The sequence below is a fragment of the Adiantum capillus-veneris genome, chromosome 17 (assembly GCF_014529385.1).
Source record: "Adiantum capillus-veneris isolate H3 chromosome 17, ASM1452938v2, whole genome shotgun sequence".
NCBI classification, from domain to species: Eukaryota; Viridiplantae; Streptophyta; class Polypodiopsida; order Polypodiales; family Pteridaceae; genus Adiantum; species Adiantum capillus-veneris.
This window is the reverse complement of record NC_140947.1, coordinates 93,509,308-93,581,396: the sequence shown is the minus strand read 5'-3', so window position 1 is coordinate 93,581,396 and position 72,089 is coordinate 93,509,308. Positions and strand designations below refer to the sequence as shown.

General features: G+C 41.8%; 1 protein-coding gene across 1 annotated transcript; it reads left to right on the top strand.

Moving 5' to 3' along the window:
• Positions 1-47,418: 47,418 nt before the first annotated feature.
• Positions 47,419-48,579, top strand: LOC147437723 (disease resistance response protein 206-like). The gene has a single exon (XM_086485989.1). The coding sequence runs from the start codon at positions 47,728-47,730 to the stop codon at positions 48,265-48,267; it is 540 nt and encodes a 179-aa protein (XP_086342115.1). The 5' UTR covers positions 47,419-47,727; the 3' UTR covers positions 48,268-48,579.
• The last annotated feature ends 23,510 nt before the right edge of the window (positions 48,580-72,089 follow it).

Here is a 72,089-nt window from a genome sequence, read left to right as displayed (position 1 = left end):
TTGGTTCTTTGATGGCAAAGTTATTTGGATGTATCATGGAGATGAAGATAAGTGAATGGGCTGAAAAGAATGGCAAACGTGCGCTTGGCCAAGCAGGTTTTCGAAAGCCTCATAGCACTATTGATCACCTTGTCACTCTTCGAGTTCTTATGGAAGCGTCTCGATTGAAAGGAAAAAAGTTGTATTGTTGCTTTGTGGATTTCAAGAAAGCTTTTGACATGGTACCGCGAGGAAATCTTTGGAGATGTATGCAAAGCCTTCAAGTGCCAAGAGAATTTATGCATGCAGTCTTTCGCATCTACCAAAAAGTGATATGTCGATTACGTATGGGAGATGGAATTTCAGAATTTTTTGCAAGCACTATTGGTGTCAAACAAGGATGCCCACTTTCCCCAACCCTCTTTGGGCTACTCATTGATGAATTGGAATACATGGTTCTTGATTTTATGCAGCAAGAAGGCATAGAAGAGGTTAAGATTGGAAATGCGGTGATCATGCTTTTGCTTTATGCCGATGATGTAGTGCTCTTGGCACATACCTTAGAAGATGCACAAAAGCTTATGAGTGTCTTGGAACGCTTTTGCCTACATAGCGGGCTGATCGTGAATGGATCCAAAACCAAGGTTATGCTTGTAAAGACCCTCAATGACGAAAATCCATGCATTGTATACAACAATGAGAAACTTGAAGTGGTAGATCACTTCAAGTACCTTGGCCTTGAGGTTCCATCCAATCATAAATGGAAGGATTGTGCAATGCGTCGCTTGGAAGCCGGAAAGAGGGCTTATTATGCATTTGAGAACATGTGCAATGCAGGAGAGATCAAGTGTTGGGCTCTCAAAAAGTACCTCTTTGACACATTGGTGACACCGGTGCTTCTTTATGGAGTGGAGGTGTGGGGTGGAAGCATCGGAAGTCTACTTGGAAAGAGTTTGAGAATGTCCAAAAGCGTTTTCTCACCAACTTTCTCCAAGTCAAGACACAAACACCCTACATGCTCTTACTTCTTGAGTCCGGATCGCTTCCCATTGAGGTCTTGGGCATGGAAAGGGTTGTGGAGTACATGCGTAAGACACAACGTAGCCCTTTGCATCGACTTCCTAGAATCGCATATGAAGCAAGTCAAAAGGTTCAAAAGACATGCAAGAGCAAAATACTAAGTTCGGGGTGGATGCTTGATATCAAGAAATGGTTTGGAAGATGGGATGCATGTCACTTGGTCAAGGATGCGTCGATCGACTCCCAAGTTAATGAGGCCTTCTTACAACGCCAATGTATCATGGCTTGGGAGAAATCTGGAGGTTCTCGCTTCAGCCATTACACCACACACGTTGCCCCAAACTACAAATCTCTCTTCTTCTCGGAACGAGGTAACCGAACCCATTCCTACATCCTTGAGCCCATCCCGTTGAGTGCGATCCGCACCATTGCCTCCATTCGTCTTAGCTCCCATTCTCTACGCTGCGAGACAGGACGTTGGGGCACTGGCGAGGAGTGTCATCGACTTTGCACCTTATGCCCTCGTCAAGTGCGAGAGAGTGAGTACCACACACTACTTGAGTGCTCAGCTTTTGACCACATTAGGTCCTCTTTTCCCCATATATTCAGCCATGAGCTCTCCCTACATACCTTCCTCTCCCAACCACGATGTGGACTCTCTATTGCGACGCTCATTTCAGCCATTTTTGAGCATCGAGAGTCACTTATGAACTCCACTCACACCACGTGACATGTTCATTTGGTCCCATAGGTCATATTTGACCTCCCAGGACGATAATAGAACTATCTCTCTCTCTCTCTCTCTCTCTCTCTCTCTCTCTCTCTCTCTCTCTCTCTCTCTCTCTCTCTCTCTCTCTCTCTCTCTCTCTCTCTCTCTCTCTCACACACACACACACACACACACACACACACACACACATCATGGAATTGTAATCCTTGGAATCACTCTAGGAAGATAACAATTCTTTTGAGTTGAAGACTTTCTCAGTAGCTCTCTCTCTCTCTCTCTCTCTCTCTCTCTCTCTCTCTCTCTCTCTCTCTCTCTCTCTCTCTCTCTCTCTCTCTCTCTCTCTCATATAAACACATGGAGTGCTTTTACCCATTCGATTGCGATCGACTCATCCTTCACATGACTTCTAACCAATTTGAGCTGTCCATATCTCTGTGCTTGTCAGCCAATGACAATGTACCAGATTGCTACCAACTTGATACTATTGTGCCATGCTATCAAAACCATGGCTTGCCAAAATAAATGGGATTCTCATGACTCTCAGTTGGTTGGATCAAGATAGGTTTTGATGCTTTGGAGTCATTTTGGTGGGCTACCAAGTAGCCAAGGAAATGCTCTGTCTCTCTCTCACTCACTCAAACACATATATGTGGCAATGACACACACACACACAACACGTACACACACATGCAAGATATCAGGTGAACAATTTTGGCTACTACAATCTATGTTGTTGAAAAAGGTTGGATTTGCGTAGTTTGATAGGGTCTCTCTCTCTCTCTCTCTCTCTCTCTCTCTCTCTCTCTCTCTCTCTCTCTCTCTCTCTCTCTCACACACACACACACACACACACACACACACACACACACACACACACACACACACATAAAGATTGATGATAGCTTGTCAAGTGCACAATTTTGACTATTGCATGTCATTGAGAAAGGATGGAGTTGCGTAGAATTTGGACTACTTCATGAAATATATGAAGGCTGCTGCTCAACATATCAATTTTGGTGTTGATCTAATGGGCCATCCAAATCAACTAGAAGGTGACGTGTGAAGGCCCTCTGCTTCGTCTAATTTTCAAGGTCCATCATAAAGAGTATAGATAATGGACTATTAAATAATGGCAAAAAACTATTGTGTACCCGAGTGCTTGAGAAAAACCTAGGTTTAGTGCAATCCCACCTACAATATTCTCAACTATATCTAATGCACCTTGGAGGCCCCTACCAGGTGACGTAAGGAAAGGGCTTGGGGGCTTGGAGGCTGTTATGAGCACATATAGGGCTATAAGTGAGCAAGAGGAGGCGCTCACAATACAAGAACTTGGGACTTCATGATAAGCTTAATTTTGACTACAAGACTTAATACTTTTTAAGAGAGCTTGATACAAGACTTGGATTACGGAACTCAAGTGCAAGACAAGGCTTGATTGCAAGGACAAGATTTGAACATAAGACAAGAACTAGAAGAGGGCTTTCCTCATAAGAGCCTCACAACTAGTGTTGGCAAGACTGAGGGGCTTGTGGCCCAAGACCCCTATTTATACTAGTGCTTGAGGAGGTTAGAACTTTCCACATTCTTCTTGAGAAGGTTAGAATCTTCTAGAACCTTCTTGATCCTTCTAGTTATTCTAGAACCTTCTAGATCCTTCTTCAACTTTCTAGAGCTTTCCAAAAACTTCTAGATTCTTCCAAAATCTCTTCCAAGCTTCTAAAAATTTCTAGAATCTTCTTGATACTTTTAGAACCTTCTAGATTCTTCTGGATCCTTCTAGATTCTTCTAGAGTCTTCTAGTGACAATGCAGACAATGACATAGGCAATGATGCAGACAATGACATAGGCAATAATGCAACCGATGACACATGCAATGATGTAGGCGATAACAACAGTGATGATGTAGGTGATGTCATTAGCGATTGACTCTCAAGCATCCATGACATTACCCCCTCCTCTAGCGACGCGTTCCATGAAGAGCCGTGGTGTTCCTTGACTTGGGCTTCCATGGATGCTATTGATGGAACTCTTGGACTTTGAGAGGTGCATGTTGAAGATTGTGTGCTAGTTCCCCCGTTCGTTCCTCACTGATATCATATCCTTTCCAATGCACCAAGTATTGTAACTTGCCACGTGAAACTTGAGAATCCAGAACTTTAGTACCCTCATATTTGTCATGTCCTTAAATCTCAACCTGAGGAGGTGGTTCTAGGGCTCTTCCTGGGATGTTAGATGTGTGACAAGGTTCTAGGACTAAGACATGAAAGACGTGATGGATTTTCATGGATGAGGGCAACTGGAGTCGATAGGTGACTGGATTGACTTGATAGATAATCTTAAACGGGCCAAGACTTCAATAATCTAGATTTTGATAGGGACAAGAATGCAGATCACACCGAAGGAGCCACACTTTATCCCCCGCTTGGTATTTTGGATGATGCATGTGATGCAAATCTGCACTTTCCTTATACTTGGATTGAGCATCTTGATATGGATTGTAAGTTCTTTGTGAATTGTAGACAACTGTTGTGCAAGATTAACAACAACTAGATTCTTGACATGATGGTGCATGTGGATATCCTTTTTGGGATGTTGACCATAATTAACAAAGAATGGAGTGTGACCAGTGGAGGCATCAAAACTCTTCTTGTAGGAGAATTTTGCTAGTGGTGCGAGCTCAACCCTATTATCTTGGTGATAATTGATTGAACAACGGAGATACTATTCCAAAACTTGATTCACTTTGTTTGTTCATCACTTTGTGGTTGATTGGCTGAGGAGAGGTTGATTTGTGTTAAGTATGGAGCTTGATTTACCCTTGTAATTTTTTGTGGTAAAAGCGCACATTTGTAAGGCCCCCATTATGAGGAGAAGCCATCGTGCGTGAAGGAAAATCACTCACCGGAAACCAAAATTTTCAGGGACAAGAATCAAGGGCAACTTTAGAGGCCTCGGGGGCGGAGGCCCCTGAGACTTTTTTTCCGCCAGAATATTCCTTTTCGCCGGAATCTTATGGCCGGACGGCGGTCGGAAAGTGGTCGGAAAAAAACCGGTCGGTTGGCCGGTGGTCGGAAGTCAATGGCCGGTGGACGAATTCAAAAGCAGACTTGTCTTCTCAAGGGCGGCCACACATGGGAAGATTGGAGGGTCCAATTTGGACTTATTCGCACAAGGGCGGCTACACATGGCTATCTCTCATAAGAGAGGGCAACCCTTTTGGCCTATTAAAGGAGGCCATTTCTACACACATTTCATAGTGTGAAGTTGATGCAACAAGGTGAGTGTGAGGTGGTGAGAGGGAAGCAAGGCGGGAGCTCTATCAAGGGTTTAATCCCTTTGTAAACTACTTCTTCTTTTGAAGTGCTAAAGCCATTGAGTGGCTGCTTTCCCGTGGATGTAGCCCACATTGGGTGAACCACGTATATCATGTGTACTCTCTCTCTCTCTACTCTATAATCTCTTGTGTGTGAAATCTATCTCTCTCCATTAAGTAATCTACTCAAAAATCTATTTAGCTACGTCTTATTTCCTAACAATTTGTACTTTGAGTAGCTTGAATAAGCCTTTCCAAAAGCTAGAGATGAATTGTGGGCCTCGATAAAAAACTCTCTCATCCGGTAACCCATGATAGCGATAGATATGCTATAGAAAGAGTTTGGTCGTACCTTCTCCGGTGATGGTTCTGGTGGTTGGAATGAAGTGTGTCATCTTTGTAAACTGATCCACGACCACTAAAATGGAGTCAAATCCTTGTGACAAGGGTAGATCTATAAATGGAGATGGATGACCATGGCTTGCTTGGATTGGGCAAGGGATGGAGTAGCCCATGAGGATGATGACGAGGGGCCTTTGATCTATTGCAAGTTTCACAAGCGCCTACATAATCCTTGTAAGATTCCACATTTGAGCCCACCAAAAGTCATGGGATAGAAGCTCAATTGTCTTATTAACCCCAAAATGCCTTGCTAATGAAAGATCGTGCCTCTACTGAAGTACCTCCAAGAGTGTTGGTCCTGGCGGAATATAGAGAAGGCCCTTATAGTAAATTAGTCCATCAATTTCTTGAAAGTCCTCATTAACCCCTTGTCCTTGTAGTTGTTGTCTAATATTCTGGGCAAGTGGGTCCTTCGCAATTTGCTTCTTCACCTTAGAAAGAAAAGTAGAATCTTCATGATCTTGGATTATGGTGGCGTTTAGCTTAAGCTACTCAGGTTTCAAAATCACTGACTCTTGTTGATCAAATGCTGCATCGCCTTCTCTAGGTGCAAGGTAGGATCTTCTTGATAAGGCATCCAACTTACCTTGTTGACAGCCGGACCTATAAGATATAATGAAATTAAACCTTGAATACCATTCCACCTAGCTTGGCAATGATTCAAGATGCGGGATGCCATGAAGTTTTCCAAATTCTTGTGATGTGTATAGACAATGATCTTATGAGGAGCTCCTTCAAGTAGGTGATGCCAGGTTTCAAAAGATTCGATGATTGCTAAGAGCTCTTTGTCATGGATTTCATAATTGAGTTTTGTAGCTTAAGCAAGTTTAAGGAAATGCTTAAAGCTTAAGCCAAGTTTGACCAAGCTTAAAAAAGAGGGCAAAAAGGCCTATGCTGAGATTTTTAAAAATACCATTTGTATATTTTTCATTCTGAAAATAGGCTATTTTAACCCAAAAGAGAGGTCGGTACCAAAATTTTAAAATTGTCTTTTCCCCATCTCTCTCCTCTCTCTCTCTCTCTAGCAAATATAACACATCTCTCACTTAGTTCTCATTTAAAGAAGCACTTTTCAGCTCCCTTGCCAAAAAAAGAAGATTTTGTATATTCTCTCACTACATTCTCTCTCCAAAATGTGAGCCAACTCTTTCTCTTTCCCCCCTTTTCCTCTCTTGTCACTTCCACCTCCCAATCATCAAGAGGACATTCTATGTTGCTTGCCTACATCTGATAGAAAGTGCAAATCCTCCAAGGTTGCAGATCTACTCTCTCTCCCACTCTCTTCCTTTCATGTCTCTCTCCCTCTCTCTCTCTCTCTCTCTCTCTCTCTCTCTCTCTCTCTCTCTCTCTCTCTCTCTCTCTCTCTCTCATGCTTCTCCCACTCCAGCTCCAGCTAAGAGCAATGGAGAACTCCATTACCTCTGTGTGCATCAGCATTTGTTTCTCTAAATCTCTCATGATCAAAATTTTGAATTCAAAGGCGATTGAGCTACACTCCCTCTCTTTCTTCCCTCCACAACATAATCCTTTTCTACTACCTCTGAGTACTCTCCACTTTTTTCCTCCATAGCCATCTTTCCATGCTTGCAGCAGTCACCATTACACATTCTCTCTCTATTTTTCTTGATTAGCTACTAACAAACATGTCATTCAATCGCCCTTCATTGCAAGAAATTACTAATAGGCCAAAACGATATTGATTAAAGGGTGATTTGGAGGAGGATAACGCTACTGTGCGACTTGGCGCATCGAATCCCAATGTTGTAGATTAGCCACAAAGTATTGGATGCAAGGGAATCAACTTTTGGGTTGATGGCCACATTTACCCTGGTGATCCAATGACTAATGCACCACTACCCTTCGTAATGTCACTGAGCTTCTGCATTTTGTTAGGGATGGAAGAGACGATGGGCTGTTTGGCTACTGCTAGAAATTGTATTCAGCTTTTGTCAATGAAGGAGAAGCAAGTAAAGGGTAGGCTTCCAACATCCAACGAGTGATTGGATGGTTGAGGAGGTGTGAACGTGTTGAAAAATAATAATTATTGGTCAATATGTGCAATAGAAAAAAAAAGTACAGGAAGTGACAAAAAAAATAGAAATGACAAAATTATTGTATATTGCTTTGGATGTTACATCATGGTTGGTTGGTTTTCTTGTAAACTACATTTGTAGGTATAGGGAAAATGGCAGACATGACAGCAAAGGTTTTGACAATATCATCTGGGTTTGTCACCCCTTGACCTAGGCTTAAGGCACAATGGGAGGGGAATGACCCAAGGTGCTTTCCTGTAAAGGCATACAATGCCACCTCTCGGTCCACCAAGATACACTTGTGAACATTAAGGGTAAGGGAATATTCAACAAGGATGGCACTTAATTCTTTGCACTTGAGAAGCTCCACAGAACCATGCTTGGAGAACTTTGTGTGAGCAACTCGAAGATCGGATGGCCCCAAATGGCCAAGGTAGTGCCATAGGGAGCTATCTCTACCCACAGGAACGTGGCGCTATCGTGCTGCTCCACTTCCATGACAAGAAAATGAGCAAAGGAATGCCAATCAGGTGTATTTGAATCCTGCATGATTGTTCAGCAGGTATAAGGGCTTGCTAACAAGCCAATTTTAAAGCTAAAAGTGTACTAGATGAGGCTGTAAGGGCCAAAAGATGTCTTGGTAATGCTAAACAGTGAGTATTCCTGAAGTGGTCATAGCTAGGATTTTATTGAATAAAGATGAAGTACTTGAAGGGCTTTACATGCCGGTCTTTACAGCTCGTCAATCGGAGCTACATATAAGAAGTTATGGCAGCTTAAAGTTAGAGTTGATTGCAAATCCATACCAGGGTGGGCAACTGCAACTGAAGGGATAAAAATGAAGTGAAAGCATGGACCTGAAGTTCTCACTTTGTGGAGCACGTCGGTCTTTTCAGATCGGTGATTGGATTTAAGGTTGCTAAGTTATTCACCGTTTAAGATTTATCAGGGGCCAGTTCCGCACTAGTCCAGTCCACTGGGTTAGAGTGCCATCTCAGAGTTTTTGATTCTCGACCAGATTTTGGATAGCATGATTGCAGAATTGACCCAACAGAGGCAGGGTGATGAAGCTGGCTATTTTTGACAAATGCTAAGACGGGACAACTCTCCAAAAGCAATCACTTACACTTGCTTCTTGCAGGCATGTAGCACTATTGAAGATTTTTTATGACATCAAAATTCACGATGATATTGTTAATTGATGGCGGGCGACTGGAGAAAGATGTTGTGCTTGACGATGCTTGCCCGGCATTTATGCAAAATGTATGCCCGAATGGGGTGCTCTTGAAGTACTTGGCCACCCAAGGGCTATGTGGCCGGTATATCATCCCTTACAATATTTGAAGGCCGCCAATGGAAAAGCTTAGCAAGCTTGGTTGGCATGTATGCTAAGTGTGGTGCCCTTACAAAAAAAAGGGAATTTTAATTATCTACATGGCCACCCGTCCATTAAGAACGACCGCCCAAGGGTCTAATTCAATGGCCACCCTAACTAAAAAGAAAAGAAAGGGTGTGAACAAAAGAAAGGTATGGCAGGCTGCAGCAGCCGATGAGTGTAGGAAGGGGAAGAGGGAGTTGGGCGCTCAGTAGCTTGGACATGCTCCGCCATGAAACTAAAGTTGCCCAGCATGATGGCGCGATCCTTTTTGGTGCTATTCGCGGTGGGTTTCGCACTGGTCCAGAGGATCACCTGCCACATCATTAAGGGGGTACCCATTAGCGACATCGCTAATGGGTAGAACCCTTTTAGCAAGGAACTTGGCTCATGAAATCTATAAAAGAAAAGGGGCGGCTATCTTAAGAGCTCTAGTGTTCTTTTTTTAGAATCCTCTTCTCCTTTCATGAGCTCTCTCTCCAGAGAGAAGGAACCAGAACCCAGGATTATCTCCTAAGCTCTTAATCATAAGCTCTCTTATTGGATTAACATAAGCTCTCATAAGCCAAGCTTAATCTCTAATCTCGTTTAAGCCAAGCCAAGCAAAAGTTCTTGACCTCACTAAGCTCTCATAAGCCAAGCTTGATCTCTAATCTCTCTTAAGCCAAGCTTGATCTCTAATCTCTCTTAAGCCAAGCTTTCCTAGGCCTTTAATCGGAAGCCATCATATTCATAAGCTCCTTAATCCAAGCCAAAGCTCTCGATATCATTAAGCCATCATTAGCCTTGTTAACCATAAGCTCTCCTAACAAATTTTCCTCTCGGTATTATTGAGCAATCTTAATTGTAAGATCTAAGCCAAGCTTCTCAAACTCATTAGCCGTCAACCTAAGCTCTTGTTAGAAGCTGGACACACCCCACGGAGACTAACTACTTGGAGGATTATCATTTTTTTGTAATTATTCATTTATTGAGGAAACCTGATTTTTCACCTTGTAAATATTGGGACTTACAGAAGTTTCCAGATTGTATCCCAGTTTTGATAGATAGATGGAGTAGTTGGTTGATTTTGGAACTTTAGGGTTTGAGAATTGTAAGGTATATATACCACTTTTTTACCTTAATGGAAAACCTTTTGTCATTTTTAAAAAACAAGTTTTGAAGTCTGTGAGTGAGCGTACTATGTACGAGAGAGTGTGTGAGCTTCATCTTGACACTACGTGTGCACCGGTGGTCAAAATCGAGTGCGGAGAAGTGCAGCGTGTTGCCCCCGATGAGAGCTACGTGCCGATACCTACATTGTGCGCGTACGGTCCGGTTTTATGAGCTTCGTCTGGTGATTGGGTGAGCATACGTTGTCAGTTTTTGCATTTCAGCATATCCACGTGTTCACATTGAGTAGAGCTACACATTAGGCACTTTAGATTTTGGAAACGAAGACCTGTAGATTTCGGCCAGACATCCTACATGATTTTGCACCAAGTGTTTTGGGTTGGGATTTTTGTTCATAGACCTTAGGGAGAGCAAACTATTGGTGTTAGTAGGGTCTCCTTCAAGTTCTATGGTGTTTCGAGATTGTTTGATGGGTGTTCGCCTCTAGAAAGCGTCGTAGGAAGTTTCCTCTTATGCACTCTTGAAGGCTATGACTTAGACAATTGGTAGAGACTTATGTAGGAATTAGTTAGAAGTCGGTCGAGTGTAGTTTGACACCTTATACTTGCTTCCACGCGCCTCAGGTTGAGCTTCGTCCTTAGCTAACATTATATGTTAGGTGAGTTCGCTATGCTGACGTCCGTCGCGACGTATCCGTCCAACATTGGCGCCGCTTCCGGGGCGAAAACCTTAGGTAGGTGACCGAGACTAATCCTTGAGGATAGGGATTTTTGGCTTGCCAAAAGTCTTGTTTTACCTTTAGATAGGATCAGAGGGTGGAGGACTCTCTAGGTCTTAGAGGGAGTCTAGGAAGCATGTGTCTGGCCTAGATCCTTCGACTTAGGTAGATTAAGGTAGACTAAGATAGTTTTAGGTAGTAGTCGAGTTCTTAAGTAGGAATTGGAGTGGTAGAAGCGGTGAGAGGAAAGCTTGAGAGTCCGGAGAGGCTAGAAAGCAACCAAAACACCATTTTCACCATTTCACATGATAAGTAGGAGTAGAGTAAGTAGGACATCATGATTCAGGATCTAGAGCACTTCATGCATGTATACTTGCTTGGTAAATTCATCACAAGTTTGCAAAAAGACGCAAAAGTGTGTTTGAAAGCCTAAGTGAAGTCCAAAAGTTACTGTGAATGTTTTTGATAGAGCTACAGAGCATCAGGAGCATTTCTGTCAAAAAAAAATTAATTTCAAGCCAGGAGACATCCTACGCGTAGGATGTCTACAGGCTAATTTGGTGGGAATTTTGGGATTTTGAGTTGACCAGTGTGTTCAGAAGGTGGGGTTTACCCTAATTTCAACTGGAAAGTGAAAAATTGACCATATCTTAACAAGATAAGGTCAGATAGACTGAAATTGCCAGACATCCTACCCAAATTGTACCAAAACATTATTTTGAGACCAAAACATTATTTTGAGACCAAAACCATAAGATGGTTGCATGAGCATGTCTTGCATGATATATTGAGTGACTGAAAGGGGTCTCATCTCATTTGGGTGAGAAAATAAGGTTCAAAGCAGACTTTAGCACTTTTTGACTGGAAAAGGCAAGAATAGCTAAAATTGGGGACTTTTGAAATCCAAACCAAAATCTAAGCATACCACTGGGCTCAACACATCAAGAGGGAACTGTGGGTCAAGTCTGTGATTTTGGACTCCAAACCAAATTTTGAGTATACCAAAGTGATCAGAAACTCAAGGGGAGCCCGTGTTTTGAATTTGAAGCCATTCTGATGAAAAAGACATCCTACGCGAAGACATCCTACGCGTAGGATGTCTAAAGCAAGAAAGTGAAGCCAGATACTGACTGTGAGCATAGCAAGGTGTTGTATAGCCTAAGGCAAGCCTCCAGGTCAATTTTGGTCCAAATTGGAGTTGATTAGACTGATCAAGGTCAGCAACAGGCTGTTGGAACAGATTTCTGACTCATTGACCAGCTAATAGGTGTCCAAATCAAAAAGTAAACACATTTGTGGGCTCAGCACATCAAGGGGAAACCATAGTGCAAAAATCCAAGCAAAACAAAGCAGGAGACATCCTACACGTAGGATGTCTATTGGGGCCTACTGATGAAGAGAAAATTTGATTGGGCTTAGACAATGAGATTCCATTTGGCTTAAGGATTCCAGAACTTCTTTCAGAAGTGAATTTGGACCTTGTTTGTCCATTTGACGGAGCAAAGACTGAATTCACACTTTTTCACGTAAATTGACCAACATCCGAGGGAAGTACAGTTTCAGATTAGTAGACCTAATCCAAAACATTAGCAGTGTATAAAATACAGTAGTAGTGGAGATTAACTCTCCAGTTATACCAATCATTACTAAGATAACCTCTAGCAGATAAATGCTTTGATTCGATTGCCAAAATTAAACGCTTGTGTACAGGTATATTCAGCAACAAAGCAAGAAGTTGTGCGGAAACTGATCCTTTGCCAGGTGAGTGATTGGATTTGTGATAAATTGCATTGATAAGTTTGATGAATTTAAGATAAGGAAGATACATTGTTAGAGACGAGAAGGTGGCAGGTGACTAAGGTAGCTTAGTGTCCACCGAAGAGAGTGTAACTCAGGCAAGGCTAGATCCGCTAGCACCGATTATTGAGGAAGGTAGTGATACTGACACTTCGTCAGACAAATCTTTCTTCATGATGGGTAGTCAACAGCCATGAGGTTTCACCTATGACGGACCAATGCTAGGAGCAAGCACCTCCCTAAATCCTTTGAATGATTCCAAGCTCACTGTGATCTTCTTAGAGGGAACAAACTCGAGGGGAGCCCTAGTCTATTCTGACTATCGAGGACGCAAGTGCATTTGTATCGAAGAGAGGCCGGCTCAGAGATTGGAGATAATCTGAGTCTATGATGATGGAGATAGATTCCGAGACGAAAGGGGGAACCACTATCTAATAGTTAGTAACCCTGAAGATTACAACAGATATGTAGATAACATGGCGAAAGGGAAAATGGTTTCAGAAGCTCAAGAACCGCCACCAAACATTGATCAGCCCGGAGCTATTTTTATGTATGATAAGAAAACAACCAGGGTTCCAACTTATAATGAGAACGTGGGAATCTACAAGCATGAGAGTGAGGGTATAGTCGCTTACTTTCACAGCAAAGAACCATACATAAACAAATTAAGCAAAGACAAGGTTATTTACTTATTCTCTTATGAAACTGCTATGGGGAAGGGTATAGTTTTTGCTGATAGATACGGGAAAGAATACCAACGTATTCTCCCAGAGGAGGTAGAAAGGGCAACAGGTCCAGGAGCATCAGCATATGCCACTGAGGAAGTGCCAAGAGCCACCTACACCCCAAGCAAGTCGACGAATCCTTTTTCAGAATATTATGACGCTACCTCACATTCCACCCGACCGCAGGCATTCAACAACCAAAACCAACCAGCAAACCAGCCATCATTGCAGGCATGGCTTCGACAGAGTGCAACAATGGAACAAGACCGAAACCAAGATGGTTATCAGGCCGCACGAGGGCTAAGGGATTTGCAAGAACCACCACTCTATTCAAGGTATCAAGGAGAGAGTGAGCCAAAGACTCAAGGGTCAACACATCCTGGAGGGCCACCCTTAGAACGAGTTCGAAGAGATGAACCATCTCTAGCGAGAACTGTTAGAAATTATGGCTTAGGAGCACCACTGGGAGAGGAACTAGCCTATTACAGAAGACCTGAGGAGGTATATCAATTAGGACATGGAGATCCAATGATGAGGTTTGTAGACCATCGGAGAATCAGACCTTCTCAAGTGCAAAAATGGGTAAACAAGAAATACACAAGAAGCAGAGACCCAAGAGATCATGTAGCAGCCTTTGTGCGTGTAATTAGAGCCAAAGAGGTGTTAGACTTCCCTACCCAATTTGCAGGGTTTGGACTAACCCTAGAGGATGACGCTCCTACTTGGTTTGACTTTGCAGAGCGTAGAGACTTTGAGTCTATGGAGGAAGTGTTTGAAGAATTTATCGAGGAGTTCTCACAAAGGGGGATAGCTCATAATACCGTCTCACAAATCCATAAATTCAAACAGAAAGATGGGGAATCTTTACGAAAGGCAACCCTAAGACTAAAAAGATATGTTAAGTTCTGTCCTGTTAAAGAACTGCCAACTCAGTCCAGACTTATACTTATATTCATCCAAGGACTAAGGAATGTGGATCTCCAGAAAGACTTACATATGAAGAGGAGCATGACGTTGAATGAGTTGACCAAGGAGGCTCTTTACCTTGTGGACAATTGTGCAGTCTACAAAGAGGGGGAGTTCAAGGACCTTGACGACGAATCATCTTCACAACACAGTGGAAGCAAGTCTTCTAAGACAACACCGAAAGGAGAAGTAGTTGTAAACCAAGAGCAGCTTGTAGATGAAGTGCTAAAAAAGAGTAACTTGTACGCAAAACCCCATGCTAAACAGCCCAAGTGGTGTGCTATTGAACAAAAATGGACAAACCATGGGACATAGGAATGTTATTATAACAAGGGATATGTGAGAGAGAGACCTTACGCTCCCCAAGCTCAGGTAGCATCTCCTCAAGTTCCACAGATGCCTAGGTATCAAGCAGGCAACCTACCAGGACGTATAGGTGTAGAAAGACCACAACCGGTGTTGGGGCAACAACCACCCCTACCGGGATTACGACCAGTCGGTATAAGATATACACCGACCGTAACCGAATCAGAGGATAAGGCTTTGGTGCCTATGCATGCATATTATGAAGATCCCAATGGATATGTGGCAAACTCTGTCTATTATCCACCAGAAGAACCCTTGACACCAGAACCATGGAGCATGATAGGAAGTACAGGACCACCAACAGCTGCACAGGTAGCAAGAGAAGGAAGATATAGCTTAGATGAACGAATATTGTTGTTCATAGCCAATGGAGGCATGGGCGGATAGAGACATGCATACCAACAAAGAGGAGCTCAAGGAGCACCTCAACAACCCAAGGGACCCTGCTACAAGTGTGGTGGAGACCATTTGCTAAGAGACTGTCCTCATGATGAAATCATTAGAGTCAACGCGTATTGCACCAAGTGTGGAGTTACTCATTTGATTCCCGATTGCCCTAAAACCCCAGGCAAAGGAGCAAAAACCACCTTGAACATGCTAGAAACAATACCTTCCAGTGGAGGGTCGGAAAATGAAACAATCATACCTATTCAAGCAGTAACACGAGCCGAAGCTCAAAGAATGACGAATGAACCCATAGTTGAAGAGCCAAAAACCGATGCCCAAAGTTCAGAAACAAAAAATCAGAGAAGCACTTGGAAAGCTAGAAAGGCGCGTATGAAAGCCAGGAAGGAACGAGAGCAAACAGCTCTATCCGAGGAGTTGAAACATACAAAGGATATATTAGAGAGGTTAGAGGATCTAGCTAGCTTAAGCTCACACACCACGGCAACCATAGCACCCAAGGAAATAGCAGAGCCCAAACGTGCAGGATCAGGAGGATCTGTACTGGAAGACAAGGTAAATGAGCAGTTGGATGCGCTTCTAAAGGCTTATGAAGCCATACTCAAAAAGAACCAAACATAGGAGCAAAGGTGGATGACTTATCCATATGCGAAAATAGAGAAACAAAGGTTGGAAATGTATAAAAAGATGATCAAAACAGTGCAATCATTGATGGAAGACCCGCTGGGTAAATCTGCAAATTGGCATGAGGCACCGGCTCCAACCCCTGTCCAACCAACTTTAGAGGAACAAGTAGAAACATAGGAAAGACTCACTAATGCCTATGAGTCCAGAGAAGAGCCTATCATAGTGCCAAATACAACAGATGAGGCAAGTGACGGGTTCCAGCCTAAAACATTGACAGAAATGGGTAAGGACTGTAACGGTCTAGACGATCTGTGGAAGAAAATCCATGAGGCCAACGAGGCTAATAGTATGAGTAACCACATGAATAGCACGAGAAAAGAAAAGAATGTAACCTTACCTCCTATTGAAGAATTTGAGGCAAGGTCACAAATGAACTTTGAGATACATTCACAAGGGGGAGACCAGGGATCAATTAGTTTGGGGCACAGCCAACCAGACTCACTGAGAACTTTACCCTCTTACCTAGGAGAGTATGAAGCCAAGTCGGAAGTGAGAGAAATCCCATCTCAAAGACTTTCTTCTAACAAAGTGATGGATTCACAAGGATTGATTAAGTTATTGTCCACACCTGTGGCATGCACAATCACATTAACAAAACTCCTAAGGTTACGGCCAAACATGTGGACCACAGTAGGTAAATGCCTAGAAAAATTTGGAGTAAGAGACCCCACCTTGAGGCTATAGGAAGGGATCAGGGAGTTGGACAGACCTCAATTAAACACTAGGCCAGTACCATTAAACAAGGTTGGAGAGTATTGTGAGGGAGAAGATGGAAACACCACGCTACCAGTAGAATTCCAAGGAGTAGTTTCCAAAGCTATTCTTGACAGTGGAGCGGGAGTTGCTATCGCCACCAAGGAAATCTGGAAAAAATGGGAAAAACCAGCTTTCAGGGCTACCAGAATGAAATTCAAATTGGCAGATGGGCTCATGGAGAAGCCTCTAGGACTCTTAGAAAAAGTGATTGTCACTTCGTGTGGGATCGAGTATGAGCATACATTTGCAATAGTTGATTTCGACAAAAAGAACAATTATGAGATCATCTTTGGAAGACCATTCATGCGACAATTGAAGATGGTCCAAGATTGGGGTTACGACCACATATACCTCAGACATGGCGAGACAACAACTAAAATACATATGAAAGACCATAGTTACAAAGATGTGAACCAAACACCTGTGGAAGAGTTTGATTTAGCTACAGTATAGCAGGATCGGAACTCCGGCCAGCATGGTTAGGGCAACAAAAAGAGCTATGGATGTGCAGAGCTTCACATTGTGGAAGCTTAAGAAGAGAGGAATGCATCTTAGAAAGAGCAATTGAGGACAAGGACTATATTCTGGAACCTTTCCCTGAAGATTCCTTGGAACCTCTAGAATGGGAGCACATACTAGCAACATTGGATGTCTGTACCATTATAGATAGTCCAACAATAAAATTCTGCGATAAGGATGCCTATGATGTGCTACCCTACTACATGGTAAACATTATACCAGGAGAAGATGAGACGATAGAACCACCAGAACAAGAAGAGTTTTATAACTCCTCTGAAAATCTGGAAGTAAATGATGATGCAGATAATGAGTGTTCGGACACCTCAAGTGAGTGTGGAAGGGAACCCAAGAATATTAAGTTTTATGATTTTGCTAATCAACACCCTAGACGCCAAGAACGCTATAGGAGGAAACGAGCAGGAAACAAAGTGAGAGAGAACGTGATGCCCAGGATAAAAGGTAAAACTCACTATTTGATGCTTGTAAAAGCAGAGGATGGTGTAAAAGATCAAATATCAGAAAGATTCTCAAAAGATCGAAGGGAAAGAACGCGAGAGGAAATAAAAAAGGAACGAAAAGCTAAAACGGAAACAGAATCACAAAAATCAAAAATTTTAAAAAAAAGAAACAACTAAAGACCAAGAGTGGACCAAATTGGAGCGTAAACAGAAATACCAAGAACTAAAACGGTCTTTACGTGAGATATAGACTACTGAAGAAGATAGTGATGGTAAAGGGGAGTCCCAAAAGGGAAACATGAATGTACCACTCACACTATCGGAAATTTACCATCTAGGACAGAAAAATCATCATGACACCACCAGTCACGGAAAGAACCAACCAAGAATCTTACGATGGGCCAGAAAATGCAAAAAGGATAGACCTTGCAGAACCAGGTGAAAAGCCTTAGCCGGTCTATATACCAAACGATTTAAAGCCTGAAGAAGAAGAACCGCTAGCACAACTTCTCAAGAAGTATAAAGATGTGTTTGCATGGTCCTATAAAGACCTCAAAGGAGTTGATCCATCGATATGCCAACATACAATTCCTTTGAAATTAGATGCAAAACCTAGCAACAACGTCCTTATACATATAATGACACATTTGCTAAATGAATCAAAGAAGAGATTGATAAGCTGATGGAAGCTGAATTCATCTATGAAATTGAACATACAGATTGAGTGTCACCCATTGTAGTAGTTCCCAAAAAGAATGGAAAATTGCGAGTGTGTGTAAACCTCAAAAAGGTAAATGCAGCTACCATAAGGGATAATTATCCCTTGCCAATCACAGAACATGTACTTGAGCGGGTGGCTAGAAAACGGGTTTATTTCTTTCTGGATGGGTTTTCAGGATATAACCAACTGGCAATAGCAAGAGAGGATCAACACAAAACAGTGTTTGCCACAGAATGGAGAATTTATGCGTATCGAGTTATGCCGTTTGGCTTAACTAATGCCCCAGCTACCTTCCAAAGGTTAATGACGCAGACGTTCAAAGAATACTTTCCATTTAGTTTCCAATGGTGCGTCCTATTGAAACTTTGTCATCCATAACTTTTGCTCAACCATTTCAATGTACATCGGTGCCCGTTTGAAATCCATACATAGTGATAACTTCTCTTTCCTTTGGCTGCAATTATCATGCTTAGTTGCTTCTCCACATGCAAGGTCAATACATAAGATCCGATGGTCTGGTTCCAAGATCCATTGGTCAAACATAAAACTCTTTATGCGATGCATGATGGCTTCGAAGAGTAGCATATAGTCAATCACACTATCCTTGTTATGTTTCTACATGTAAATCCATTGGCTCCCCTCCACAAAGATACACCATTGGCAATGAGCATACCCGTGTGTAAAAATAACTTTTCATAGAGTGATCCGGCTCTTTTCCATCCATTGAATTACGATCGTACAAGTGAACTTCCTCCAACTCCCTTGAAATGTATGGCATATCAAATTGTTGAATATCATGTTGCAATGTTTTTGTGCGAGCATTTATATCTCCAAATACAATAGCGTCACCTTCGCCTTTGAAATAAGCAATGTCCTCTTCTAAATCAAAAAATGGATGATCTCTATCCATGCAAGAATAAAAGGGGAAATGATGATGAGGAATGTAGCAACCGGCTACAAAAATGGGTGCTCTTTTTGGTGTCATAATTTTTAGCCATACATAACGTTTGTACTTGTCATCTTTCACAATAGATACAAAATCTTCCAATCCTTTCTTAATCATACATGCTACCCCTCCTTGCCCTCTTTGTTGCTTGAGATTATTTTGACCACATCAATGAATGTACATTCTAATCCTCCGAGCCAGTAATCGTTTGTGTATCATACTCCTAAGTTTCAATAAGAAGTACAACATCGGCTTTTCTTGTTAGTTCATCAATGCCAACCCCCGCATTCCATGGGTATCCGTTGCAATTCCAAAATCATATTTTCAATTGTAGGCCTCATAGGTTGCGCATCCTATTTGCTCGAGGGACTTTCCTTCTCCTTGGACACATTTTCTTAGTGAGAGATCTCCTTGTTTTTATTATTCTTTTTCTCATATGCCTTGCGACGCATATTGTGTTGCTTAATGGTGCGATCTTTACATACAAAACTTTTTGTATCCCGCAAATAGATCCAGCTATTATCAAGGATAATCTTTCGTTTGGTGTCATCTGGCATGGTTCATACAATTGGCTATTCTCCTGAACAAGGAGCTCCTTACTTACCCACTCTATGTGCTCCATAGACCATAACTCCGGACATGCCAAAGTGGGTTTTGAATAAATCTTTGATAACAATGGCAAGAGAAGGAGGCTCTCTAACTTCTCTTCAGGAATTCCACGAATAAAAATGTTCTTGAAACGTCACTCCCGTTCCTTCAACTCCTCCACATCCACATTCTCAACATTCTTTCTTTGAGTCATAGCTTGAATAAGGGAGGAATTAGGAACCACATTGCTACCACATACATCATCCCAAGACTTGTTTGTGCGAACATTTTTCATGTCGCATACATATTCCCGACTCATGCTATCAAATTTCTCATCTTTCGATACATGGTCATGCTCTACTTTGCTCATGTGCTCCTTCAAAGCATTCAGGTCCACAAGAGAGCCTTTATATTCCTTGACCTCCTCTTCAAGCTGCATCAAACGTGTTATTTGCATCTCAAGTATCCTCTTGAGATTTTCGTTCTCAACCACAAGAACCCTTAGCATGCCATTCTCCATTGCAAGTGCCCATAAGTCTTCACCTTGTTTGTTTACGGTCTCTTGCAACAATACCAGGTATGCCATGATCATGGCTTTTGATGTTGTTGGTTGAGTGGTTTTGTTGCTATTTCCACACTGAGGAGATTTTGCATCATTTTCTACAATGGTTGTGGGCCTTGCTGAAGAAGAAGAACCCTTGCAAGTGCCGGAAGACATTGTATGTAGAATAAGAGATGAGAGTCAACTTTCTTGAACCTGTTCACTTTTGAAATGCTATTATAGAAATTTCTTTCATATCTTTACATCAATGCGTAGAGAGCGTCGTGCTCTTTGATTGAGGCTATAGATCACCCAAATTGGAGTTCGGATGAAGAATTATTATCAAACAAGTGAACTGTTGTCTGCTAGGTCCAAAAACAGAAAGAGAGAGAGAGAGAGAGAGAGAGAGAGAGAGAGAGAGAGAGAGAGAGAGAGAGAGAGAGAGACAAACAAACGGGGAGTGGCCTTGTTGTAGTACAAAAGTGGGCAGCACTATGAGCCTAGTCTAGACTCCAACGAGTCCAGCTTTGTTGGGGGGGGGGGGGGGGGGGGGGGGGGCTGGGGGAGAGAGAGAGAGAGAGAGAGAGAGAGAGAGAGAGAGAGAGAGAGAGAGAGAGAGAGAGAGAGAGAGAGAGAGAGAGAGAGAGAGAGAGAGCATGTTGCCATGGCTGTTGGAGTTGATCGGAGACAAAGGTAGAGAGATAGGGAGTCATGGCACAGAAAGTGGTGGTGGGGAGCCAAGGGGAAGGGGGGAGAGAGAGAGAGAGAGAGAGAGAGAGAGAGAGAGAGAGAGAGAGAGAGAGAGAGAGTCTGAGTGCAGGGGCCATCAGATAGAAGTGTTAAAGACGATATGCTAGTTTGTTGTCGAGACTCTTCTTACTCCTTGAAGACAAATCTGATGCATAGAGTCAAGCGGGAAACAATAGTGGAGAAAAGGCGGTCGTTGCAAGGACAAGAGGAAAAGCGTGCACTGCAAGAAAAGGGAACTTGCAAAGAGAAGGAGGTTGAGGTTGCGCAACGTGTGAGAGGAAAGCACGCAAGAAGGGCGAGGAGCAATCAGAGGCGGCCATGGCTAAGGAGCATGGGCAGGCTCTACAGAGTGGACAATGACACGGAGTCTTTTTGGGCCATCAAACTAGTAGATTCGGCCAAATTTGAAAGGGGTCTCATGGACAAATTAATTATTTGGAGAATAGACCCAGTATGCGGTAACGATTTATTATTTTGCATGACTTGAGTCATTTTATGTTGGGGGTCAGCCTTTTGTGTTTTGGCTTGATCATTTTGATAGCTATGGTTATGTGATTGGTGTGGAGAACTTTGTTGTAATTCTTTTTGCCTTCTTGGCTCTGTTTGAGCAAGGAGATGATGTGATTTTAATTTATCTCAACTCACTCAATTCAGTGACTATTGCAAAAAAAAGGAAGTTTTACTACTTCTTATGCTTATTAGACCTACCTTTTCTTGCTGAATTGCTCTCTCTCTCTCTCTCTCTCTCTCTCTCTCTCTCTCTCTCTCTCTCTCTCTCTCTCTCTCTCTCGTGTCTTGCAAATTGAGAGAGACCCGTTGTCCCTCTCCTCTTATGGAGGGGAGTTTGGTGTGTTGATGCTCTAGTGCAATTGACAATTGGAGGGTTCATGGAAATGATCCTCCCCTTGGTGAAACGAGCGATGTTGGTCCAGATCTATGATGGCACATGGCTCACCTAAATAGCTTGATGTCTATGTTCTTTTGTGGCTCGGATTTGGCTCCATTCGAGAGGTTTATAGCCAAAGAAGCCCTCCCAATTTGTGATGGAGCTCATGACTTCTGCCTTAATGTGGTGGTACGACCCTAAACACTTGTCCTTCAAATTTCCAAGAGATAATTATTTTCTTGGCAGCATAGTGCATTTTCTTAAGGATAGCTAGCATGGACAAAATGCCTTGAAATGGTTAAAGTGCTTGGCAAAAATCAACCTGGACATTGGCACCTCAAATGGGAAGAGAGATCTCTCAATTAATGGGCCTTTTAGCAGTTTTGTGGTATTTTGTCCTTTTTTTTCCAAGAGAAACTATTTGCCACGCTTAAAAATCTAGAAATTCTCTTAATGTTTACATGCAAGGTTGGTTATAAAAAACAACTCAAGAGAAGAGAGAGAGAGAGAGAGAGAGAGAGAGAGAGAGAGAGAGAGAGGAAAATTTTCTAGCACCCAACAAATGACGCGACAAGGAGAAGGAGGGAGAGCGAAAGAGAGAGCAAAATGCTTAAGGGTGTAGGAACAATCTAAATAGACCTTGAAATTCTAGAAGACAAGCCTTCAACAATTGAATACCCATGGGGAGGTTGAGAGAGAGAGAGAGAGAGAGAGGGGGGGGGGGATAATCCCATAGGAAAAATCCCAAAAGATATATTCGACAACTTGGATAAGAATAGACTTATTCATGTTTCATTTTTTGATTCTCTCTCTCTCTCTCTCTCTCTCTCTCTCTCTCTCTCTCTCTCTCTCTCTCTCTCTCTCTCTCTCTTTCACACACACACACACACACACACATAAGCTATCTTCATAAGAGGAGAATTTAAAACCTTGTAGGAATAATCCAATGAGATCTCAAAGATCTACTCGATGGTCTCAAGTTCAAGATGAGAGAGAGAGAGAGACCAATAATAGCCATTTATACTTTTCTTTAAAGAGATTGAGAAAAAGAAGATCGTTCTTCTTTCCATGTGTCGACTTAGGCCTATCTTTGCAACCATGCGAGTTTGCCAACTACTATGTCATCATGACATGTCGTATGCGAATTCACACACAAGCTCCAAGCAATCTTGTATCCACCCAAAAAATGTCTGTATGTAGCAGTTCTAAATATATACATATACACAGAAGAACAGAACCTATTCACAGACCAAAAATTCTAGGTAAATACAATGGAATTGTACAATAATTCATTTGCTGTTGAAAATAATTTTTTGTACAAGGTAATGAAGAGAACAAAGACTGATAAGGAGAAAATAAGCCCAATTTAGGGGTGATACTGCTTTAAGGTAAAAGCTAATCCACATGTCATCAACCGCGTCAAACAGTTTGTTTTTATCAAAGAAGGTAGCCCTCACCTGCAGTCATAGTAAACAAGAAAACACTCAGTTAGCAATTGTTACGTTGTACAGGTGATGCATGGGCAACCCAGTTGTTATCCATGTCCCAATGAAAAAACCAATTGGTCTTATGCTGTAATTTGTAAAAAATAAGAGAGAGAAAATTTTCCAAGCTCTTATTATACAAAATTCTTTCGCATTTCGCAAATCTTTCTTAGATAGTGAGATTCCATAGTACATGCTCCATTTATCAAAATATTTCCCAACTTTCCAGAGTTAATTATACATTCATTCAACCAACCCTTTCTAAATCCTTCTTAAACTCTTATTGGGAGAGCTTTCCAATATAACTAAGCATATGTTGGCTCCAGACCCAACATCTTATAATAGGGACCAATTTTTATTTTTTTTTAACAATTTCGACAAATCTCAAGAAGTGTTAAGAGTATCGCCTAGTTACACATGAACCATGTCATACCCAGATTTTATTTCATATAGCCAAGCCTAGACGTTTACTGTAGCAAAGCAATTTTTTAAAAAACTTCCTTTCTATGGTGATGACCTTATAGAAAGCACCGACACTATCATGTTCAGGACCATTGGAGGCCAGCGAAATAAGACGAAAGGAGTCACACCAATATGTTTGGCATTTTCATTTTTCCATTTATGATGTGCAATTTGATACACTTAACTCCCATCTTCAAATCCCGCTGTCTCATAACTTATGTCATGTCCATCACTTATTTTACACATCACATTAAAACTTCCATTTTATCGCATGTTAACATATATTACAAATTCCTTCCCCAGTGCAAAATTTTGAATCACAGCCAGCTTGGCAAGTCAAAGTACTAAGTAAAGCAATAACCCGTGCAACCATCTCAGAAAACACCAGAGAAAATTAAAGTAAGGAAAAAAAACAAGGACTAGCAAGAGCATGGTCGAAGATCTCTCATACACTAGAGAATACCTATCAGACCATCAACCTAAATTGCGGGACCATTACATGACCTAACAAAGTTCTCACAAATTGCGGGACCATTACATGACCTAACAAAGAAAAATGTTAGGTATACGTGGTCTGCTAAGGAGAACAATGCTTTCGAAAAGCTTAAAGAAAAGCTTATCTCTCAACCTGTGCTTACACTACCGGATCTCTCAAAACCATTTGAGGTCCAATGTGATGCTTGTGGTGATTGCCTTGGGGCTGTTATGCTCCAAGAAGGGCACGCCATAGGCTATGAGAGTCGAAGGCTCGACCCTGTTGAGCAAGCTCTAGGCATATACGAAAAAGAACTCCTTGCAGTTCTACATGCCTTAGACTCATGGAAGCACTATTTATTGGGGACTCCTTTCATTCTGCGAACGGATCACCAAAGTCTTAAGTACTTCATGACGCAGACCAAGCTCTCCGACAAACAAATGAGGTGGGCAAATTTCCTTTCGCAATTTCATTTTCATATTGCTCACATTGCTGGCAAGCATAATCAAGTAGCCGATGCACTCTCAAGACGACCGAGAGTGAATGCGGTTTCCATAGCAACTCACAATGATCTATCTTCAATGATAGATGAGTATGCTATTGATCCCGATTTTAGAGATGTGATTTCAGCCCTTGCATTAGGGAAGAAAGAAGAACCATTTACTTTACAAGATGGTTATCTTCTCTATGGCAATAGACTATGCGTTACTAACTCACTACGTGAGAAAGTAATGTATGAATCTCATGCTCCCCCATATGCGGGGCATAGAGGGATTCAATCTACCCTAAAGGGAATTGAAACATATTTCTATTGGCCTACCATGAGAGTGAACATACACGAGTATGTTTCCAAATGTGTGGTATGTCAAAAGACAAAATTTGATAGAGGGAAGCAACTTGGATTGCTTCAACCCTTGCCAATCCCTAATTCACCTTGGGAGAGCATATCCATGGATTTTATCTTTGGATTGCCTAAGTCTATCCATGGGAATATGGGAATATGGACGATAGTAGACAGGTTCAGTAAACAAGCTCATTTTATACCTGTCAAAAAGACTATCAAAGCCCATCAAATGGCAACCCTCTTCATTTCACAAATTTTCAAGTATCATGGCTTGCCAATGTCCATAGTGTCGGATAGAGATCCTAGAATGACCAGTAATTTCTGGAAGGGTCTCTTTGAGAATTTAGGAACAAGGCTAAACTTCTCTTCGGCCTATCATCCACAAACTGATGGCCAAAGTGAAATAGCTAACCTAACCATTCTTGATCTACTAAAAGCCTATGTAACGGAAGTAGATCAAAGATCCCAATGGGAGAAGTACTTACCTTTAGTAGAGTATGCTTACAATAACACTGTACATACTTCCACAGGAAAAGCACCTTTCGAGGTAATTGAGGGAAGATCAAAAAGTCCCTTGCTACTTAAGGTACATGGGAAGATCTTCGCTGCAGATGAGTATAGCCGAGACCTACAAGAATCTTTCCAAAAGATTAAGGATGCTATCTCTATCTCACAGCAAAGGCAAAAGGCTGCTGCTGACAAGCACAAAAGAGCCCAAGCCTTTAAAGAAAACGATTGGGTCTTGTTAAAGTTTCCCAAGGCTCGATTAAGGCACACGACGGGCAAGAATCCTACGGGCCACCAAAAGTACTATGCTAAACTAGCAAAAAGGTACTATGATCTCTTCCAGATTCTTAGGCCAATCAATGAGATGGCCTATCAACTTAAGTTGCCCAATCATTGGCTCATACACAATGCTTTTCATGTGAGCCTCTTAAAGCCTTACAAAGGAGAGCCACCTCAAGAACCAACTATTGAAGACCCACCGGAGATCGAGGACCACGAGGAGGTGCTGCAGCCCGAGTCCATTCTCCGACATGAAGACAAGGTATTAAGAGGCGGTAAGATTATCCGACGATATCTTATTAAGTTTAAGAATTATCCTTTTGAAGATGCTAGATGGATGCAAGGCATACAATTGAAGGATAACCTAAACCTTGTCAATGCTTACAATGCTTCCCAAGAGTAAGCAAATGTACAAAATGTTAAAAATGAACAAAAATTTTTGTCTTATAAGACTCTCTTTTTCTTTATTTGTGCACAAAAATGAAGTAGTATGCATGCTTAGATCAAGTTTCCGGAGACGACGTCTCCCAAACACCAGGTAGAGCTTGTCACTCTACTATGGAAGACTGATAGGACTAATGTGCAGACATGCTTGCGGCAGCCTCAGGCTCTCAAGCGCCAAATGGACTAGTCATCCATTATGGAATGATGTCGCAGGGTAACATAGGGATCCTCTACCCGCTAAGAAAAGGACTCATGCATATGCTTTATCTTCTCTACACCATAGTCGAGGACGACTATGATTTCAAGAGAGAGGTAATGTCATAATAATCAATATCTAATTCTCCTAAATGATTTTCTCATATTAAACTGATCATTTAATGTGGGGAAGTGCCAAGGGAGAAAAAGCTAGAATATTGGTTAAGCTAGCAGACCGGCCACAGTAGGGATCCAAAGGAGGGAAAATAGGGATCCAAAGGGGGGGCCATCTGCAAAAGAGCCATGTGAAACAATGGGCCAAAAAGACCCTAAGGTTCAGCCCATTAAGACTTCCAAAATGCTAAGGTTCCAAAATTCAAAGGTTGTGTCCAAAGGTCAACCCTAGGGAAAATTGGATGCTTAGTGTGTGCCCTAAAAGTCTTTGCACATCCCTACATGGGAGGGGGCGAGCCCCAAAGGTAGGAGATGAGAGAGAAAGCCACACACACACACACACACACAGGCTCCCTTTACACAAAGGGAATGAGGGACACATGTCAGCTCCCTAGGCCAGATGCCCACAAGGTGTGCCCAATTCCTATTGGAAGACCCTTGAAGTGGACCAATGAGAATTAAGCTAGAGTAAATCTAGTTTAATTAATTTAAAAACATTTAATAAAAGAAACCAATGAGAATTAAGTCTCCTAGAAGACTATTGGGCAGTCTCCCAAGGGGTCCAATGAGCATTCAGGAGCCCCATGGCTTGCCTGATTCCTATTGGCCAGGAGGCAAAGGGGTCCAATGAGAGTTTAGTTTAATTATTTAATTACCTAAAGCTCTCACAAAAGGGGAAAGGGGGACACATGTCAGAAGGCTATCACTTATGCTGCTTAATTCCTATTGGCTTGACCTGGGGAGGTCCAATGAGGCAAAAGCCAGACCTATTTAGCAGCTAGGGCTCGCCCAAGAGAGAGAGGGGGGCTGATTTTTGCTTGGCATTGACACACACACACACACTTGACCATGTGTGAAGGAAGAATACTCTATCTCCTCCCAAGCTTTAATGGAGAGCTCATCACCTACTCCAAGCTTGTGAGATAGAAGCCTACATCAACACTCTCTTGGCATGTGGATGCAAATCCAACCAAGAGCCAAGCTTCAATGCATGCTCATCTTCTCTACCAAGATAATTACTAAGCTAAGCTATGCTAATATGAGTGATTATGTGAGGAGATGTACATCTTTCTCATAAGATACTTCTTTTTCCTCTCAATCTACTCTCATACCCTGCTAGCTCTCACCATCTTCGAAGGTGTGTGAGGTCTTGGGTCTGAGAACGGGGATAATTCAAGTTGTGTTTGATTAAGTGTTTTGCTTGGTGTATGAAGCTTCCATCTTCATTGCACTAGCTAGTCTTGAAGGAACACAAAGAATTGTATTGTACAATGTCTCTCTTGATGGGAGAAACCATAATACAAAGCCTTTTGGAGGGGGGACCGGCTCCATGCAAATCCGGTCCTCAACTGTTGTCAATAGCTTAATATCTCTCTCTTTTGAAAGTATTGTCGATGCTATCTAACTAGGTGTTATGCTTTTGTTGCTCTCTCCACCCAAGCACTCTTGTAATTCTCATTAGGAATCTATTCTAATGAAATGCCCACTATGTTCATGCTAATTTCCGCTACACATAAGATTTTAGGCCATTAAATGTTACATTGGTATCAGAGCACAAGGTTTCTCTTTTCTTGCTCAAGAAGGGAGGTCCTCAAGCTAGCTACAAATGGTTGGTATTATTAATTGCCTGTGAGTAAGTAGAATAGGGATTTTTCAGCCTTGCAGTGCGCCTGCCTTTGTGCAGTTAACGGGGCATCACCGTCGAGAGCTATGGTCTTAATAGTGGAGTCCTACGGGGCTTGCCTATGGCTCAACCACTATTGAGCTATTAGAAGCTTGACAGGAGCCGGTGCTGTCTTGGTGTCGAAAGACCCTCTCTTCTATTCCTTGCAATTAATGGTATTCGAGCCGCGGGTACAGTAGCTTGAGTGCTTTTTCTAAAGGGGTAAAGAGGAGTAGCAACTAGGGCTTGAAGTGCCAAAGTACACCTAAAAAGTTTACACCTAAAAGTTGTTAGAATGGCTGACAATAGTAAAGAGAGTGAAATTAATGTTGATAACTTTGATTTTGCTCATGAGCAAGCTACTAATGATGCTTCAATGCTTGTTAACTATCTTGTTTCTAGGCTTCAACAAGCCATGGGCAATCCATCTCTCCAAAGTGAAGTGCAACGGCAGCTCCGTGCTCACGGGATTCTCCAAGCTCATCACCATGACGAGAGAACACCTAGGAAGCCTCCTTGTGAGACTACCAAAAGAGGTCTCTCTCCGATTCGGGAAGAAGAAGAGAATCCATATGAAGGGCTCAAGAACTTACTTCTTGATGATGCATCTCCTTCCCAAAGGAGAACTCAAGAGCCTCCACCGAAGGAACGAGAAAGAAGCGAGTCTCCCGCCACCTCGGCGGAGATGGCTCCACGAAGACGGCGGGCTAAACGCTCTCCATCACCACCAAAGCGGAGAAGACCATCACACTCTTCTCCACGCCATAATTCAAAGAGGGATGATAAAAAGCAAGAGAAGAAAAAGGCGAGAAAGAGGACACCCTCTTCTCCATCTTCTTCATCCTCTTCCTCTTATGAAAGCTATCGTGAAGACGACAAAGATCAAGACAAGAAAAAGGCGAGAAAGAGGTCACCCTCTTCTCCACCTTCTTCAAATTCTTCATCTTCTGAAGAAAGTGATGGTGCAACTTTTGAATCATCAAAAAGAAGAGGCCATAGGAAATCCTATGCCGCATGGAAGAGGTCATCCAAGCTGAAGAAATTCAAAGAGGGAGGGAAGAGCATCTCTTTCCTTACCTATGATGGCACCCTCGGTGCTACAGACAAAGTTTTGGCCTTTATCCAGCAATTCGATGCGGCGTTTGGAGATGAGGGCTTCACGGAGTCCTCTAAGCTACGCCATGTAGCTATGCACTTTCAAAAGTCCGCCAGACAATGGTGGTCTAGCCTACGAGCCAACGGTGAAGCTCCACGAACATGGAAGGCTTTAAGAGCTTCCATTATGAAGCAGTTTTTGGCCACCGATGCCAAAGACAAAGTACTCACCGAATGGCGAAGCTTAAAGCTCTCTCCCAATGAATCCATCCACAAATATGTAGACAAGTTTTGGGACCTACAACTCAAAGCCACTGTCTTCAAAAAGTTGGATTTTGGAGAGCAAAAGCAACAATTTTGTGCGGGCTTAACCGAAGAAATGGCGGAGTATGTCAACTCCCAAAGGCCACGTACCATATCGGCGGTAATACACCATACTATGGTGGCCTCGCGAATCAATTTCCAAACGGGGGGTAAAAGAAATAATAAGCCCCCGGAAAACAAGGGTTCCAATGAGCCTAAGGGGAAGGACAATGTCCAAAAGTCTCCTAAGGGCAATTCCAACAAAGCTAAAGAGAAGGGAGTTTACAAAGGAAAGAATAAACTATCTCCTGAAGAGCTTGAGCGTTATCGTAAAGATAACCGGTGTTTCAAGTGCGGCGAACAAGGGCATGCGTACCGCGCTTGTCCCCAAAAGAACAACCGCCAAGATCCTCCTAGAGCTTCTTTGGTTGAAATCCAAGAGGAGGAGATTCATCAAACTCACCACAAAGGATCTCCTCTATGCCATGCTTGGGGAAAGGTAAGAGAACATGATGCTTTTATTCTCTTTGACCCTGGTTCTACTCACAATTTCATATCTATGGAGTTAGCCACCAAGCTAGGCATACAATCCTACGAGATGGGAGATATCCTACCCGTAGACAGTGCCTTCAAGGGGCAAGAAGCTTCAGTCACTCCCTTAATCGGGAAATTGAGGCTTCATGTCCAAGGCTATGTGGACAAAGAGGACTTCTTTATCTCTCCTCTCAAGCATGAGGATGTAATCCTAGGGGCACCATGGTTTGACCGCCTGGCTGCCCATGTTAAATTTCCTGAAAGGAGAATCTCCTTTAAGTTCAGGGAAAAGGACATGTATATAGATGCTAAGGAGATGGGTAACACCATCCCCATTGTACATACACCAGCTTTCAACAAGTCAATAAAGAGCTCTATTTCCGTGTACATGATTTTTGTTAAAGATTCTCAAAATGAACCTAATGCTTTAGCAAAAGAAAATAAAAGCAACCAAAAGGAATTAGAGTTATCCAATTTTCTCAAGGGGTTTCAAGATGTCTTTATTGACGACATCCCTTGTGAGCTACCTCCTAAACGAGGTAATGACGACCATGCAATTGAACTTCTTCCAGGAAGTTCACCGCCTAACAAACCTCCTTATAGAGTTTCTCAAGCTCAACAAGAGGAGATTATGCGGCAAGTGCATGAGTTAGTTGAGAAGGGCATGGTTAGGCCTAGCTCATCTCCATTTTGCTCACCTGTGCTATTAGTGCAAAAGAAAGACGGCACATATCGTATGTGTGTCGACTATAGAGCACTAAATAGGATCACTATCAAGAATAGGTTTCCCGTTCCACGGGTAGAAGACCTATTTGATAAGCTACAAGGATCGACCTACTTCAGTAGGATTGACCTAAAAAGTGGCTATCATCAAATAAGGATAGTTGATCAAGACATTGTAAAGACCGCATTTCGTACTACATTTGGTCTTTACGAATACATTGTCATGCCTTTTGGCTTGACTAATGCACCAGCCACATTCAACCGCTTGATGGAGAAGCTGTTCAGGCCTCATCGAACCTTCACTGGAGTGTTCTTTGATGATATTATCATCTACTCTAATTCATTGGAGGAACACAAGCAACACCTCCAGGTAATATTTCAAGTTTTAAGAGAGAATAAACTTTATGTAAGTGGTGAGCCACAAACAAGGCTAGAAATCTTACGGGAAGGTGATGCAATAAGGTAAAAGAGAACCAGATTAAAATATATTACATATTTTTAGGGTAAGTAATGCTTTTCAACAACATTAAGTCATTTCAAGGTATGGCAGCATTTCAGAAACTAGACATCTATTGACAGTGATCTTCCAATTTTCTAAGAACATTCAGTGAAAAAAAACCCCGAACCTGAGTAATATGTTCGATATTAAATCTGTCCATTTGGCCAGTGTTGAATATATCCAGATTTGATTATTTACCCAAGTATTTCATATTCTTAATAAACAAACCAGTCCTGCTCAAAAAAGCCATGATGTTTTATAGCTATTCCGCCATTTTGTAGTACATCAGTACTCAGAATTTAATCAACAATGAGGACCTTATTTTACGGATTATAGCGACAGCCATCGCCTAGAGTCAAGACCTCAGTATGAATATAAAGCAGTCCAGTGAGCAGCAGTTTAAAACCCCACCAAACAACAGTTTACTCCAATTAAACTACACTTAACTGAATCATCTCATCCTCATCTTAATAACAGCCAGCAGAGCGACAACCACTACCAAAATTAAACCACATGTAGACTCGGAGGAGAAGACAACTCTACCATAGCTTTCTCATTTACTTTAGGCATGTTGTAGTCCTCACTCTTTATGAATTAGATTGCACAAGTACATAAAAACAAATGCTAAGTGAGTCTAGTACTCACCTCAACCATATCAATGTGGGCTTTATAGAAGACGGATTCTAGTTGTAGGTGATGGGACTAGACAGTCTCCAGCAGTCCCTGCCATCATGGTATCTCTCACGCCCAAGTCTCTAGGGATTTGAATCACACAAGATCTGTACACTAAACATCGAAGCTGTGAGACAATATGCGCATTAATCCTAAGCAGAAGGCAATGTGCGACAGAGTAAAAGACAGGGCGGGGTTACTATTTACAGGCGGTAAAGCATCGGTAAGAACACGCCATCCAGGAGATTAAAAGTTTTAGGGTTTATAGGCAATAAACAAAACCTATTTGAGTAATTACACAAATGAGGCAATAATGAATCCCATAATTTTGTATTGCTAGTGGTGAAAATTAGAGTTTCGACACTTCAGACTAAAGTCGATGCACGGCTCAAGAATTTCTATGAGGTAAAGACTCAGACACTGGAAGTTTAAACAAATATCGACATTTTCTAAGAGACTAAATACCGTAGGAAGGCCAAAACGGTATGTTCCTAGGAGAAACAAATGTCATGAACACAGAGGACAAGTTAAAGAGTTTATAGGATTCAATCAGATAGGGCACATAAGGACGGCCTTTAGAATGGATACCCACAGACTCGTGGTTGCAGTATGGGTCTATATAAGACAGACAAGTTCAAACTCATAGTGCATTATAACCGCCCTAGGCATTTCTAAACTCATTCACAGTTTACAAGTTTCCGTAATAGGTTGTCTTAAGCTGTGTCTTCATATTTCAGCATCTATGGCTTATATGCAAGAACAGGTAATAGCGATATCTATTGCTCAACTGCAGCAGTCAAGAGAGTCCATCCTTTAAAACACCATACTCCGTTATGAACGTCTTCTATTCCCTCGATTAGGAACATCAGTTGCACAGCAGACTAAATGGTTGACATATCAAAAAAAAGTAACACGGGTGACCCTTTGGGGTCAGGCACACTTCATAAACAATATCTGTCTGGCAATGGTAAAGGAAGATCTAGGGTTAGGGTCACAATATTATTATGTGGGACATTTACTGAAGCGTGGGCTTCTCGAACGCTTATTTTTGCTAGCTCAGTTTCTACCACATCATAAAATATATTTGTATCCCCATTTTGGCCTACCCTTACGAGGATATTTTAACCAAACACCCCACACTAGGGAGTTAGGAGTGATTTTAGTCAACCGTATCTTACCTTTGGCTGAGCGTCCAAACATTTGTTACTATTGTGACAGTTGTTTGTGTGATCATGTAATGGAAGGGTTAATTGAGATGTAATGGTAAGAAACAAGGGTATTTTTTATATAATCCATGCTCTTTCAGTCCAACTTTTTGTAGTGAATCATGAGTAATGATACATGCAATTGTGTGTGTGTGTGTGTGTGTGTGTGTGTGTGTGTGTGTGTGTGTGTGTGTGTGTGTGTGTGTGTGTGTGTGTGTGTGTGTGTGTGTGTGTGTGTGTGTGTGTGTGTGTAGAGAGAGAGAGGGAGAGATCTCAACTTATGGGTGTCATGACTCTCTGTATAATTCCAATTTAACAGATGCTTCAAATCTTTGAAATAATTTGGTACTCTTTCTATGCTATTAGAATATTCCATGAATTATTCATTGACATTAAAAAAATTATAAACTTGTGACCTATCCACACATAACCCTCCCCTTCTACCCCTACATAGTGATGATGAGAGAGGTTCTTGCAATCCAGTGTATCAACAAAGAGTGACGGTCCTCTCTCTCTCTCTCTCTCTCTCTCTCTCTCTCTCTCTCTCTCTCTCTCTCTCTCTCTCTCTCTCTCTCTCTCTCTCTCTCTCTCTCTCTCTCAACCTTGAGACCCTTGACACACTTGCCCTTTATAGGCAAAACAACATTCACTAGTTGATGTATCTACATTGCAAATGTCCTCCTCCTCATTAAGATGCACACCAAAAGCAATAGTAAAATTTGTAATTCTGGAGCATTTTTTGACTATTTCTACTTTATGTTAACACGGTTTAAATTTGGCTAATCTAGACTCTCAACAACTAAGTTTAGGCAAACCTCCCACACAGACGCACACAGAGAAGAAGAAGAAGAAGAAGAATAAGAAGTACAGTTGAGACCTAAAAAATGTAGTCGATGAATTTTAATTCTTGAACGCAAGTGTTACATGCTTGCATACTTTCTCAACAAGGAGAGAGGGGGGGGGGGATTGAGAGAGAGACACAGAGAGAGAGAGAGAGAGAGAGAGAGAGAGAGAGAGAGAGAGAGAGAGAGAGAGAGAGAGAGAGAGAGAGAGAGTCAGCAGGCTTAAAGTTTAGATTGACCTATGGGACCAAATACAACATCTAGCATGCTTAACACTAGAATGGTAATAGGACACTTTTGTGTCCTGTTAAGTGACCATTTTGCTTGAATTATTTGAAGAGTATGAAAATGAATTTATAGGTGCTATATATCCACAAAGTTGCCTTATGAGCTAAAAAAAAACTTCGCATTTTTTTTGGAGTATTGATCTCACCATTAACCTTACTCTTGCACAACATTTTTGAACCTAAACTGTGTGAAAAAACGGGTCCTGTTTTTGGCTTTTTTTTTCAATTTTTGGCAACTATACCACTCTAAACTTCATGTTGTGAGGTTTAGATGGCTATAGGTTAAGCCTTCATAGTTCTCAACATGTTTTGATGCTTGTAGGGAGAGCTAAGTGTTAAAATTGAAAGTTATGACCAATTTACAAGAATTACATAATCCCGTTTCTTTGGCCAAAATTAGCACTTTTATGATTTTTTTGTTGGATTTCTTGATATCCAAATTCAATTTTGATTGTGTAAATGTAATGTATAACATAAAGCTAGTCTTCCTTGAGTTTTGGGGGACCTAATATGCTATATAGCATAGTATATGATGATGGTTGAGTTTTTTGATTGCTGAAGAATACGATACATTTTGGAGTAGCAAGTATAACTTTCTCAATATTGCTAGTTTCTTAGGCCAATTGTGTGTATTTTGTAGGTAGTAATCATATCTAATCATAGACTACAAACTTGGCTAGATATTGAGTAGATTCTATGGGTTTCTAGAGGTCATAATGCTAAACCCGGTTTTTTCATGTTTGCTGTATTTAGCACTTTATCATTGCCCCCAAGGTTCCAATTCTAAGAGATCCATTATCCTTTTGACATGATCCATGGCTCCTTTTGAATCCAAATACCCAAAGGGAACCAAGAAAACATGTATATAGTATCTGTATTGAGCGTGACTATAGAAACTTTGATGATAGGTCCGCAGAATGGCAAAAATGCAACTTTTTTGTACCTATTTTTTTGGCCCAAAAAAAAATGAGTGAGGTAAAAGCAACCATATGTTTTGGTCACCAACCCATTGAGGTTAACGGGCAATTTTATCTCATGTCCTACAAAATCAACTGTAAGAAATTGTTGTTTTGGGCAAAATACACTGGTCCATCAACTTTGGAGGCTTGTAGCGACCAAGTGATGAGAAAAATTACAAGTTTCTCATTTTTTCCAGATGTAGTAGTTATTGAACTATAAGCTCATGAAAGGATTTTTCAAAATGAGTGGATCTACTATGGTTTTGGAATTTTTTCCCAAAACCCTGAAAGGACACTTTTATGTCCTGTTAGGTTACCATTCTAGTGTTAAAGACTATGGATATAATGGTAGTAATTGACAATATGAATTCATGAAGTTTTTGGGAGAGGAAGAAATATAGACCGTTGTCCATGCTAAAATGTAAGAAAAGAAAGTTTGATGTGATCAAAAGATGACCACTCAAATAGAGTATGATGCTCATGCTCTCATATTTTCAAGGAAGATAATGTGTATATAAAAAGAGGCTTTCCTACACTGTCTCAATGTGCCATCTCACATTTAAGGGAGTAGGGGTTAAGCCAAATGGTGGTATAGTATAGATTGTGCATAAGGAATAAGCTCAAGCATGTAAATGGTTGAATACATTCTGCTCTCTCAAAGAGAAACATGCTTTTGTTATTTGGGGAGAGAGGGGGGGAGAGACCAATGACATGCATGATTTCAAGTCACAGCTTAATTTTGCACCGTGATGTCCTTTAGTTAACCATAATGTCCAAAACTCCTATAAAAGTAAACAACTGAGCGAATTTATTTTCTTTCATTTCTATCACCTTTTAAGGTGCAAACGGAATGAAAGTGTACATCAATAAACAGTGTGCACCTTATCATACCAAGATACTTATGCATTGTTGTGATTAGGTGATGATATACACTATTATCATGCGTCTGCATAAAACATAGATAGAGATGCAAGTAAATGAGGCATCTAGAGAGCAACATAGATGAAAGGGTCAATCACATTCTTGGTATTAAAAGAAAGAAAAGTGTTGACATGCCAAACATCAGTTGCCACATTCTACTCAGGAATGTCAGCTAGTTGGAGAGTGGAGGTCTCCTCCTCTCTGACCCTTGAGGGAGATTTTTCAGACACCAATCACAATGTGGTCATCCTTGAGGCGGTCAAGTTCCAAAACTATACCAACCACTATAAAAACATAGGTCCTATGGGTAAGGCCACCGGCACGGCCGGATAGTGTGTACGGTAGGGGGAGGCTATAAGATAGCACGGTTGGGTGGAGACTAGTATACACATTACCACCGCCCTTTCACTGGTATCAGAGCTATTTTTGGGAGGAGGTGAAAAGCGGACTGCCTGTGCGTGCGACAGGCTGCTTCTCTCCCACGTCCCATAGACAGTGACGTCTCCGTTGTGCAGCAAAAAGAAGACAGACACAGTTTCCTGTGCAAAACCACGAACAACCGACTATGGATGCCCCACCTACACCCTCCACAACGCACACCCAAGGCGGGTGACCAAGCCAAACTCGACCGGACAACTCGACGGCACTGAAGCTTTGAAGGCTTCTGTTGGCGTCGTTGGTTGTGCACATAGGAAGTCCCGCTTAACCCTTGCATGAAGGAGGGTTGAACCCACCCCATAAGGATAAGAGGCCAACACTTTACCATCAAGCTATTGACCCTTGTTCTGTATAACAAGGAAAGATAACATACTTGTGTTGAAAGGAAAACTAGAAGGAAAGGGAAAGCTTCAAACTTGAAGGAAGTAGCTTCACTCTTCCTTTTCACTTCTTGGAGAAAGGCAAGTTTTCCTCCAAAAATTCTTTTTTCCTCAATGAGGTAGCTTCAAAGTGAACAAAAGCCTTCACAAAAATGACGGGTTTTTGTAAAGAATCAACAAAGGTGTTCTTACAACAAACGACACGTGAAGTGCTCCAATTCCCGCAAGGCAAGGTTTGCATGCAATGCAAATCGCGGAGCCTACAAAACACAAAGACTTCAATTTCACAAGGTACAAGTTGAAGTTTTTTCTCTCTTTACATTAGTGTGTGTTTACCATGGCAAGTGAGAATATCCCACCTACACACACTTTTGATTTTGAGCACGTAGATCAAAATCAGGGCACCAAGAGTGCTACTGACACTAATATGCATGATGATGATGATCTAGGAGATCATGGGCTTGTAGATATGGCTTCTTTCAAGACTTTGGAACATTGCCAAAGCGTACTTGAAAGCAACCTCTCTGCACTCAATGCAAATGTTACCAATCTTATGGAGTTACTTGTGAAATTATGAATTCACAAACGACTCAAGGAGCCACAAGTGGCACAGTTCAAGGGAACCAAGCTCGCATGACTCAAGGAGTCCAAAAGACAAGTGATGTAGAAGATGCAGAAGGTAGCAATGCATTACTTAAGAATATCACCATTCCTAAGTTTCACGAGGAAGAGCGTGATTGCAACAAGGATGCGGTCAATACGTTCTTACACAAATGGAGTGATATTCATAGATTGAGACACACCCCAGATATAAAGACGGCTATGGAAACAAGTCTATCTCTTAAAAGCAAGGCCTATAAGTGGTGGATGACATTTCCAATAGATACTCCTCCTCTGTCTTGGGCTGCGTTTCAAGATTCTTTCTCCAAAGAGTTTTTGGACTCCAATGAAGAAGATAAGAATTGGTTAGCATGGGATGCATGCCGCATATCTAGCCTCTCTCACACACAATACCTTTCGAAGTATTAGGAAATCATATTAAAACTAGAAGGTCTAAATGAATTCCAAAAGATACGGGGTTTTGATAGGGGTCTTAACAAAATCGTCTTCATCTCAAGACCCAACATCCAAAAACTTTGGAAGAAGCCATTAGTCATGCCCAAAGGTATGATGATGACCAAAAGAGCAAAGGAAATGTTCCCTACTCTAAGATTACTTTTTCTAAGAGCAATGTGGCTAAGAGCCAACGGCGAGGTAGATCTCCCACACGTTCCAAGAGGAATAAGAGACAATCTACATCTCCACGCCCACAAGAGGCTAAGAAGCCTAAGCAATCACGAGATACTCCACGTGCGTCTCTTAGCACTGCTGATTTTGAACATGCAAAGAAACACAATTTGTGTTTTAGATGTCTTTCGGACCAACATAACAAGAAAGATTGTCCTATTTTGCAAGGCAAAGAAAAGGCCATGCACACGGTGCAACGTATCACATTGGATTCATCTCCTAAATATTGTGCTGTAGAGGTTCTGCATATGGAAGAAAAGCACAAGTGTTATGTGTCTACTTCAAAGTGGCAACCCACCTTTGGCCCTCATGATTTGATTCACATGCATGGTAGTATTAACGGACAACGTGTTCGTATTTTAGTGGATGATAGTGCAACTCATAACTTCTTGAACTATAAGCTAGTCAAGAAATTGAAGCTTACACAGACTCCCTGCTCTCACAAGTATGTGGTGGAGCAGATGTCTGGGAATGATAAAGAAGTATGGGACACGGTAGTTCAAGGGGTTGAGCTTATTGTTCAAGATCATATGCTGACCCTTGACTTTCAAGTTATGAACATGGATCGTGCTGATGTAGTTTTAGGACGGGAGTGGCTACATGGTTTAGGAAACACATTGCACACTAGTTATGAATACAACTCCTTATCCTTTATGGCCAATGGTAAACATGTGCTTTTTCTTGGTGAGAAAAATATACCATCTGCACCTCTTATATGTACAGCCGATCTTTCTATTTGCAGAAAGCAGATTTAATAGATGAAGTCTTTTTGTGTTACTGCTTGTCTCCAAGTCTTGTGAATTCTCAAGAGCAAAGTGCGGTGAATTCTAGTAATGGTATGCAAAGTGCAATGAATTCTAATGGTATACAAAGTGCAATGAATTCTACTGATAAACAAAGTGTTAACAAATCTAACGAGCAAAGTGCAATGAATTCTAATGGTATGCAAAGTGTAATGAATTCTACTGATAAACAAAGTGTTAACAAATCTAACGAGCAAACTGCTCTTTATTTTAATTCTATAGAGCAATGTTCAACTGTTGTAAAACAAACATTACAGGAATTACAAGATTCTCCATCCCAGCATAACTCTAATTTACTTTCTCCTCTTGTACTGTAAAAGCTAACTCACTTACGCACAGAGTATAGTGATGTGTTCTCAAGTGATTTACCACCAGATTTACCCCCTACACGTGATGTGCAGCATGGCATAGATGTCTTGCCAGGCACTAAACCGGTGAGTAAACCATCTTATCGTATGAGCGCTAAAGAAGCCAAGGAGGTTGAGAGTCAATTGGTTGACTACCTCGCTTGTGGTTTCATTAGACCTAGTACTTTGCCTTGGGCATCACCAATTCTATTAGTAAAAAAGAAAGATGGTACTATGCACATGTGCGTAGATCATCGCGGATTAAATGCGATAACCATCAAGAACAAGTATCCTCTGCCTCAAGTGGATGAGTTGCTTGATTAACTCCACAGGGCAAGATACTATACAAAGATAGATCTTCGTTCAGGATACCACTAGGTGCTATGAATTTTGAATTTTTGGTTATGTCTTTTGGCCCTAACCAATGCTCCAGCTACATTTATGACACTCATGGATAGTGTCTTACGTCCCTATCTTGGGAAATTTGTTGTGGTTTTCCTTGATGACATTCTCATTTATAGTAAGACTGAAGATGAACGCATAGAAAACTTACGATTAGTATTTGAACAGCTATGAATCTCCAAAACTGCCTTTAGAACACGGTTCGGGCATTTTGAATTTTTGGTTATGCCTTTTGGCCCTAACCAATGCTCCAGCTACATTTATGACACTCATGGATAGTGTCTTACGTCCCTATCTTGGGAAATTTGTTGTGGTTTTCCTTGATGACATTCTCATTTATAGTAAGACTGAAGATGAACGCATAGAAAACTTACGATTAGTATTTGAACAGCTATGAATCTCCAAAACTGCCTTTAGAACACGGTTCGGGCATTTTGAATTTTTGGTTATGTCTTTTGGCCCTAACCAATGCTCCAACTACATTTATGACACTCATGGATAGTGTCTTACGTCCCTATCTTGGGAAATTTGTTGTGGTTTTCCTTGATGACATTCTCATTTATAGTAAGACTGAAAATGAATGCATAGAAAACTTACGATTAGTATTTGAACAGCTATGAGCTCACGCGTTGTATGCTAAGCAAAGCAAGTGCGATTCCTTTAAAACAGAGATACATTACCTCGGTCATGTGATCTCTTATTCTGGCATCAAGATGGACACTGATAAGGTCGCTGCCATTCTTCGATGGCCACATCCCAAGATGGTTGAGGAGCTTCAAACATTTTTAGGCATGGCTGGATTTTATCGACAGTATATCCGTGACTATGCCAAAACCATTGTTCCTATGACGGATAAACTTAAAGCAAAAGATAAGACCTTATTTTGGGAAGACGTCCAAAAACGTAGTTTTGAATAGCTCAAGGTAGCTATAGCCACTACTCCCATCCTAGCAATCGTCGACCGACTTAAGCCGTTTGTGGTAGAGACTAATGCTAGTGATAAAGCAATTGGTGAGGTACTTCTCTAGAAGGGAAGACCTATAGCCTTTGAAAGTAAAAAGTTAGATAAATCTCAACAGAATTATTCTGTTTTTGAGAGAGAGCTCTATGCCATAATTCACGCTTTACAAAAGTGGCGACACTATTTATATGGTGTCGAGTTTGAAGTAGTTTTTTACCATGAGAGTATCAAATGGTTTACTACTCAAACAGACTTGAAGGTCTGTAAAGCTAGATGGAAAGAAATCCTTCAAGATTATGATTGTAAGCTACAATATCGCAAGGGGCGATATAATGTAGTAGCGGATGCACTAAGTCAGATGCCTCAGATTAGTTCACTTGCTTTCACGGAACTAAAGAGTGGATTTTTGGAGTCATTACGTGGCAAGTGTGCACAAGATCAATCATATACTAAAGTGTGGAGTGCAATTTTAAAAAGGGATCCCTCACACTCACATGTCTCTGAACAGCCAAATCAACATGTCTCTACACACGCAGATAAAAACTCCAACACACAGAGCTCCACCCCTACTCAGGAAGAGCTTAAGCGATGGAAGAATTTTTTTATTGATGATGGCTACTTACTCCACAAAGGTAGAGTATGTGTGCCAAAGGACTCAGACACTAGGCGCCAAATCTTCTTTGAGTGTCACGATAGTCCAAGTGCTAGTCATCCAGGTATTCGTAAGACGTATGCCTTAGTTCGATAGCAATTTTATTGGCCGGGCTTACATCATGATGTTCAAGAGTACGTACTAAACTATCAACAGTGCCAAGTTAATAAGGCAAAGCGCCTCAAGGTAGGTGTTTTACATCCTTTAGAGATTCCACAAGGTAAGTGGGAGTGTATCTCTATGGATTTTGTAGTAGGACTGCCTACTACAAATCGTGGCCATGATGCCATTTGGCTGATTATAGACCGTCTCACAAAGATGGGTGGATTCATTCCCACTAAGACTACGGTTAAGATATCGAAATTAGCACAGCTATTTATAGAGCATATATATAAACTCTACGGTCTTCTAGCTAGTATCATCCATTGACAGAGATCAAAAGTTTGATAATCACTTCTGAAGAACTGTGTTCCAAAAGTTGAAAACTAAATCTAATCTAAGTACGGCTGATCATCCAGAAACGGATGGTCAAATAGAAAGAGTTGATCAAGTGCTAGAGGATATGCTACGAGCGTACTCTAGCAAGAATCAAACCAATTGGGAAGACTTCTTACCTATATTGGAATTTGCTTATAATAGTTCAAAGCATGTGACTACAGGATTTAGTCCATTTATGCTTTTGTATGGATTTCAACCTAGATCACCCGTTACGGTGGGGTTGGCTAAGGAGAAGATACAGCAAGCGAAGGATTTTCTCCAAGACCATTTTGACATGCTTCTAGTTGCTCGATAAAATGTTAAGAAAGCTCAAGATCGATATAAGAAGTACGCAGATGAGCATCGTCGTCTTGCTACTTTTGAAGAAGGAGACAAGGTTTTCCTCAAAGTTTCGGAGCATTCAGAAAGTCTAAAGACGGAAAAATTTGCTAAACTTTCACCACGCTATTGTGGATCGTTTATCATTTTCAAACGTATAGGTCAAGTGGCCTATAAGTTAGCTCTCCCAGAGCACTCACGAGTTCATCCTTTTTTTCATGTTAGCCGTTTACAAAAACAGTTAGGACAGAATGATAATGTCATTGACACAGGTGTGTTAGTTGACCTTATCAAACCACCAAGCATTCCTCATGATCCCGAAAAGATTTTGGATTCTCATGAGCTTCGTACCAGACATCATGTCAGACGACAGGTGTTGGTAAAATGGTTAGATAGACCTGAAGAAGGTTCTACATGGGAGAATGTCTCCGCACTCGAGAAACGTTTTCCTATGTTCGTTTTCGAGGACGAAAATGATTCTCCAAGGGGGGGGTAATGTAAGGACATGGGTCCTATGGGCAAGGCCACCGGCACGGCCGGAAAGTGTCTACGTTTGGGGAAAGCTATAAGATAGCACGGTGAAGGGGATCGGGGAGCACCACAGACAGAGAGTGAGAGAGAGAGAGAGAAGGAGACACACACAATGTGGGTGGGGAGACTCAAAGAGTGAGAAGCCCCCTATACACTTATGCTATGTATAAGGTATACAAGTCAGTGGGCGCCCAGACTCTGGGCGGCCGGGCAAGGCACAGGCGCCTATACCCCAACAACCTCCCACTCAAAGGCGACTGTGCTTTTAAGCAAGGGAACCTAGTCTAAAGACTACAAAAGGTGAGAGAAAACCTCTCTCAATCGATGCCCACTGGCTGGCTGTGATCGTGTGCATCCGGCTGTCCTGCTCTCGTGTAAGTCCATACACCACCAGACGGACCGCACACGTACTGCAAGTATGTACGCAATACCTGCATATCTCCCTCGTGCAGTATGCCATCATCAGTCAACAAATGACTGACAACCCCAACTGCAAATGCTCCCACTGCAGCTGCGATATCCGGTCTCAGGATCAACATCTCATACATGAGACCACCGAATGCCGATGCAATGCTAGCGGGACCTGCTAGCTCTACGGAGCATGCATCAACATATATATCCCTGGCAATAGGCATCTCTGACTGACAAGGCGTGTCAGCCACATGCATCTCCTGACTGTCCGCAAAAGATGCATCAACCTGTTGTGCAACCTCAGAGCAAACCAGCTGCTCTAGATGTCTGCTGGAAGACATATCCTGCACAACTATATCCCCATGCTCACTGTCGAGCATAGAAAGGAATGACTGCATAATCGCTGACATCTCAGTCTCCTCTACAATCATCCACTGCAAACATGACCACTCAATCTGTTGTGACTCACTAGAGCTCTCATGCTCTAACTCCGTATGCATAGACTCTTGCACAACGTCCTCCTGTCGTGACTCACTAGAGCAAGACCGCTCTACCTGTCTATCCTACATAGAAGTATCTCGCACAACTGACTCTCTGCTTTGCTCAGTCACTAGCAAAGCATGCATGTCTGACTCGGTCACCTCTCTGTGTGACTGCTCAAGTCGTGCCCCAACTGTGTGCACAATGAGCTCACTACTCTGCACTCCATGCAAAGCATCATGCAACCCACAAGCAAAAGAGACTCGCCTGCTCTCTCGCTCTCTACCTGGCTGCGTGATCACAGAGACAACACCGTCTCTCATGTGATCCACATGCAATGGGTAACCTGTACCACTCATGGCACCTCTCGCAATCACTAGTGAACCCAAATGCATCACAAAATCTCGCTCTCGTAGCGAAATTTGACATCCACAATCTCTAAGCTGACCAATCGAGATCAAACTCACTGTCAAATCTGGTACATAGCGCACATGTCGTAACAAGTAAGATGCACCACTCGGTAATGACAGTCTCACATCTCTTGCACCTGCTATCGCATGCACCGATCCATCGGTCAAACGTACACTACCAAGCATCCCGCTAGAATAGCTACAAAACCATGCACGATGCGGCGTGACATGAAACATAGCATCTGCGTCTAGCAACCACTGCGAAGGGAGTGCACTATCCACATGTATAGCATCTCGTGCATAGCTCGAGGTAAAAGTGACATCCCCGTCACTAGTATACTCCGACACTACATGTGCCTCAACTATCAAAGCAACTGAGTCCATGGCATCACTACATACATCTCTGAGATTGCCATGTCTCCTACGATGTCGCATACGACGAAAACAATGCCGTTTAACGTGTCTAGAATGACCACAATACCAACATGTCACCTGTCGGCGTGCTCGTGAATGTACATGTCTCACACGAGTCCGTGATGACTCAGATCTATCATACATATCATGTAATCTGCGCCAAAGTGCTCTCGAAGTAGCCTCATACATAACAAGAGCATATACAGATTCCACAAGGTGCAAAGAGAGCATAGATAGTGCCATCTCCTCTAGCTCCTGCCACTGATCGTCAGACATGTTTGAAGGTCTACCTGCATCACCACTCAATGGTCGATGCAACCCTCGCTGTGTCAATGCATCAAGTATACACTCTCTCCATGCCGCAAAGTCTGACCCATCAAACACGCGCATCTATGAGAGGTCACAATCTGATCGATCACCTGTCTCTGCCATGAGCACAATGTAGCAAACTAGAAAGCAAAACCACCTCACCAACAACACCTGGAAACTGTCTACCAATATGGGCAGAAACACAATGTAAAACCTGTGAGACACACTCCAAAATAGAGCTCCCGCAATGTCAATACAGGCCTCGCATGCTCTAGTATCACACTGCAATCTGTGAGCTAATCATCAAGCCCACACCGTGCGGTATCGATGCATACACACGCACAAATCTCCCACCTGCAGAGAACACCGCATGCAAATGCTGAGTGCAACCCGCAATATCTACCTAGATCACATAAATGATACGCATAAAACTCCTGGGAAAATTTCGCCAGAGTTTCGACGCACAATGGCTATCAACACAAAATAACCATTGTCCTGCAAGCTCAATACAATGAGCAATCAATGCGCATCAAACTACACTCAACATACATCAATGGAGTGACCGCGCATAAGCAAACGCCAAAAGATTTGCAATCCGGAAACTTGATCAATGCGAAAACAATGCTCTCAAGAGAACTCACCGGCATTTGAAAGTGCTCGTCAAAATGCATGTATAATGGGCATCAACCATGCGCCATAACCATATGCAAACCATCCGCAAAGACCATGAATCCAAGCACAAAATCACTGCCAAAGTATCCTGTGAAAACCAGTGAAAGAAGCTCCACCTGTGTGCTCCAAAAAATGCGTCTCTCAAGAGACCGCCTCGATGGTGTGTAAACGCCTCCGTACTTCGTTGCCCAAGTCTACAAAAAACCCTCAAACCACAAGCTTAACACATGCTGCAATTGCATCTTCAGCTCAGAATTTAAGCACTCAATTTCAAGCATCTCGCGTGCTTCCAAAAGTGCATCAAACTCGCACACAATGCGACAACAGAAAATCTGGAATTTCTGTATACAGTCAGTCTGAGCTGAATATCAGCAAAACGGTGAGGAATTTGCAAAAAGTTTCTTCTGCAAAGTTGTAGACCACGTCGAAACGGATGGGCCATGCGGATAAAATTCTCAGATCTGCATTCTACAAGGAGAAAAACGAATCTGAAAACAGTGCTGCTGCGCACACAGTTTTAGGGCAGCACCTTCACTTACACACAATCTTTCACACTCCTTTCTGAGCTTCCACAAGAGCATACATCACTCTCAACTGAACTCACAAGCTCCTATTGCATTCTCACAAAGCTTTCAAGCTTTCTTAATCTCTCTACCGTCGAGAGAGAGCGAGCTATCGTCTCGAAGCTCTCAAAGCCGTCGTGCTTTCCGCGATCACCATAGCTCTGATACCAATTGAAGGGGATCGGGGAGCACCACAGACAGAGAGAGAGAGAGAGAGAGAGAGAGAGAGAGAGAAGGAGATACACACAATGTGGGTGGGGAGACTCAAAGAGTGAGCAGCCCCCTATACACTTATGCTATGTATAAGATATACAAGTCAGTGGGCGCCCAGACTCTGGACGGTCGGGCAAAGCACAGGCGCCTATACCCCAACACACGATTGGGTGGAGACTAACACACGCATTACCACAGCCCTTTCAACCACGTGAATTAACCAGAGGTATTATACTTCACTCAAGAGAATGTATATGTCATGCGGGCATTAGAGGATGATGTGGTTTTCAAAAGACTTCACCTACAATATAAATACAGCATGTGTATATTAATTGAGGCATTTTTTATTATATCTTGAACGCACGTGATATAGGGAACAATCGAAACCTGTTCAACTCAAACGACTACTATATCGGTTTTAAGGTATTTTAGACAAAAACTAAGAGCGAAAAACATGTACATGTCAAAAAAAAAAAAAGATAGAAAAATAAAAGAAAATGGGATTTCGATTTAAAAAAAGGGATGTCAAATATCAAACTTAGTGGATAGAGACATAAAAATGGGGCGACAAAAGCACAGTTCATATTTGTGATGGGCGAAAGACATTTTGATGTAAAAGAAAGGGCTTTCAATTGTGAGTTTTGCAAAGGAAAAAAACTATGCTTTCAATTCCGTGCACGCAATCGCAATTATGTGCACAAATGAGGGTTTGCTTGAAAAGCGATGACAGATGTGATTTGTAAACCTATTGTTTTTCCCGAAAAGGAGTTCAAGGAAGGACAAAGAAGGTGACAACGAAGCCTGATTGCAAAAGCTTACTAGTAGGTAACGTTGCAGGGAGCGGGAGCTTATATGCATACGGTCGTTTGTTTATTAAAATATGGCAACAGAGGGCGATGGCGTACTGACCTCCATTACACTAAGGGAAAGAAGACAGGTAGAAGCCGCTAGAACAATTCATGGGCGATCCTCTTTCTACCTCTGCTGGTGTGCCTGCGTGTGTATGAAGGTGTAGAGAGAGAAAGAAGCAGCTTCAAGAAGTGGGCGATTCTCTTTCTAGCTCCATTGGCGTCTATATCTAGATAGAGAGAGAGAGAGAGAGAGAGAGAGAGAGAGAGAGCAGACTTACGGCTTCCATTTCCTATAAGGGGAGGCGGGGCGCTACATACAATTACACTTGCTACATACAACACTTACCGCTGGTTTGTGTGTGCGTGCCTGCACAGAGAGAGAGCGCTCTGCTTCGCACCGCCCACTACGTGCTTTCTAGGCTATGGCTCTTCCAAGGCTTCTTAACGATACCTCTCTCTTCATCCTCCTCTTTCTCTCTCTGCCCACCATGAATATCCTAGCTGCCACCCCCCCTCCTCCTAATCTCACCGTCTACAATCTCCTGTCCGTCCAAGGCCCCAATAGCACCACCGGCTACAACACCGTCCAATGTGGACTCCCCTCCCTCCCCCAAAACAACACCTTTGCCCAAACATTTTGCTTTGACATGCCCTTGTTGGCCGAACCCAACCTCGACTCCGAACTTCTTGGCAAAGTCCAAGGTTCCTACATCTTCGTCTCCCTCTCCGGTGGCACCTTGTTTGTGAGTGAGAGCTTCACCATCAATAACACGATCCACCAAGGGACTTTCACCGGGGTGGGCCTCGAGTACATTGGCAAAACGAGCTCCAAGCCCATCACTGGTGGCACCGATGACTTCGCCTTTGTTTCCGGAGTCGCCACCACCACACCTCTAAGCAATGGCACTGATAGTGAGGGTAACTACTATGCTTGGTTCATGTATGAGTTCATTTTCCAATAGGCATCCATAGTGAGAGCCCACTACCTTTTTTTGGGATGTTTTCCAAATTTTTCCTCCATATCCACATTGTTTCATTAGGAAATTTTTTCCATTCCAAATAGTGATAGTGGCTATATAATAATGCAAAAGGGAGCTAATTCTGCTTGATCAAATTACTATCCTTTGCCAAAATAAACCCCCTTTTCACAATAAATCTCAATTATTTGAGGAACAAGAGCAACTCTCAACAGGTGCATCAGTAATTCTTGAGAAGGATCTTTCCACATTAATATGTATAGAAACTCAATTTCAAGATTGAAGCTTATGCATTAATTGGAGCCTTATAGGGAATAAGGCATTGTGTACATTTTTTGGCTTTCTATTTTAGAAGGCTGCTAGAAATAATTTCCTTTCTTGAAAGTGTGCTAACTAGTAGGTTGTCTTGTGTTGAACAATTCTGCTAGAAAGCATTTCCTCTTGTCTGTGCCCTTAAATTTTGATCTATAGAGATTTTCTCTTCTTGAAGAGGAGTTTCTTTGATCGCGTTACAAGAGCCACACCCTTTAAAATTTTCCTTCTTTACCAACTTGGGAAAGGTCCAACACCTCACACACGTCAATTTTTTAGTTTTTTTCCAAAACTCACAATTGTGTTTAGATTATCTCCAAGAAATATACAAATCAGCTTCAAGTTGATTTATGTGTAAGAAAGTAAGGAGATTATTTATGTGTTAGGCAAAGGGCAAAACTCATATGTCTAGCTTAGGGTGACTCTCGCCATTCAATCGAGCCTTCATGTGTAAAGGATCAGTAAGAGGTCGTTACTAGGTACTGCTAACTAGGCCTTGATGTAACCTTCTGCCTCTCAAGGCTCAACATGAGCTTGAGACAACATAAAATTTTAATCTAGTTGATAAGTAAACAATTAATTTTGGATCTCTACATGGAGAGCATGTAAGTACGTTTTTGTTTTGAAGCAAACAATCAACAATCCAAGAGCAGATGATGCAAAAACATCCAACACTCTTTGGTCCAGAGCATACAAACTAAATCAAACACTCCCCAGTAGCGTTCCCAAAAAATCTTTTTTCGAACCTTACACAATTCCTCCCAATGGGTTTTCTAAGAGGAAATTTTTAAAACTCGACCTAATTTTTAATATTTTCACCATTTTTGTCAAAATCTAAGCAAGAGTTTTCCTTTTCCTCTTGCTCTCAAGCGGCATATTTGAATTTCAAAGCGGTACGAATGTAAGTTGACACAAATACTCTTTGGAAAAGAACCTTCAAACTAAATCAAACACTCTCCAAAGAGTAGATGATAAGGGATGTTGGTGGTTTCCACATCAACTATATGCACTCAAGTAATTTTCTCCCAAGACGGAGAAGCTCTTCAAAGAATAATATTTTGCTCTTGCATGCTATTCAGATATCCAACATTCTTTAAAACCAAACGATTTGTTTGCCTCTCAGCTTTTGAATCATTGCATCTGCTGCCTATGAGTTGATTGACCAAACCTATTCAAACAAGGTGAGGAGGCACAAAGGCCTGCTAAGTTGAGAGGATGATGAAATTTATGGAGAATAAGTTTAAATGAGTGCTTACACTCACATGGAATTTTTGTTATGTTTTAATATAAAATCATATTATTCATTATACATAAATAATCACAAATGGTTTATATATTAGGAACAGCTCAACTTACATGAAAAGTACACATTGCATATTATCATTTGAAAACAAAATAAAATGAAAAAAAAAACGTACATTATATTATCCATTATACATACACTATACATATATAATTATGTATAGTTTATATTAGAAAAAACTCCACTTAAATAATAAGTGAAAGGTACACATTGCACATTATCATTTGAAAACAATACATTGAAAAAGAAATAAAATAAAAAACACATTGAAAAATTGAAACAAAAGAACCTTTCAATGCCTTCATAAAAACGATAGATATAAGGAAAAATTACCAAAATTCCCTTGTAATTTGTGAAAATTCTAAAAATACCCCTCGAATTTTAAAAATTCCCAATATACCCTTGTATCATATTGGGATGGATTTGCCCCAATTGTTGCATACCCTAATCTTTATCACAATAAAGTTCTTTTTTTTTTTCAAAACTCACAATTTGTGAGTGAATTGTATTAAGCACATCATAATATTCAAAACTATTTACCAATGAGTTCACAAATAACGACATAATTTGTTTCTAGACTTGATGAACAATTTCATCTTAAGAGCCCATGTTACCGGTTGAAATCCAACTTCTATCATCTTCAATTGATGGAGAATGAAAAGAGTTGCAAAAATATTATCTTTAGATATGCTTGTGAGGCTACTTAGGGGTGATTTGGAAATTTTGGAGAAACTGAAGGATAATTTGGAAACTTTTGGTAAAATATGAAGAGTCTACATAGATTCCTTGAATTTGAGGATTATTTTAAAAATTTTCACAATTTTCAAAGGTATTTTGGTAAATTTTTTTAGATTTAATAAGCATAGAAAATCATCAAACAATTTAAAAAAATGAATCTTTGTGAAGTCCTTAAGTGAAAGGACTCTTTACAAAATAATATATCAAAAAATTTATGTAATCAATACTTCACATCATGGGTCAAAGTCCTATGAATAGACCCTTTAATCTTTGGTTCTCTAAAGCCTTTTTTTCCGCTTTTTTAGCATTAAAAAAAATTTTGAATGCACCTTTTGGAAATAGCATTTGAAAGGACGTCCTTTGCTTTGTTTCTCTTAAACACTATGAATAGACCCTTTAATCTTTGGTTCTCTAAAGCCATTAAAAAAAAAAAAAAAAAGAAATGCACCTCTTTGAAATAGCATTTGGAAGTACGTGCTTTGTTTCTCTTCAAGACTCTTAACTTTTAAGGCTTTGTGTCCTAACTTGTAAGGCTTAAGGCTTTGTTGAGGGACACATTTTAAACAATTCAAATTGAACGACCTTCACCTATATGGATACGAAAGTCGAGTTCAGACTCCACCGACGAAAGAAACAAGCCTTCTTAAATGTGTCGTCGCTTAGTGTGAATAGTGTGGAGGAGAAAAAGTGAAAAAGTGAAGGGGGTTGAGAGAGGCCATCAACTCTTTCGAGAGGGAGGGAGGGAGGGGACGGGGGGTCGGAAAAAAAATGGAAGGCCCGACGAAAGAGTGCTTCAACTCCAACCAATGAAATTTCGCCATGAAAGATCGACGCCCCTTTGCATTTTTCTTCCGCCGCCTAGTCTGAACTACCCTAAGGTCTTTAGCATGAACTACCTTCACCCATATACCCATATGGATACTAAAGCCTTTAGCATACCAAACAACTTGTGCTGAGGGTCCAATAGGTTTTGGTTATACCTCAATAGCTCATAACATATGGTTGTTGTTAACACATAGGATGCACATGTGCAAAACATCATTATGTTACAATTACCTTTTGGGGCTCTTAATGAAGACATACAAGGGCTTGCTTAGAATTGAGATTATGCTAAAATAGACCAAGTCAGTGAATGATGATGATGATACCCTGGCTCGATTTGAGCATGGTTTTGCCTTGTATTTTTTTTGGTTTTTAATTTATCACTCACTTATTGTGAGTTGTGCCCAAAGAAAAAAAAAGAATTGAGATTATGCTTCCAACTTATTAGTGGATACATAATCCTAAATACATACCATATGTTCATGGTTATAATCGCTATAATCACTCTCTCCATTCATTTGCACATATATGCTCTTTTTTCATACAAGCACCAATTTCGTGGTACATCACAAATGATACTATGGCAATGAAGGGGTTGTGCGGGTTATTGGCACGATGACCTTGCACACACATGATGGTAAAGTTTGTACCAATGTCTTTAGGAAGAGGATGGGTTCAAGGAGGGAGTCTTAACTTGCCATGGAATTATGGAGGTGTTTAAGATTTTGGTAAATGGGTGTATGCTATGTGTGAAAAAATGTTGGGTATGTAAGAGAGATCAAAGAATGCACTTTTTTTCCCCAAAAAAGGAGATTAATAATTTGAAGTTCTTCCGGATCCTCTTCCAATTGGGGTAAAGGTATTAACCAGAGGGCAGGCTAGATAGATGTTCAAGGTGCAAAGCGGCTAGTAAGGATCCCCTCTACTTGTTCCAAAATTGTCCCACTATGATCAGAGACCTAGTGGGGAAATTATGTAAATGGATACAAAAGACTTGGAAGATCCCATTCCTCAAGAATTTCCTACTCTTGGGAAGAACCAAGACATCTTGATCAGCACTCAAGTTGTCCGCTTCTGCTACTTTAGACAAAGGTGGAAGGCTAGAAACCAGCATGTTTTAGATAAAGTCGTCTCAATGACCAGCTTCAAAAGAAATTACTCAAGAAAGCAAAGAAATGATAATATAATCATTGTTGGAAAACATAAGAGCTCTGATGACTGGAATCAAGAAATTTGTGCCCTCTCAAGTCTGGCTCCTACCAGCCGACAAAATGTAACTCTCTAAGTAGCTCTTGTAACTCAAAGATTGTGTAACCCCGTCTCATATATCTAGTCCCTCAAGGCACCCTTCGTGCTTGAGGATTATGGTACATCCCTTTCTGGATAAATAAGGCTTGTCCACTCACAATTGTAAGTATGGCAAAAAAAAAAAAAAAGTGTTGGGAGGATCATTAGGAAGAGGATGGAGTTTAGGAGGACCTCTTTATTTGCCATGAGATTACGAAGGTGATTAACATTTTAACAAATATATGCACGTCATGTGTGTTGAAGATGATGAAACAGGAAACAGAAGGAAGACAGCAACTCAGAGTAGGAAGAAGATGGAGAAGGAGAAGACACAGAGCTTGTGTACGAGATCTCTGTAGTCTCTCTCTCTGTATTAGAATAATAATTATTAGTGTTAAACTCAGAGCTACAAAGCTTATATGAAACCCTAAGAGATAAGGTGTCCTTTCACACCGGATGTCCAGGGGGAAAAACCCAGTGGGATAAAAGTGCCCCTGGTGAAGCGCGTATACACACTAACACTACTACATGTCTACAAATCCCCCCTATAGTGATAGTGTGAATCCGTACAAGGTAGCAGATCATCATGTGTATGAGAGTAAGCCCAAAGCTTTTCGGAAAGCTTCAAACTTTTCTCGTGATAACGCCTTCGTAAATAGATCTGCAATGTTATCCTGTGTAGGACAGTAAGTTAGTGTGATCTCCCCTGCATGTAGCGTTTCCCTGACATAGTGGTAGTGAACCTCTATGTGCTTTGTTCTTGCATGAAATACTGGATTCCTTGCAACTGCCATAGCACTCTGACTGTCAGTGAAAATGGTAGTGGGTGCCTGTTGACACTCACAAAGATCTGCCAATAACCTGCGTATCCATACACAATCAACTGTTGCCGTGAAAGCTGCCCTGTACTCAGCTTCACGAGTTGATGTAGCCACTGTGGGTTGCTTCTTGCTTAGCCAAGATATACATGCATTTCCCAAGAAAAAACAATTGCCACTTGTGGAATGTCGTGTGTCAAAATCACCAGCCCAATCTGAATCACTGTAACCAAGAAGCTGCATAGAATTGTGCTTTCCATACATATCCCCCCTTGGAAAGAACATGGCAAGATTAGGGGTACCTGAAAGGTAACGAAGTATGCGCTTCACAGCCTGCCAATGATGCATACCTGGGCTGTGCATAAATCTGCTTGCTTGTGAAACCCCAAATTGAATGTCTGGACGAGTGTTGCCTGCCAAATATATCAAGCAACCAACCGCTGCTGCATAAGTATGTACATCAAAAGGTTCTCCAGCATCGTGCATGCTCAACTTTGATCCAGTTTCTATGGGTGTAGAGATTGGCTTACAATTTTGCATACCAAACTTGTCCAAAATTTTATGCAAATATTTTGCCTGCAACATGTATATGCCATCTTCTGATTGCACAAACTGAATACCCAAGTAATAATGTAGCAAACCAAGATCAGACATCTCAAAGGTTTTTCTCAAAGCATCTTTAAACGCTTCAATTTCATCTGCACTATTGCCTGTAAGAAGCATATCATCCACATAAAGTGTTAGCATAATGAGAACTCCATCTCTCTTTTTGACATACAAAGTACTTTCTGTTGGACTATTCTGAAATCCCTGGCCAATCAAATAAGTATGTATCTTCTCATACCATGCTCTTGGAGCCTGTTTGAAACCATACAAAGCTTTACGCAATCTACATACCTTTTGCTCTTGACCTTTTACAACAAAACCACTTGGTTGACTTACATAAACTTCTTCCTGCAAATCACCATTCAAAACAGCAGTTTTGATATCCAACTGATGCACTTTCCAACCATGATGAGCAGCAATTGCAACTAGTGATCTAACTGTGGACGCACGAGAAGTAGGAGCAAAGGTTTCATCATAATCTATGCCTTTCTGTTGCGCATAGCCTTTTGCCACAAGCCTTGCTTTGTACCTGTCAACAGTACCATCTTGTTTCCTTTTTACCTTAAAAACCCACTTTGTACCAATAGGCTTTTTACCTGTAGGCAAGTCCACTAGATCCCATGTATGATTCTTATGAATAGAATCAATTTCTTGCTGCATAGCATCTTTCCACTGAACACACTCTAAAGCTTGTTCAAATGAATCAGGCTCATCTGCATCACAAAGAGTACTAAAGCAAGCCAAATCTACTTGCTCTCTGCCAAAAGTAATACCAGCACGTGTTTTTCGTGGCAACGGTGCATCCAACTTGCTATCCTGCAAAGTTTTCTGAACCCATTTAGGAAAGGTTCTTTCTTCCCTGAGAACTTCTTGCTCTTCACGCACAATTTCCTCTACATCATGAGGTGTCACATGCTGATCAAAAGATTGATCAAGATTATCAACCTGTTGTGATTCTTGATTCTCCACAAAAGAAGGAAGCAAACCTTCAAATACATCATGTGTCTGCATATGAGGTACATCAAAAGCAACCATAGGTTGAGCAGTAGTTTCTGCAAAAATTACATCACGACTTTCAAAAATCTTGTTTGTAGCAGGATTGTAAAGTCTATAACCTTTACTTCCACTACTGTACCCCACAAATATACATTTGATTGCCTTATCATCAAGCTTCCCACGTAACTGCTGAGGGATGTGAGCATAAGCAAGACAACCAAAAACACGAAGATAACTGACTGAAGGTTTTTTGTCATACCAAGCTTCATATGCAGTAATGGTCTTCAAGGCACGAGTAGGACACCTGTTCAAAACATGTGCTGCACAAGCAACTGCCTCCATCCATAGCTTATGAGGCAAACTCTTAGCCTTCAGCATACATCTAGCTGTCTCCATTAAAGACCTGTTCTTCCTTTCTGCAACACCATTCTGTTGTGGTGTGTATGGCATAGTGCATTGGTGTTTAATGCCTTTCTTTCCCAAAAAATCCTTAAATGCACCTAACATGTATTCACCTCCTCGATCGGTACGAAGAGTCTGTACTTTGCAACCTGTTTCATTTTCAACCATGGCGACATAATGTTGAAAAACTGCAAACACGTCTGACTTTGCTTTGAGTGGATACACCCAACAAAACCTGGAAAAGTCATCAATGAAGGTCACAAAATAAAGGCTGTTTCCTATAGATGGCGTCCTCATAGGACCACATACATCACTGTGTACAAGCTGCAACTTTCGTGTCGCTCTAACTGAACCATCCTGCGAAAATGCAAATCTGTGCATCTTTCCAAGAACGCAACCTTCACATACATGTCTTGGTGGCATCTCCAATAAAGACAAATCATGCACCATATTATGACGTTGTAAAGTCATCAAACTGCCATAACTAACATGCCCAAATCTAGCATGCCACAACTCAGCATCCTGCATGGCCTGAGTCTTTGTTTCTGCAATACATATCTGAATCTGCTTTTCATAACGATCTAGCACAAATAGTCCATTTTCCAGCGTACCTGTAGTGATAAGAGAATAACCATTCTCTCGATCTCGTACAACACATCTGTCATCCTAAAAAATGACCCGAAGACCATTTTTTGCAAGAGAGGATACAGACAACAAATTCTTCTTGATCCCTGGAACATATAAGACATCTGGCAAGCATAAATCTGAACCATCTGAAATGGTAATCAAAATCTTACCAACGCCTTTGATTGGATAAGAAGCATTATTTGCACATGTCACCTTCTTTCCTGCTGGAGCTGCATCCAATGAACAAAACAAATCCTTCCTTGAAGTAATATGCCTGGATGCACCACTATCAAAGTACCAAATCATTTGTGTCTTGTCAACACTGTAAGCAGAAAAATTTGAACATACTACAAAAGCATAAGAATCCTGCACAAAGTTTGCAGACTCTTCTTTAGCTGTAGAAGAATCACCAGAAGCTGAAACAACCAAACTTGACTCTTTCTTCTTTTCTTTAGCAATTCGCTTTTTACACTCACTAATATAGTGACCAGGTTTCTTGCAGTAGTGACATTTACCTTTCTTCTTGGACTTGTCGGAATCACCTTTAGACTTCTCTGAAGATTGTCCTGCACTAGACTTGGAGTGATGAGCACTCTCTTTACCCCTGTTTTTGTTCTGTACAACAAGAGCATGATCCATACCATCCACCTGTAAAGACTTGTTCTTACGTGATTGATCCTCCTGCAATAGCAAAGCCACTAACTCTTCAAAATAAAGAGGGTCAGGATTAGCTCGCAAAGACAGAGTCAAAGAAGTCTGAAAAGTCAAATAAGATGGTGGTAGTGAATTGAGTGTTTTGGAAACCAAGTCCTTCTCTGGAATCACTTCATCAATGCTAAGCAATTGCTCTTTAAGATCCCTGATTTTTGTAAGATGCTCGACAATATTGTCACCTTCGTCCATCTGTATTTTGTCAAGTTGTTTCTTCAAAAACTCTATTCTGGCAGCGTTTCTTCCTCCAAACATAGCTTGCAGAGTGTTCCAAGCATCCTCAGAAGTTCTGCAAGATCTGATATGTGGTGTGATTGTCCTCTTTATGGTTAAGGCAATCACAGCCATAGCCTGTGCATCTTTAGTATCCCATCTCTTTTGCTCTGGAGTGACTGGTGAGGGTCCTGCACCAATAGCTGCACCACGACCAGGCGTGGCAGGTGCAATGCTACCTGGACGAACTTCATCTCCAGATACATAATCCCACAATCCTTTACCAACCAAAACATTTTTGGCCATAAAAGACCAAAGAGAATAGTTGGTACCATCCAATTTGTCTTCGGATGTAAACGCACCAAAAATCTCTTTCTCCGTAGATTGAGCCATACTGTAGATGCACACAAGAGAGCAAAAGAACCTCCAAGAGATTCACAAATCTCCTCTCCAATGCAAGCAAAACTCTACACAAAATCTCAGCACAAAGCTAAGACAAGCTGCTTCCCAAAAGAACTGTTTACCTGAAGAAAATCTGTCAAAAAGCACACCCTCTTGATCTAAACGCCTCGGAAAAGTAACTTCTGCTACGCTGCTCAGAACGAAATTCTGAGGGCTCGAACGGCTTCGAAAGGGGGGTAAAACCTCAGGTCGCCCAGGTCGCCTGTTCAGAATACTCCCGGAACGTCGAGGATGCTCCCACGAACAAATTTTCCGAAAACTGCCTGAAAACTGCGATTGCGCGCGCGGACGCGAAAACGCAAGTAGAGGCTCTGGAAATCACCTCGCTCTGATACCAATTGTTGAAGATGATGAAACAGGGAACAGAAGGAAGACAGCAACTCAGAGTAGGAAGAAGATGGAGAAGGAGAAGACACAGAGCTTGTGTACGAGATCTCTGTAGTCTCTCTCTCTGTATTAGAATAATAATTATTAGTGTTAAACTCAGAGCTACAAAGCTTATATGAAACCCTAAGAGATAAGGTGTCCTTTCACACCGGATGTCCAGGGGGAAAAACCCAGTGGGAGAAAAGTGCCCCTGGTGAAGCGCGTATACACACTAACACTACTACATGTCTACAATGTGTGCAAGAATGGTGGGTGTGTAAGAGAGGTGTAAGAGTGATCAAAGGATCCACTTTTTCCCCCAAAAAAGGAGGTGGACAACTTTATGATTTTTGGCATTCCATAACTCCCACATACAATCTTCGATTTGAGTGCAAATTTATGGTGCTTTAGTTATTTTTTTATCTTTAATGCTAAAAACCAAAAAAGGACCTTTGACTTGCAGGCAAGCTATCAAGGGTGGTGGGGATGGTGGCCTTAAAACTTGGAAAGCATTCACTGTTGATGGTGAGGCTTATGTGGGAGTAGCCCCTTGTGGGTACAATGACTGGATCGTTGGAGTAGATCTCTTTGTATGGAGCCAAGAGGAGGCAGGAGGGAGTGTGTGTGCTCCTGCGATGAACTCTAGTGGGAAAAGCAGGCTTGGAGATTTGGTGTATGTGGCCTTGCTCAATCTAGCCGACCAGTAGCATGTGAGACCACTCTTTTGAGCTTTGATGAGACGAGACCAGGGTGGTCAGCTGTGGGATAGTACTTTTAAAAAAGGGGTTGTGAAACTGGGCACTTAACAAAATAAAAAATAAAAAATGAGTCGAGCTGTCTGCAGAAAAATGAGGCTGAGGGCGACAGGTGGTGGCCAGCGGGCGGATGTGTATGCTCAAGTTGAGGTCGTGGCAGTTGTTTACATAGGTGTGCATCGGCTAGTGTTGTTAGCAGAGAAAGGAAGCGGATTCTGATCAAGCAGTGGGTGATGTGAGCAGTTGTCGGTGTAGCTCGACAAGGCAATGGTGAGGGCCTGAGGGGTTGCAGCATCAACGATCAAGAGAGAGGCCCGGGGCTAACGGCAGGCCGCAGGTTGATTGCAACCAGTGACGAGGTAGTGCATGTGTGCCAACAGTGAACACTCTCGCCTCTCAAGGCCTTGTGGCGTTGATGCAGTCAATGGAGTTGATTTTGAGTTGTCCCCACGCTACTGCACGTGCGCTTGAAAAGTGGGCGTCCCTAGAATAGGTACTATTTCCACGAGAAATATTGACTTTCCACACTCTTGAGCAAGGCTTTCTTTTGTTGCAAAAATCAGAAGGGCTTCCCAACAAATGTCGATTTTAATTGGATAAGTAACCCCTCTTGAGGTGCCCGATTTGAACACGAGAGGATTCAATAGAAAGCCTATGACAATGGCTATGCACACACACAATCAGATTGAGCTTACTGTTTGAGCACAAACCCAATTTGACAAGTATGAAAAAGGGGTTTTTGAGCTCAAAATCCAATTGGATCAACTCAATATCAAGCATAGGTAAAGGCAATCAAGATAATTAAAAGATACTAATTAATCTAATAGAGATGCTAATGACTAGCACACAAGTGCATACTAGTAAACCGAGATAGCACACCGAAGCTCTGACACCACTTGATGGGAATGGGACCATGCTAGCTAGGTGGATGAAAGAGAAATATTGTGCACACAAGTGAGTGTGTGTTGGCTAAATTATCACTCAAGCGAATTAGGTTCCAAGATCAATTAACTTGGACTCCTAAACGTAATCTTGAGTATATTCGAAGCCATCACAAGCTCACCATAAACAAGGGAGATGTAATGCAAAATAGAATTATATTTATTCATTCATGGAGCCTTGCACCACTGCATGTGGGATAATTCCACCTTTCCTCTCCTGACTCATACTCTAGGATTCTGGGAAAAATCTCACACCTTGCACAATGTATCAAAAAATTGAACAAATACAAGTAAAAATCAAGAATTCACCTCTTAAATTCTATCATTCTCATTTGTAGTCTCGTTCGAAAGCAAGTGTCTGGATGATTTTCCCTCATACGGACAATCATGGAAACAAGTTTCTTTTGGAAGCAAGTCTCTAAATGATTTTCCCTCATCCACAACTGACAATCATTGCACTTTTGATGTGTTGTGTCAATGGTGTCTGATTTTCCACAAGCATCAATTGCACCTCTTGAAACTCTTTTTTGGAAACTTTGGCTTGGTCAGGACACCCTACTAGTATATTCTTGATTGCCACCATCTCCACCATTGTCTCCCTAAGCAAAAAAGTTGATCCTCAATCGGATTTGGGTGGTGTAAGGGGAAACTCTCTTTGTCACTAAACGCCTAAAGCAAAGCAGAAATCTTCATCTCTAGGATGGCATTTGCATTGGCCTCCTTAACCTTGGCAAGATGAAAATTAGGCTATATATATTGAGGTGCTAGCCACTAGAGCATTGTCCACACCACACGGATACTCCAAGATGAGTTGAGCCTACTCTACTTTGGCATCAACTGGGGTGGGGTGGGCTTTTTGTACCTCTTTGATCACCCCTTCAAACTGAGTGAGTGAATCTCCATGTCTTTAAAAGGGTTGTCCTTCTTCACAATCAAGAACAAGGGGCTGATTTCAGCTCGTCGGACAAACGTTCCATTTCCCCCATTGCTCACCTTCGTCCACAGCAGCAAATACGAATGGAGACTCATGCTACACCACAGAGGGACTCTAACAATGACCACTCAATCAAGACCCCGCAGAGCCCACCATTTGACTTGTTGTCTCTAGCAGAGCAAGCGAGCATTGCAGCAAAGGTGGAGCGCCTCCAGGCCACCATTGTCATCTACAAGATTATTGGTAGTTGTCCCAGTCGAGGAGAGGTACGCGACCTTCTACATGCTCGCCTTTTAGTAGAGGTGGGAAAGATCATTGACATCCAGCTTTACAGACAAGGATACTATCAAATAGAGTTTGAGACTCTCAAGATGGTTGCCATGGTCATCTTGATGAGCCCATTGGCCGTTCGAGCGATCATAACTCATTTTTTACAATGACACCATGGTTTTGATCCAGCATCGGATGTTCTTGTCGAGGAGGTAGACTTGCCTATTTCAGCCTACTTCCCTGGCATGCTAAGGGAGTACTTACCGCTTATTTCCAGGATTGGTTTCGAGATCGGGACAGTCTTGGAGACCCCCGCATGTGGCAGCTTCAGTTGTAGCCAAGGCTATCTGTGAGTCTTCAATTCGCGTCCTAGTTCATGACACTCACACTCTCTCAAAAGTGGTCCTTCTACCTAGGGTGAGTGGGGGATAGTTACTCCAGAGGAGGGTGGAGTATTAGAGACTCTTGAACTGGTGCTTCATTTGCAGATAGATGGGCCACTTCGCAAAGTCCTATCCTCACATGAGATCTTGACCCACAACGCATGCACAGCATCCCAAGGGTGAGCATGCCCAACAGACAAGTACGTATGACACACAGGCTAGTACCTCGATATAGGCCAACAATTAGCCAACTGACAATTTGTAGTAGGTGCCCAGGCGTGTCAATAGGGATGGGCTTGCCACACTCCCCCCCCCCTAAGGTGGCCATCCTCTTGCAGCTCAACAATATTAGTTTTTGATAGGGAGCCGTTTTGAACCTCTCTAGCAGGAGCCCCCTGAGGAGGCCTCATTCACCATAGCTCATCCACCGCCTTCCCCTCCCCTCCACCTCCTCCTCCTCCTCCCCCACCCCCTCCTCTCGCTCCTCCTCTCTTCCTGATGGAGCTCTCAGTCTCATCTCCTCACCCATCCATTCTCCTCCTCAGACACACGAAACTTGACACACATCCACAGTGAGATGTTCTCTTGGTAGTTCTTTTGCTATGAGTCACATGGATCGAGAGGGACAGCCCCACATGAGGATACCTCTCCTAATCTAGACCTCTCCTTTTGTAGCATTCCCTCGTGGTTTGACTAGCTTCGATATTCACAGACGATGGGACTTCTTATTAGGAGAAATATGGACTTTGCATGGGCCTTGTAAGGAATCCTAATTTTTAAGGATTAAGGCTAATGTTCTATAGGGTTAAGGGGACAAGGGCATTGAAGAAGGTAGTTTTGAGTAGGCTTTTCTAGCTTTTTTTCTAGACAAATGTAAGATTTGGACCGAAGAGGTTACTTTCTTTCTCTAGCTTTTTGAAAGAGAAGGAAGTATAGGACCCATGGGTGTGGCCACATCACTAAAAACGTGGGTCACTAAAAGCCAAAATTTGATTTTTTTTCAAAAAACTCACTTTTACTTATTTTTTACTTAAAACTCCCTCCCAACATATATACATATTCAAAAATCATTTTTTGACCCTATTTTTTACCTACAAGCTTTGAATGTTCATTTTTTCAAAATCTTTTTCCCCAAAAAGTAAAAAACACTTTGTCCTCTCCTCCTCCTCCCTCCTCTCTCCCTCTCCTCTCCCTCCCCAATCTCTCCCTCCCTCCCCTTTCCCCCTCTCCCCCCCTCCCCTCTTCTCTCCTCCCATCTTTCTCCCTCTCTATCTTTTCATCATTTGCTTCCTCACGCAACAGCTTCCATGGTGCTTACGGACATCACAAATCGTTTGCTTCCACCACCATGTACTCCACACACCAAAAGCGTGCATATTCGCTTGCCCACGGCGTTTGCACCGAAGGCCACATGTAAGATGATCAAAGGTCATCACAGGAACGTCACGCCGCTGGTGAAACGAATGTTGACATTTGGGTGGACGGCCATTTGTACCCTTACGATCCTATAAGCCGCTTCTATCCATCCTTTAATAGCCTTTCAATATTTCTTAAATATCTTGGGAGGGGAGAAGCAGGCTTGTTAAGCTATTGCAAGCGGTTGTGTATGGGTGCAGGTGCTTCTTTGCATATGTGGATGCATGAATGTCAAGCTCTTCAGCTCAAGACGGCGGCATTACTATTGCATCTTCGAAGAGGGAGGTTGAAACTTTTCAACAACAAATGTAGGAAAGGGATTCCCGCATTATAAAGCTTGCCAACACCATCACATATTTGAAAGAAACACCCCTTGGTGCAAGGGAACGCAAATGCATGTATTCATACCATTGAAATTGTTCCATATTTGGGTGGAGCACGCAAACGATGAGTGACAGCCACAAGGTGATTTGTTCTTTACTTGAATCATACATTCTTACTTCACACTAGTTTCTAACATTTATCTTATTGGTTGCTAGAAACTTCATCCAGGAGGTATGCGGTGGAGCAAGCCAAGATAATCGAGTCAACCTTCTCACTAGTTGTTTCAATACCCATGTTGTGATTTATATCTTATAATCACCTGGAGGTAAGCACATTAAAGATGCAGTCACCAAGGACCTTATGTGCAAATTGAGAAATGTGGTTAGTGAAGATAACATGCAACAAGCTTGTGATGAGGTACGGATCAGCACCAAAGCCTATCAAGCTATTTCTCGACTCCTAAAGGATGCCCTCAAAGAGCGTGGCATTGTGGAAAACCTCTTTCTCGTTCCGCACAAGGTCAACCTTGCAAAGAAGGCTACAAACGAAGATGTGTTCTCCCGCATTGGGGCATACCTACACATTGAGGACACAATGCCAACTTCTCTTTATGCTTCATGCATAACAAAGGCAAGGGTAAAAGGTAAGAAACACTCCATAAGACCTTAGAAGAAGGGCTTCCCTTACACAATGTGGAATAATATTTTGTGGACATTAGAAGGCTTCAACAAGCCATGCTTAGACTTTATGAGTTAAGTGAAGAAGGTGACACACTAAACTTCTTTTTTTTTTTGTTCTTATCATAGAATTTGAAGTATAAGGTCTTCCCACTCTTTATTTTGCAGTGCTTGGCAAAAAGGTCGCTTTTGTGCTAAAACTCATTGAGTATCAAATAGTGAAAGGATGAAGGTTAGAAAGGCTAAGTGTCACTCTAATGAATGAGGCCCTTTTGCAAACCAAGCGAAGAGATTCAGTCGAGCCATCTCCCACCCCGTATTTTAGTGTGCAATCAGAGAAATACATTTGGTGGTTGGGTGCTATTGAGATGCACAAAGAGACCAATGGAGTACTTTCATGGATGTTTGAGAGAACTCCATGGATCATAGAAGTAATAGACTCCCAAATTGCAGGTGAGAATTTGGAGGTTGAGGGTTTTGGTAGCTATGATGTGGAGTGGAACTTAGGTAGGGACTTGAAGACCATAAAGTGTTTGCTTGGCTACAAACAAGGAGCTTTTTCTCTCATGCCTTGTCCATTTTGCACTCGACGGTACAAACCCAGCGGACAAAAATCACAAAAGAGCTCTGCAAAGGTCGGTTCAATGCTTCCATGGCAAGGGGATTGAGAACAATGGTTGAGATGTCCCATGCTCAATGCCCCAGACCGTGCACAACCAGCACGCAGGTAACCTTTGAGAACTTCGGAAGGAGTTATGCAAAGCTACTACTGACAATGATTCAAATGGTGAGCTTGCAAACAAGCACAAGCAATTTTGGGCACATTTTGATAAAATGGTCAAGATTATGGGCCTTAATAGCACAACAGAAGAACAATGTCAATCATTTCAAGAAGCCTTGGCTGATTTTACCAAGGTCTTCACCCTTTCTTGGGGTGAAAATAACATCACATTACATGGTAAGCCATGTTACATGGTGAACTTATTACAAGGGATTGTTTTTATTAAATAATGTGGATCGTTTACTCACGTGAACAACATACCTTGTTTACGCATGGTTCATTTTTTATGCACAAATATGGTTCGCTTGAGATTTTTAGCACTCAAGGCATGGAGAAGTCCTATTATCAAGCAAGGGGGGTGTACTTAAAAAATACTCGACATAGTGGTGAAATGGTGCAATCCAATTATTTGGAGGAGATGTTCAACTGGTTTTTTCGCACAACATTTTCTTGTAAGCTCACAATGGAGTGTGCGCGATGTGCGCAAATGGAGTCTTCAAGAGCACAGCAACAAGTGGCAAATGTCGCAAGGCCCCGCTAAGTATGTTGCATGGCACCAATGTAGAGTGAGACAAGGATCTAAATGGATTCTATATGAGTGACTATACGTGAACATAGGGTCCAACTCTTGATATGTTTTTTTTTAAAAGGTAGGGTGCATCCATTTAAAAAATAATAGTTTTGTTCCAAAATTAGTGTGAACATGGCCCTTTTAAAATGGGCCCTTATAAATATTGCATGCTCTCATAAATCACTCATTTCTTAAGCACAAGTGATCTCTTACCATACCCAATGGCGTGCACCAAACAAACCGCAAAAGAGCATCCAACTCCCAATAAAAACACCCTCCAAGGATGTGAGAAGACGGCATGGCTTAAAGGCACAAGAAAACGGCCACCAACACCTGGCCATCCCAAGCACTCTTCTAGCAGTGGGCATGGTAGTAGGGCTCAAGAGACATAGAGCACAGAAGAGACTTCACCTGCTCAACAACAAACACCTCAACGTAGAGTGAAGCAATGCGCCCAACATTGGCAAGAAGAGCAAGCCTAACAAACACCAAAGTCTGATAGGGAGGACCCGCCATGCCACAATTTGCAAGCAGGACCATCCAGAGCTCTGGTGGTACATACAAATACCAAATCAAAGACAGAGCCACCATGGCAGCGAGCTGATATACCATGCACACACCGGGTGCCCGTTGGGGGGAAGACATTGCCTCGTGGCCAGGGAGCTCTCCCCACAACACAAGATTGGGAGGCAAGGAAACAGGATGACTCTAAAGAGGCTGCAGATCTAGCCCCAAAGCATGTAAACAAGCTCAAATCAAAGTTTTTCAAGAAGACTAAACATCACCAACTAGCAAATGTGCAAGTGCCCCAAGACAACCTCAGCAGCGTCGAAAAATAGCAAGGGCATTTGCAAAAATCCGGCACTACCATAAGACTACGAAGCTTTTACTTCAACGCACCCCCTTTGCTCGCACGATGAAGGAGGTTCTTCAAAGCTATCAAAATCAGTATAGGATGCAAGCAATAGTGCTGGAGGCTATTCAAGAAGCTGCAGAGGCCCACATCACACTATAAGAGGAGTAGTCTATAACCGCCAGTATTGTCGCAGAAAAACAAAGGAAAATGGAGAGAGAAAAAATTACGGGAGTGGCAATAACCGTGGCTATGAACACGATAGTGGTTTGAAAGCAATAAGCACATTTATAGTAGCGGTAATATACCCACTGCTATTACCGCAACTGTTGCTGTTGCTAATAGTGTTGGCAGCGTCTTGTCCAACACCCAAATCAGCCATAAGGCATCTGAGCCATACACAGTCAATCGTAGCTGTGAAGACTACCATGTACTCAGCCTCACAACTTGAAGTGGCCATAGTAGGTTGCTTCTTGCTCAACCATGATATACATGAACTGCCAAGCATGAAACACAAACCACTTGTGGACACCCGCATGTCAAAACAACCATCCCAATCTAAGTCCGAAAAAGCATGTAAGTCTGGCGGCAATGATCCCCCCTTGGGATAAAACAAGCCAAGATGTAAAGTGCCACTAAGTAGTGGAAAATCCTCTTGACAACTTGCCAATGCTTAGATCCTGGGCTGTGCATAAATCCGTTGACCTGTGAGACTGCAAACTGAATATCTGGCCTTGTGATGCATACATAAATGAGGCATCCAATAGTATTTTGGTAAAGAGTGACATCAACAGGATCACTAGCATCATGAAGACTCAATTTCAAACCTGTTTCCATGGGAGTGGCAATAGGTTTGCAATCCTCAAGTCCAAACTTACATAGTAATATCTCTATGTAACTTTTCTGACACAAGACAATACCACCATCACACCGCTTAAACTGTATACCCAAGTAATGATGCAACAGCCCCAAATCTTTCATCTTGAAAGTAGCATCCAAATCAGCCTTAAATTCAGAAATATGTCTCTAATTTGGTCCAATGATTAGCAAATCATCTACATAAAGAACCACAATGAGAAGTACATCACCCTCACGCTTCACATACAATGTGCTTTCTGTTGGACTGTTACGAAAGCCTTGTTTGACCAAATGAGTGTCAGCTTTCTCATACCAAGCATGAGGAGATTGCTTCAACCCATACAAATCCTTCTTACATCTGCACACTTTGTCCTCTTATCCTTTCTTGACAAAACCGTGAGGCTGCGTTACATAAACTTCCTCAAATATGTCACCATTCAAGAAAGCAGTAACAATGTCTGATTGATGTAGATCCCAACCAAAATGAGCTTCCAATGCACATAGAAAATGCACAATAGTCATACAACAAGTGGGAGAAAAAGTCTCTTCATAATCTATGCCTTTTTGCTGTGCATAACCTTTTGCAACAAGTCGAGCCTTATGGCGATCGATCTCACCATCTGACTTGCATTTCAACTTGTAAACCCACCTCATACCAATGGCCTTTTTTCCAAGAGGCAGCCATCCAATTTTTTGAATTCTGTTCTTCATCAAAAGAGAGAGGTTCCTCAACATGATGTAAGCTAGACACATCCAAAGCATAACAATCCGATGCATAAGATGCATGGGAAGATCCTGAACGAGTACGACTAGACAAAGGTGCATCCAATTTACTGTCACGCAATGTATGCACCAGCCATTTTGGCATACCTCTAGCCTGCTCATTTTCAGCCCTTCCCTCATCCAAGTACATCATGTACATTTGCATCAATAATAGGCTGATCTGTAACATTTTAAAAAACCCCCATAGGCTATACATTTGCCTCATTGGAATTTACATACATCTTTCCACCACTGAAAAGAGGCAACAAAGTGTCATAAATGTCATGTGAGCTTACATTACTGTCTCTAGTACATGACAGCAAGGGCTAAACAGGATCTTCCACACATTCTACATCCCATGAAACCAAAATACGCTTTGTTTGTGGATGATACAACCTGTAACCTTTGCTTTCAACACTATAACCAACAATTAAAATACATTTGACAGCCTTATCATCCAATTTTGTGTGCTATGTTTGTGGCACCAAAGCATCTGCCAAACAGTCAAAAACACGCATGTGCTCAATAGAAGGCTTTCTATCATGCCATGCTTCATATGGAGTAATAGACACTGCAAAGCTTTCATAGGACACATGTTTAGTACATAAGTGGCATACATGATGGCCTCAAGCCAAAAAGAATGCGGCAAAGCTTGACTTTTGACCATACATCGTGCTATTTCCGTAAGTGACCTATTTTTCCTCTCAGCAACATCATTTTGCTGAGGTGTATAAGGCATTGTACATTGGTGTTTTATCCCACAACTAGCTAGAAATGCATTAAATTCATGAGACATATAATCCCCCCCTTGATCGGAACGGAGGGTGCCCATAGTACATTTTGAGACATTTTCAGCCATAGCCAAAAATTGTTTGAAGCACATAAAAACTTTGGACTTCGCTTTAAGCGGAAATACCCATGCATGCCTAGAGTAATCATCAATGAAGTCACGAAGTACAGGTAATTGACCAAGGACGGAGTTTGCATGGGCCCACAAACATCACTATGCACAAGCTGCAACCTGCATGTGGCCCTAACTGAACCATCCTTTGGAAACTTAGAACGCTTCATTTTCCCAAAAATACAGCCTTCACAAACATGTTTGGCAGGTGCTTCAAGAGGCGGCAAAGAAGCAACCATATCAGATTTCTGCAAACGCAGCAAAAACAGGCAAAATTCAGATGACCAAAACGTGCATGCCAAAATTTTGCATCTGAAATAGCCCTTGAATCTGCAACTGCATTTGCAAAAAAATTTCCACACTTGTCATACAAAGTGAGCTTATACAGCCCACGGCACAAAAGCCTAGATGCAACAATTTCATCCACCAAAACTGAGATCATGAACTATACATCTGTCATCCACAAAGTTGACTACAAGTCCAAGTCTAGGAAGTGCAGATACAAACAAAAGATTCTTCTTGATCCCAAGTACATAAAGTGCATCAACAAGTGTAAAAGAACTACCATTTGTAGCAGTAAGCACACTCTTTCCAACTTCTAGAATCGGATAAGAGGCATTGTTGGCACAAGTGACTGCATTCCCATGAGGGACAGACTCGAGAGAGGTGAACAACTCACAATGTGAGGTAATGTGCTTTGTAGCACCATTGTCGAAATACCACACATGTGAATCTACAGCAACTGACATGCATGCATCATGGAAAGCAGGATTGTAAGTGCACTCTACACTAAAAGCCCATTCTGCATCAACATCAGCATCACAGTCTCCTTTGACAGAAGACTCAACAATGGCTGCATTTGTAGTGGAACCAGCATTTGTAGTGGAACCACCCTCTTTCTTCTTAGCCTAGTTTGCCTTCAACTTAGGACACTGCTTGATCAAGTGATCATTAGCTTTACAATAATGGCAATGCATGCCCTTATCACCAGAATTGCCAAACGAAGCGCTGCCAGCAGAAGCATTGGGAACATAATTTTTGCCACTCGCAACAAAACCATAAGAAGTGTCTGCATTGCTGTTGCCACCCTTTCTTTGAGAAGCAATAAAAGCCTTTTCAATTGCACACTGTCTAGTCCTTTTCTTTTTTGGAAAGTGACTCTTGGAACAGCAATGTGCATAATGCATCAAACTTGACAACTTTAGGATTTCCTTGGGTCATAAGTCTCCAAGTACTAGCAAAGGTCTGGTAAGAATCCGGTAAGGCATCAAGAACAGTCTGCACAAGGAAACTGTTTGAAATGACTTCACCTACAGAATAAGTTGCTCATTGATATCCTTGACACTAGCAAGGAAAGTGTCCGTATCATCTTCCTCATGCATAATCTTTGACTCCATCTCTTTAAGCAATTTTAGCCTCATTGCGACTTGCATAAAGACCAGCCAAAATATTCCAAGTCTGTTTTGCAGATTTTGTTGAACGAACATGAGGAACGATTGTGCACTTCATAGACAATGCAATCAATGCATGAGCCTGTGCATCCTTTACATCCCAACGAGATTGTTCTACCATAGGCAAAACAGCTCTAATAGTAGCAATCCTTGCAGCAAGACCTGCCATATCCTCAGCATCACCTACATCCTCAGAACCAGGACGTACATCAATGCCCTGCATAATAATTTAGACGCCCTTTTTCACAAGAACATGTTGCATCATATAAGCCCACATAGGGTAATTGTCCCCATCCAACCTGTCCTCAGTAGCAAACATCTTGAACACATCTGTGTTGTTGTTAGCCATGGTAAATGATGCACCTAATGTGAAAACTGCCCAAAAAGAGGAGAAATGAAGTGGGAACAACACTTGCTATATAGCACAAACCATTGAATACTGTAAGGCACCTATTATATAGAAAATGACACTGACAAAAATTTTGCACAAAATGATGCAATTGCCTGTGTAGACCTGCATGTAGTGGAAATGGAGGCCAAAATGAGCCCGAATCAAAAATCTACGCAGATTAAGCTCTACGAGAAATCTCGAGATATTTGTCGACCTACGAACGCTCTCCAAACCTCACTAAAATTGGAGTAAGTGAGCAGGCGTGTGCTGGAGCAGCTGGCGACTGAGCCCAAGAGACGCAACTTGCTATGATACCAACTATTGGAATTAGGGTTGTAGAGAAATGAAAACAGCTTGGAGAAGAGTAAGGAAGCTCAAGGCACACAATAGAGAGTGTGTTACTTAGTGTACAATGGAAAGATAGATAGCCCTAGAGTGATGGGCATATATACAATGCACGGGGGAAAAAACCTCCTAAAGAGGGGAAAAATGCCCCGGTGGTCATAATGTGTTCACACACATCACTACCACATGTATATGGTAGCATCAACCACCTCCTTGAGCCTCTTGGGGTACTCGAGCCTGAGTGTCTGTCCTTCCCCTGCAAGGTTTATGGGGACAACCTCTTGTTCCTTGGTGTCCTTGATAAGGACCCAGCCTGAAGGTGTGGTAGGCGGAGCTCCTCCAAATCAGGTTCCTCGCTCACAAAGAAGATGAATGTTTCCAGTTGAGAAAGGTACTCCACCCCCAACTTGCGCTTCTTGAGGGCTGACACCCTTGGGGCTTACTCGTCCAATAACTGGCGTGTGTCGGTGACAATTTCTTGGAACCGTCTCAATCACTTAGAGAATGGGTGTTGATCACCTTTGTGTATGTAGCACAAAAGATAGTAAGGTACCCAAATTCCTGCATGTGGGGAGATAGATACGGAATATTTTATGATGTGCTCCTCCATGAACATTGAAATCTCGGTGAATGTATCCATGCGAAGGGCAATTTCGGTGTCAAGGTCGGGGAAATGAGTCAAGAAGGTGTGCAGGTCCAACTAATTGGTGTCCTCAAGGAAGAGGATGAAGCGTGAAAAAGGGGTGGATGTGGGTGCAGATGCAGAGGCTGTGGAGGCATCCATGTCTAGCCTGGGATGCAGACAGAAAGTGGAGGAGCTCAAGTGTTGCGAAAGTGAAAAGTGTGAATGAGTTATGCAGCCCCCCTTTTATAATGGTCCCTTTTTTAAAGAAGGCCCTTTCCCCAATTTTTTTAAAAAAGGCACTTTCACCCAAAAAGAAACTTTCAGCTCAATGTGAAAAATTATATTAAAAGTCATAATTTGGCGAAGCAAATCATGTCGATTACATCAGGGATTGTTTTCAAAATTGCAAGAGTTACAAAGCTATAAGAGCGATAGCATAGTTCCATCCATGCGCCAGTCCTCCTCGACCTTCAATTTGTCTTCCATTCTCTTGGCAATCTACAGACATTCATTACAATAATTAGCCATTCATTACAATAAGTAGCCAATGATTGCCAAAATACGATGTATTGAAAATATGATGGAAGGACTCTCACCTTGTGACCTTGCAAACGAAATTGCACTTGTTGAAGGGCCTCAAAACCCATAATAGCCAAATGTTCTCGCACATTACTGAGAGTCCAATGTTTGTTCACTCGGACAGTCCCCAAAGCATCATTGGGCATCCTCATTGTAATGTCAAAGCTTGCAATAGTGCCATCTACACTCTGTAAGGGAGTCCACACTCCAAGCTTGCACATCCAATGATCATAGTGAAATCGTATATACAAGGAGGTGCGGGCTTTTAAATAGCGCATCCCAATATCTGAAACTCCAACCTTTCAACGGTACCTATCCCCATTTTGC

Coding starts and splice junctions, on each gene's coding strand:
- LOC147437723 (XM_086485989.1), top strand. CDS start 47,728: ATGGCTCTTCCAAGGCTTCTTAACGATACCTCTCTCTTCATCCTCCTC.